This window comes from Arachis hypogaea, chromosome 13 (assembly GCF_003086295.3).
Source record: "Arachis hypogaea cultivar Tifrunner chromosome 13, arahy.Tifrunner.gnm2.J5K5, whole genome shotgun sequence".
NCBI lineage: Eukaryota > Viridiplantae > Streptophyta > Magnoliopsida > Fabales > Fabaceae > Arachis > Arachis hypogaea.
The window spans coordinates 111,114,407-111,186,495 of record NC_092048.1 but is presented as its reverse complement, the minus strand read 5'-3'; the positions used below and the strand labels follow the sequence as shown (position 1 = coordinate 111,186,495).

Here is a 72,089-nt window from a genome sequence, read left to right as displayed (position 1 = left end):
TTCAAACTCCTGAAGGCTGGGCGTTAGTGACAAACGTAAAGGAATAAAGGGATTCTATTCCAACCGGATCGAGAACCAACCGGTGATTAGCCGTGCTGTGATAGAGCGCGTGAGCGTAGTTTTCACTGGAAGGATGGAAGGTAGCCATTGACAATGGTGATCCACCAACACACAACTTGCCATAGGAGGACATGCGTGCGTGAACAAGAAGACAGAGGAAAGCAGAGATTCAGAAGACAAAGCATCTCCAAAACTCCAACATATTATCCATTACTGCATAACAAGTAACCTTTAATCCATGCTCTCTTGTTTATTCGCAATTCAACTGATAAACATAACTGACTTCCTGACTAAGATTTACAAGATAACCATAGATTGCTTCAAACCAACAATCTCCGTGGGATTCGACCCTTACTCACGTGAGGTATTACTTGGACGACCCAGTGCACTTGCTGGTCAGTGGTACGAGTTGTGAAAAGTGTGATTCACAATTTGTGCACCACACCCTTACTAAAAATCTACCTAAAAGCCCTTGCTAACTTAAGCATCGGAGTCTCCTGCAGGTACCACCCCCCACCTCCTCACGAGAAACTCGGACAAGCGGCACCTCGGCATCAACAATTCAGGCGCTGCCATACAAAGGGACCTGAACCTCACGTTTAGGCCCAAATCAACGTTTCAGGTAACCCTCTAAATATTGACGCCGTTGCCGAGGATCTGGAATTCACCTTCTGATAACTGGCGGACCACTAGTATGAAGACGGCTACACGACGTCTGAATCTAAAGTTGAACCCCAGTTAGAAGACAATGCTATTATACTACCTTCACCATACCATACGTGGGGTCTTCATGGGGAAGGGCCATCAGCAAACCCCCAGCCAAGGTAGATTCATTCAGAAGTTTGTCACCCTAAAGAGGAAGAACCCCCACAAAGGGCCAATATATTGGGCTTGTTTCGTGGCCAGCGAGAATGGCTAGAACAGTTGGAGTATGAGGCCGAGCGACAATGAGATGCGAAATGGGAGCTGCAGAGAGAGGTAAGACAGCGAAAGAAGTTAGAAGAAAAGCTCCTAAAATTAGAAGCCGACCTTCGCAATCGAAGTAATCGAGCATGTCAGGAAGACAGCCCCCTAGGTAGGGAAGACTTGTTCTTAGAAGAGATCATGCGGGCCAAAGTTTATAAAAACTTCAAAACACCCGACATGAATCTTTATGATGGGACGAGCAACCCAAGACACCATCTCAACAACTTCAAAAGCAGGATGTACCTGGCCGACGCCTCTGACGTTACCGTTGCAAAGCCTTCCCAACAACCCTAACCAAAGCGGCAATGAAGTGGTTTGACAATGTGCCCCCCAGGTCGGTAACTAGCTTTGACGACTTGGAAAGGAAGTTTATAATCAGATTCTCCATCCAGAAGGATAAAACAAAGCATGGCCCAAGCCTGTTGGGAGTCAAGCAAGAGGCCGAGAAAACCCTCTGATACTACATGGAACGGTTCAACAAGGCATGCTTGGAGATTCAGAATCTCCCTACTACAACCGTGATCATGGGATTGGTCAATGACCTTAAATAAGGGCCATTCTCCCAGTCAATATCTAAACAGCATCCATTTTCTCTGAATAAAGTCTAAGAAAGGACAGAAAAATATATCAACATGGAAGAGAATTTTCGACTAAGGGAACCTTTTCCACGACCCAACCTACCCTATCCATCTTGGGAAAAAGAAAAAGAACCCAAAAAGATGGAAGACCAAAACTCAGAAAAGCCCCGAAAGTACCACAACTACATCCCTCTAAGAGTCTCTCTAGTAAATGTTTACAGAGAGATATGCTACACGGAAACGCTCCCACCTCCTCGCCCAATTAAACATAAGAAGTCAAGAAGTCAGACTGACTACTGTGAGTACCATAAGCTCTATGGATATTCTACCAACGAATGCTACAACTTGAAGAATGTCATAAAAAAGTTGGCCAGAGAAAGCCGATTAGACAGATATCTGACAGACAGGTCGGACGACCCAAGAAAAAGAAGGAGGGAGTATGAGGAAAGATTACAAGAGTGTCCACCTCAAACCCCAGAGCGACACATACACATGATCTGTGGGGGGTTCGCTGTAGGAAGAACGTCTAAATCATCATGGAAAAGGCATCTCAAAGAGGTATACCAAGTCGAGGAAGAAACTAGAATACCTGACTTACCTACCATCTCATTCACTAAAGAAAACGCTCAAGGGATAACACCAGGGCATGATGATCCTGTGGTTATAACGATGATCCTCGCAAACGCAAACCTCTATAGAGCCTTGATAGACCAGGACAGCTCGGCGGACATCCTATTCAAAGCCACTTTCGAGAAGCTCGGATTGGAAGAAAAGGACTTAAAAGCCTACCCAGACAACTTATTCAGACTAGGAGACACGCCAATCCGACCGCTGGGGTACATCTCTTTATACACCACTTTCGAAAAGGGTGCAAGGTCGAAGACATTAAGTATTGATTAGATAGTGGTTGATGTAAATTTGGTGTACAATGCCTTAATAGGTCAAACGACCTTAAACTGACTTGTGGCTGTCGTCTCAACACCTCACCTCTACATGAAGATTCCCACAGTGGAAGGGATTGCCACTATTAAGAGAGATCAAAAGCTAGCACAAAAATGCTACAATGAAAGCCTTAATTTAAAAGGCAGTCCTAGGAGCAAAGAGGTCAATACAATTGAACTGGGTAGAGTCCAAACTCGAGAAGAACTATGCCCCCAACCTGAGGACAAGTTAGAGGAAGTACAAATCAAAGATCATCCAAACAAAACAATGACTGTCGGAACTAACCTGGAGGAAAGTTTAAAGGAACAGCTCGTTGCGCTATTGAGAAAAAACTCAGACCTCTTTGCTTGGAAGGCCTCCGATATGCCTGACATAGATCCCGACCTAATATCCCACAAACTCGCAATGTATCTGGGCTCCCGACATGTTCAACAAAAGTGTCGGAAGCTCGGACCAAAAAGGACACAGGTAGTGGAGGAGCAAGTGCAAGCCTTGCTGGAGGCAAGATTCATAAGGGAAGTAATTCGAGTGGACTCCAGAATGCGAAAAAGCCTTTCAGGACTTCAAAGCATTTCTGGGACAGCACCCAATACTTATCTGACCTATCAAACGGGAAGAACTCATGCTGTACTTGGTAGTAGAAAGCCGAGCCATAGCTTCAGTTCTGATCCGAGAAGATGAAAAGGGGAAATAACCTATCTATTTTGTCAGCAAAGCCCTACAAGGGACAGAGTTAAACTATCAAAAGATAAAAAATATTTGCTTATATAATAACTTCACAAATCAACGACACCTATCAAGCCAAAGACCCCACTATAAAGAAGTACTTGGATGAAGTCCGAGAACAACTAACACACTTTTTTGAAGGAGAAGTCCGACGCATAGCCCGAGAAGCAAATGCCCGAGCTGATGCCCTCTCCAAAAAAGCCAGCATTAAGCCAGGGGGCAATAATAGGAGTCTTATTCAAGAAACTTTACAAGAACCATCCATATCAAAGAAGGGGGACAATTCGGAAGTGATGACAGTATCCAACCAAAATCTAGGGTGGATGACCCCTACAATAAACTACCTCAAGTTCGATGTCCTCTCCGAGAATGAAAAAGAGGCCAGAAAACTCATAAAAAAGGTGCAAAATTACATTGGTCCACAATATTCTATACAAAAGAAGGATCTCAACACCCTTCTTAAAGTGTGTCTTGACCTCCAATACAAAGGAAGTCTTAGAGGATATACACTTTAGCATATGTAGAAATCACTTGGTAGCCCGGTCACTAACCAAAAAGGTGATACGAGTTGGTTTCTTTTGGCCGACCTTACAAAGGGAAGCGACCAAGTTTGTTAAAAAGTTCTTACCTTGTCAGAAGCATGCCAACTTTCATGTTGTCCCACCCGAAGAACTTATCAGTGTTACCTCGCCATGGCCATTTGCAAAATGGGGCCTCGATCTGCTTGGACCATTTTCGCAAGCTCCAAGACAAGTCAAATACCTTATAGTAGGGACTAACTACTTCATCAAATGGATCGACGCAGAATCCTTAGCAACATTCACCACCTAAAGAAGTCAGAAATTCTTATATAAGAACATTGTCACAAGGTTTGGAGTTCCACACTCCATCACCACGGATAATGGGATCCAAATCACTGACTCAACCTTTAGGAATCTGGTGGCCGACCTAAAGATAAAACACCAGTTCACATTGGTAGAGCATCCCCAAGCCAATGGACAGGCTGAAGCTGCCAATAAAGTCATACTGAATGGGTTAAAGCGCCGACTACAAGACACGAAAGGAGCTTGGACCGACGAGGTCCCTCAAGTCTTGTGGCATATTGGACCATCCCACACTCTACAATGGAGGAGTCCCCTTTCCGACTTGCTTATGGGATGGAAGCTATGATTCCCATAGAAGTAGCTGAAGAATCACCTAGGGTCATATTCTACAACAAACGAGCTAATTTCCAGGCACAGGAAAAAGAACTCGATCTTCTCCCCGAAGTCCGAGAAAGATCTCAGATTAAGGGGAAAGTTCTAAAGTAAAGAATGACTTTAAGATACAACCAAAAGATGATTAAGAGGATCTTCGTCACCAATGACCTCATCCTGATCCAAAATGACATCGGAGTACAGAAATCAGGAGAAGGAAAGATGGATGCTAATTGGAAGGGAGCTTACAAAATAGATGAGGTCCTAGGCAAAGGTTACTACAAAGTTTCCGACCTCCAAGGGCGGGACTGACGTTAGGGAATTTTGCCAGTAAAGAAGTTTATAAAAACAGTTGCATTGTAGATATAGTCTCTAAACCGACAAAAATCCCTTCGTACAAACGTTTTGGGTGTCACAAGTAACAAACCCCTTTAAAAATTGTTAACCGAGTATTCAAACCTCGGGTCATCTTCTCAAGGAACTGCAAGGAAGTATGTTCTTATTATTGGCTATAAAGGTTGTAATCGGGGTTTAGAAGGTGAGAAGCAAGTGATTTGAATGACAAATAGAGTAAATGGCAATTAAAATAAATAAATACTGTAAAGCAACTTTTGGCAAGGTAAGAGAAATTGGAAGTCCAACTTAGTTATTCCTCTCAACAATAGTGAAAGTTGAATCTTAATTCCACTTAGTTAACCTTAACTAAAATAAAGGAAAGTCAAGGGACTAATTAGTTTGACCTTCGAATCCTATTTATTTCCTAAGAAAAAGTTGGGATTATTGAAGTTCAGTTCAATTAGCAAGATAACGATTATCAATTATGCTGAGTTTAATAATGTTGAGTTACTGATTTCTTAACCAAGACCAAAAAAGGAAAAAGTAAATTGCTGGAATAGAATGTCTTCAGATCGGAAACAATGATAACATAAATTAAAAAGAGCAATCATAAACTGAAAATACCTCAAATATCATTAATTCAAATAATAATCTATAACATGGAATAATTCATAAATTCAATTATAAAAGTAATTAATCAACTCAAGTGCTGGAATAAATAAATCAAAGTGAAAAGGGAAGCTTAAACCAAAGAAACATAAAACCTGGATCGAGAGTCACTCTTACAAATTAAGAGAAGTCCTAAATCCTAAGAGAGAGAGAGGAGAAGCTCTTCCTCTCAAACTAAATCTAAATCATGAAGAGTAAAAATTGGCGAGCTTCCTTTTAAATGGATGCATTCCCCCATTTTATAGCCTCTAGTCTGTGCGTTCTGTACCTGGATCTGGGCCAAAAGGGCTTCAAAAATCGCTGGGGGCGTATTCTGTAAATTCTGATACATGGCCTCTATCACGCGTCCGCGTGGGTCATGCGGTCGCGTCATTCGGAGCATTTTCTTGCCACGCGGTCGCGTCAGTCACGCGTCCGCGTCGTATGCGTTCTACTTAAGGCGCGCGGTCGCGCCAGTCATGCGGCCGCGTCGCTGCTTCTTCGCTTCTGGCACGCGATCGCGTCGTCCATGCGATCGCGTTGATGCCAATTTCTTCAAAACTCCGTTTCGCAGTTTCCTTTCATTTTTGTATGTTTCCTTTTCCATCCTTTAAGTCATTCTGCCTTAGAAAATCTGAAACTACTCAACATACTAATTACAGCATCGAATGGAAGTAAAGGTAATTAAAATAATTAATTTTAAAGCTTAGGAAATATGTTTTTCACATACATCACATAATAAGGAAGGGAAAGTAAAACCATGCAATTAATATGAATAAGTGGGTGAAGGATTGAATAAATCACTCAAACTAAGCACAAAATAACTCATGAAATATGGGTTTATCAACCTCCCCACACTTAAACAATAGCATGTCCTCATGCTAAATCCAAGGTAAAGAATAAGGTAAGGTTAAAGTGGTGGAATGTTATGCAATGCAACCTATTCTAAATGCGTCTACCTAAATGAGTCATGCAATTCCAATTTATCCACTCATATATAAAGCTTACATGTAGTCAAATTAATTCTCAAGGAGTCATATATATATATATATATATATATATATATATATATATATATATATATAGCCAACCCTTAAATAATAAAGCACTTCTGCAAATAAGATGGGAAAGAAAAATATTGTACAAATTTGCAAAACAATTAGTAATTTAAGCACAGATATATGTTGATGAGTTATTGAACCCTCACTGAATTTTGTGTTTACTCTCTAGTCACTCAGTGTTTATTGGGTTTATTCACTCTACTTTTCTTTTTATTCTTACTTTCTATAACTTTGTTCTTCATCTAACCAATCAACAATTATAGAGTACAGTCATACCAAAAGTCATGAGGTCTTTAATTAAGGTTGTAATGGGGCCAAGGTAAAGGTAAGGATATATGTATAAGGCTAAGTGAGCTGATAAGTGAATCCTTAATTAGACTAAGATCTCACCTAACATACATATTTAGTAGAACAAATTTCTTTACCAATTTTCCCATATTATCCCACTTGTTGTTACATGCTCATGTTTCAATTTTATTTTTATCCCATGTGCATTGCTTTTATTTTGCATTGGGGAATTCTTTTGTATCTCCTTTTATTAAATGCTGAAAAATAACTTCTCTTTTTTTTTAATGCACATGGTAATTGAATCAACTTGATTTCTCATGAGCATGCTTCCCAAATTTTATTTTATTTCTTTTAACTTTTCTACCTTTTGTTTCTATCATCCATGTTCCCAATAGGTTCCCCACATTTTAGTATATTCATAATTTTCTATCTTAAGCTAACCAAGGATTCAACTTGGGATTTTATTTTGTTTTTCTGCTTAAGGCTAGTAGTGTGGCTAAATAGAATAAAAGGGATTTTAAAGACTCAAGGGGGCTAACAAGGGTGATGTGAAAGGTAGGTTATTTTGGGGTAAGTAAGCTAAGATCAAATGATGGCCTCAATCATTCTTTTGGTATGTATCTATATTCTATATTCTATATTCTATAATTGGACATATAGATTAAAGCAAAGTAAAGAACATCAGAATAAAAAGAAGGGAAACACACAGGAATGAAATTATGGTTTGAATGCAACCATACAATTAAGCTCAAGACTCACAGGCTGTGTGTTCTCTAACTCAAGCATCATATATCATTCATATATGTTATGCAGGTTTAGTTAAAAATTCCCATTATTCTCATAAAAAAATTATTTAGGGTAGCCTTTAAAGTTTTAATGTTCCTCCTTGATGAAATGTTGTCAACTTAACTATATGATGTAATGCTATATATATAAGGTTTATGGATTTAAATCTGTTATGTTCAATTTCCTAGCTTACTTCCTTTTTATATTTTTCAATTTAAACTATGCTATCTTATGCTAAAAAGGGTAAACTATACTAATTAATCTACTAATAAGTCAGAATTGCAAATTAAACTAAATAACTAAAAATATGAACTAAAAATGCAAAATGCGGAAATAGAGTAAAAATACATAAAAGTAGCAATGTATAAGTACTCAGAAAATAACAGTAAAAAGAAAAATACAGAAAAATATCCAAAATAAAAGAAAAAAGAGATGTAGTGGTTCACCAAAATAAAACGCCAGAGATGGCGACCTCCCCACACTTAAAATGAAGCATCGTCCCTGATGCTCAGTCAAGCCGGGTGTGAAGGAGTGTCATCACTGGTAGGGATGGTAGCTGGAGGCTCTGTGGTGGTGGTGGGCTGAGGGTCTGGCTGCTGTAGAGGCGGTGTAGACTGGATTGGGATCTCCGGATCTGCAGCCCCGATCTGATGCATAACCTCCTGATGTGGTGCAGTCTACTCTGTGCCTGCCTGCTGATGGGTCTCCTCCTGGGGCTCATCCTCCTCCTCCTCTGATGGCTCTGATGGTGTGTCGGGCTCGGAGGGGATGTCACCACCCTGTCGGATCATCAGCTTCAGATGCGAATAGCGTCGCTGGCTGCGACGCTCCAATCTCTCATACCGGCGCCGGTTACGGCACTCCATCTGATCAAGCTGTCGGAATAGGCAGTGCACAAGGCGGTATACGGGCTCAGAGGCAGGTGGAGGTGCAGTGGTGGCAGCAGGGGCAGCAGGGGCAGCTGTGGAAGAAGAGGGTCCAGCAGACGGTGGGGCTGTCTCATCAGTAGCAGTGAAGGGTGGTGGTCTGTAGCCCAAAGCTAGGAAGTTCCTGCTGTGAGGAAAGATCTTCCTGCAGTCCGCCACTGGTGGTCTCTCATCGGCATCCTCCCATGGCACGTCAGCTCAACGGCCTAGCTGTGTAACCAGATACGGAAAAGGGAGGGTGCCTCGGACGTGGACCCTGGCCATATAATGCCGGATAAAGCGTGGTAGATAAAGGTCCTTACCCTCCATCACACACCATAAGAGGGTAATCATAGCAGCTGGGATCTCCGTCTCATGAGTACTTGGCATTACATAGTTGCTTTAGATCTGGTGCCATAACCGAGCCTCATCATTTAAGTACACCCTTTTGATCCCTCTAGGCATGGTGGTGTCCTGACCCATCTCCCAAGGAATCATCGGGTCGAGAGCTATCCGTGCCTTCACAATCAAACCGCATCAGGCGCATGTCCTCCTCAGCCTTTTGATAACCATCAGGCTGATCGGACTTGGCTGGGAGCCGGAGAATGTCCTCTATGGCCTCCTCAGTGACCAGAATCTACTTTCCTCTCAGGTTCACTGCATCTAGGGTAGTGATGTAGTAATTGCAGTAGAATTCCCGGACCCAAGATGCATTGACCTCTGTCAGTGCTCTCTCCAGAAAGAACCAGCCTCTTTGCTTGATTTGCTCAGTGGTGTACTGCTGGAGTACTTCTGGAATCTTCAGAGTTTTCTCCAGGTATAGATTCCTGGAGTTTGCAAATGCCGGATACTTCAGCTCGCAGTATCGGTTTGCAAATTTTATTGAATCATTTGCAGGGAGCAGCTGGTCAGCTTTTTCCTGCTGTGTAAAGTTCTTTTCCCGCCATGAGGAATCATGCATTAGGTCAATGATGGACTGGAAGGAATCTCCTCTCTTGCGCTTGCCAGTAGCCTTGCCTTTTCCTTTCCTCTGTGAGGCAGACATCCTGAAAAATGGGAAACCAGGATATGAATAAAAATAGGGAAGCAAATAGGCAATTAAACAAAGAAAACTCAAAGCGGCAAAGGAGAATGGGAAGTAGGTAAATGAGTTAAGTAATGGTGTATTAAGGATTGTATAGTAGTTTAAAAGTTAAAAGGAAGAATTTTCAATCCAAAATGTATCAGAATTCAAGTTAAATATAAAAATTGTCAGTATGCCATGATTAGAAAGTTAGAGAAAAGTGAAAAATCAGAAGAGATTTTAAAAGGTTAGTATGGTTAGAATTTGAAAAAGAAGTTAGTAAATGAAAATTAGCGAGTCAGTAAAATGCGGGTTAAAGTAAGTGGCATAAAGAAAATAGTCCATGTAACAAGGATTCACAATTATGACTAGAAATAACTCATAACCGAACAAGGAAAACAGGGTGATGTTGATTCAAATAGATATAAAGAAAGCAAGAACTGGAATCAGAATATCACAAATGCAGTTTATAAACCAGAAAATCAAAGAGGATAAGAAAGTCTGCCATAGCATTCATGAAATGGTTTGGTTAAGGTAGAGGACAACATAGTTCAGATTGCCAAACCAAAACATGAATGAAAACCATAAAAAAAAATTTGGACAGCATTCTGGCTAAAATTGGATTATCCCGGAAAAAAAAATAGCAAACAAGGCAGTTCATATGAATTAAAAAAACTTGCTGCAGTTACCTATAATTAATAAAACATGAAAATTCAGAGTAACAAGCAGCAAATGCAGGAAATCACAGCATATGAACAAGGTCACAGGAACAACAGAATTGCAGTTTTGATAAAATAGAAGCATGAACAGTGCAAGTAAACAAACCTAAATCCACTAACCACAGCCTAATCTACCTAACAACCTAAAATCCACTACAACATGCAAGACTATCTATCCTAATTATGAACAGAAACAGAAAAAAATAAGAATAACTATGAACGGATAAAAAGGATTGCGTGTTGCGGAACCTGGAAGGCTGAATAAGGAGAGTAGGCAGGAAGGTGGTTGGGTGGTGGTGATGGTGGCGTCCGATGGTTGGCACGGTGGCTGGCGGTGACGTCCGGCGCGGTGGCTGGCGGTGACGTCCGGCGCGGTGGCTGGCGGCGGTGGGCACGGCGGTTGCTGCGGTTAGGGGGTAGGGGCTTTAGGAAGGGTAATGGGTGAAATAGGGGAGGGGGTTGGATAGGGGAGAGGGGGGGTGGCGCTGTTGGGATGGCCGGCGGTGGTGGGTGGTGGTTCGCGGGGGGCAGTGGCGGGAAGGGGGTGGAGGAGTAAGAAAGAAGAAGAAAGAAGGGGAGGGGAAGGAAGGGTGTAGGTGGCGGTGGCGTCTGGGGGCGGTGGTGTCAGGCGGGGGTCGGGGCGGCGGCAATGGTGGCTGGGTGGTGGTTGAGAGTAGAAGAAGAAGAGAGGGAGAAGAGGGTTGGGGGGCTGCGCGACTGATAGGGTTCGCGTGGCTTGGGGGGTTATATTTTCAAATCTACGCGATCGCGTGGGAGACGCGGTCGCGTGGTGGGGTGATAATGGGGTAAAGCGATCGCGTGGGTCGCGCGATCGCATGAAAGGGGTGGAAGAGGGGATGACGCGATCGCGTGGGTCACGCGATCGTGTCGCTGGAAATTGTGCTAAACGCATGACTCCAGCACCGTTTCAGCACAACTCTCTGTCTCCTTCTGGGGTGATGTGCAATCCATGCGAGGCGATCGCGTCGCTCACGCGTTCGCGTGGGATTGGTATTGTGCAAGTGACGCGATCGCATGGGGCATGCGTTCGCGTGGGCCAATTTGTGCAAAACGCACAAGGGCCGCATGATTCCAGCCTAACTTTCTGGACGTTGGATATTTACGCCGATCTCCAGGTCACGCGATCGCGTGGATGACGCGGTCGCGTGGGAAATGTAGTTCGCCATTTGACGCGATCGCATGAATGATGCGGTCGCGTTGCGCATCCCTTTTTTTTTATATGTATGATAAATGCAGAATGCAATGATTAACATGAATGCTATGCATGATTCCAGGTTCAATGAAGTAAAATGAAAAGGAAATAAAAATGAAAGCAATTAACAAGAAATAAATTGAAAAAGAAGCGACCATACCATGGTGGGTTGTCTCCCACCTAGCACTTTTAGTTAAAGTCCTTAAGTTGGACATTGGAGGAGCTTCTTGCTAGGGCGGCTTATGTTTAAATTCGTCCAAAAATCTCCACCAATGCTTGGAATGCCAATAGCCTCCGGGGTCCCATACTAGGCATGTAAAGCTTCTGAGCAACTTCAGACAAATTTTCAGGCTCCTGGGGTGACAAATGTCATAATAGATTCCAGGATCCCAAGCTTTGCTATTAAATCCGCCTCCGTCTTGATCTATATGTTTCCATCCGGGCGGTTTAAAAAGTAGAATCTCACCATGGTGACCAAACATTCTCCGTGATCCATGCAATTGAGCATGATACCAATCCATGTACTTCGAGGTGAAGCGTGGAACCTTATTGAACCTTGTGCACCAGCTCTAAGTACGAGCCATTTCCCTCTTACTCTTAAAGCCGCAAAGAGCTCTAAGCTGGCCATCTGTTTCAAGCAAACCATATTCAAGTGAATAAGTAAAGTTATAGGTTAAGGATTGTACCCACTTGAAGCTTGTATTAGGTGGTAATGGCCTTGGGATAGGTGTTTCCGGTGGTTCTGTAAGTTCTACTCCCTTGTGCTCTTCTGTGAATTCCTCCACTTCCTTGCAAGGTTCTACAATTGTATCTGTGTCCTGGTCAAAGTCTTCTATGTCTTCCTCATCACTCGAGTCATAGATTGGAGGTTGAGAGAAATCTACCTCCGCATCGTCTTCATATTCACTTGGGGAAGATTCTTCGACCTCAGAGAATTCACTTGCGGATGCCAGTTCATTACTAAGAGAATTTGACTTGTGACTATCATCATCAAGGGAATTTGTGTCCTGGGTTATTCCGTCTGATTCTTCATAAACAACTTGCCTTGGAGATTGTACAATATCCTCCTTAGCATCAACTGTAGCGTCCTTGACGGAGTTCTCCTCAGTTCTGGATTCCCATGGAGGTTCAGCGTCTCCTAGATCTTCAACCAACTCTTCTTCTTGAACAATGACAGCTTCTTCTACCTGTTCTAGTACGAATTCATTCTCTGTCTTGTCCACTGGAGTTTCTAGTATCTCCTTCATGCTACACTCTTCGTTAGACTGTTCACATGGGGTTGTGGCTGATCCTTGTGTATTTGAGCGCCTAGAAACCCATTGAATTACTGCTTGCTCCAGTTGTCGAATGGTTGTTTGAAGTTTATTTACTATTTCCTTTAGGCGAACCTCTGCTTCTTGGGTTGCCGGACTTGGACATGATACATAGGAAAGTGGCGGTGATTGGGAGTGATTGGATTGGTACTGAGGTAAGGAAGGATCATATGGTGGCGAATGGTGAAGAGAAGCTTGTGAGTGTGGTGGTTCGAGGTTATGTTGAAAGGATGGTTTATATGCATGGGGTGGGACTTGTTGGTAGTTACAAGGTTGTCCACCATATCTTTCAGCTGGGTATGCACGGTAGAATGGTCTTTGTCCAGGATATCTCGGAGGGTGTTGCTGCCTAAAGGGTTGATTAGATCCTCTCGGCTCTATCCATCCTTGATTGATCTGACCTTGATGATATTCCTGCTGTAACTTTTATTTCCTTCAACAAAGTTAGAACTAAACTCAAAGCGAGAGGGGTGAGAATTCATGGTAGCAAATGAAAAATAAAAAGGAAAAACAGAAATAAATAAACAAATAAAAGAAAAATATTTACAATAACCAATAATAAAGCACACGTTAGAGCTCCCCGACAACGGCGCCATTTTGACGTTAGGGATTTTTGCCAGTAAAGAAGTTCATAAAAACAGTCGCGTTGTAGATATAGTCTCTCAACCGACAGAAATCCCTTCGTACAAATGTTTTGGGTGTCACAAGTAACAAACCCCTTTAAAAATTGTTAACCGAGTATTCAAACCTCGGGTCGTCTTCTCAAGGAACTGCAAGGAAGTATGTTCTTATTATTGGCTATAAAGGTTGTAATCGGGGTTTAGAAGGTGAGAAGCAAGTGATTTGAATGACAAGTAGAGTAAATGGCAATTAAAATAAATAAATACTGTAAAGCAACTTTTGGCAAGGTAAGAGAAATTGGAAGTCCAACTTAGTTATTCCTCTCAACAATAGTGAAAGTTGAATCTTAATTCCACTTAGTTAACCTTTACTAAAATAAAGGAAAGTCAAGGGACTAATTAGTTTGACCTTCGAATCCTATTTATTTCCTAAGAAAAAGTTGGGATTATTGAAGTTCAGTTCAATTAGCAAGATAACGATTATCAATTATGCTGAGTTTAATAATGTTGAGTTACTGATTCTTAACCAAGACCAAAAAGGGAAAAATTAAATTGCTGGAATAGAATGTCTTCAGATCGGAAACAATGATAACATAAATTAAAAAGAGCAATCATAAACTGAAAATACCTCAAATATCATTAATTAAAATAATAATCTATAACATGGAATAATTCATAAATTCAATTATAAAAGTAATTAATCAACTCAAGTGTTGGAATAAATAAATAAAAGTGAAAAGGGAAGCTTAAAACAAAGAAACATAAAACCTGGATCGAGAGTCACTCTTACAAATTAAGAGAAGTCCTAAATCCTAAGAGAGAGAGGAGAAGATCTCCCTCTCAAACTAAATCTAAATCATGAAGAGTAAAAATTGGCGAGCTCCCTTTTGAATGGATGCATTCCCCCACTTTATAGCCTCTAGTCTGTGCATTCTGTACCTGGATCTGGGCCAAAAGGGCTTCAGAAATTGCTGGGGGCGTATTCTGTAAATTCTGATACGTGGCCTCTGTCACGTGTCCGCGAGGGTCACGCGGTCGCGTCATTCGGAGCATTTCCTTGCCATGCGGTCGCGTCAGTCACGCGTCCGCGTCGTATGCGTTTTACTTAAGGCGCGCGGTCGCGCCAGTCATGCGGCCGCGTCGCTGCTTCTTCGCTTCTGGCACGCGATCGCGTCGTCCATGCGATCGCATGGATGCCAGTTTCTTCAAAACTCCGTTTTGCACTTTTCTTCCATTTTTGTACGTTTCCTTTTCCATCCTTTAAGTCATTCTGCCTTAGAAAATCTGAAACTACTCAACACACTAATCACGGCATCGAATGGAAGTAAAGGTAATTAAAATAATTAATTTTAAAGCTTAGGAAACATGTTTTTCACATATATCACATAATAAGGAAGGGAAAGTAAAACCATGCAATTAATATGAATAAGTGGGTGAAGGATTGAATAAATCACTCAAACTAAGCACAAAATAACTCATGAAATATGGGTTTATCAGGGACATCCCGAGGTCTTGGTATGCTGGTGACCTAAAGAAGTACTACATCTAAGTAGCAAACCTCGTGTATTGGTGTACTCTTTTTTCCGACTATAAGGACTTTTAACGAGACACTAGCACGAGGACTAGGGGTACCCAATCCCCTAGTACGTAGATTTGTAAAGGAATTTTTTAGTTATTAATAAGAAAATTTCTATTTCTTTATTCAAAAGTTTCCTATATAGAACACATTAATTTAAGCTCGACAAACTGCCAAAATTATTGTCCGACCACAAATGATCGACAAGATGAAGTGACAAGGTACACATTAATGTAAGAAGGTGCCACTCTGATAGCAAGAAGTATTACGACGACTTCATATACTTAATAATATATATGAGCCTTTGACTCGAAACTGTATCGTTGTTTTCTTTGAAAAGCCAGAAAAATACTTTTTTCTTGAAAACAAACAAGTTTATACATATATACAAAATTTCTTACATAAGTAACTTATGAACATAATATACATACAACACATACATTTCCTATCTCTCTTACAAAATATAATATTGATGGCGAGGGATGAATAAATAAATACTAAAACAACAATATCAAATAAGCGAAATGCAATAAAACCCTTTGTGAGCCTCTTCATCCGTCTCCTGAAAATATAAAGCTGTAGGGGGTGAGAACCTAACCACACGGTCTCACCACAAAGTTTCAGAATCATCATAAGAAGATATTTAATAAGAAAACTATTTTTCAAGCTCAGTGATTATCGTTGTCTTATGAATCCTTTGAAAACCAATGGTTTAACCATAAAAAATTCAAAACCTCTTGAAAAAGAATCAGTTAATTATTCAGAAATTCAAACTCCCTTTTCAGATAAAAGAATCTTAAAAGTTTCCTAACAGTATGAATGACCAACCTGTTCCAAAATAGGTTCATTAAGTCTATACTGAACCAGCTTGATATTTCATACCTTACCAAACAACAACACAAACGAATCACAACCTCCAGCCCATCACATAATCAATCACGGCTTCAGGCCCAAATAGCTCAATCAACATCCAATTCACCACAACCCAACCGATTTTAGTCACAAACACAAGTAATGAGGTTCAAACACAATCAATAGCAGTTATGTCAAGTATAGCAATTAGAAATTAAACAGAATTATCCACATAGGTAAACCAATTACAATATGCAGACCCAAACAATGTCACGTAGATGCATATGATGAATGTCTGCCCTATGGCTAATGAGCTCATCTGTCGGTTATACAGCCAACCCGACATGTCCTGGTAGCTAACCATTGGACAGTCCCTTTGTTCGTACATCGCCAAGCTCAATAATATCCATGGAAAAAATCTCAAGCTCATCCATGTGGAGAGACAAGCCCCAAGCTCAAATTCATATATATATATATATATATATATATATATATATATATATATATATATATATATATATGCATGCCCATGGGGGAATGGTGCACGAAATTGTGATCATCAATGGCGCCAACATCTTGGTACGCACAATTGTAATCTCAACTCTTTGTCACAACTCCGCACAACTAACCAGCAAGTGCACTGGGTCGTCCAAGTAATAAACCTTACGTGAGTAAGGGTCGATCCCACGGAGACTATCGGCTTGAAGCAAGCTATGGTCATCTTGTAAATCTCAGTCAGGCAGATTCAAATGGTTATGGAGAATTGATAATTAAAATATGAATAAAACATAAAATAAAGATAGAGATACTTATGTAATTCATTGGTGAGAATTTCAGATAAACGTATGAAGATGCTTTGTTCCTCCTAAACTTCTGCTTTCCTATTGCCTTCTTCCAATTATTCATACTCCTTTCCATGGCAAGCTTTATGTTGGGCATCACCATTGTCAATGGCTACTTCCCGTCCTCTCAGTGAAAATGTTCCAAATGCACTGTCACCGCACGGCTAATCATCTGTCGGTTCTCGATCATGCTGGAATAGGATCCATTGATCCTTTGGCGTCTGTCACACGCCCAACACTCGCGAGTTTGAAGCTCGTCACAGTCATCCCTTCCCAGATCATACTCGGAATACCACAGACAAGATTTAGACTTTCCGGACCTCAGGAATGGCCGCCAATAATTCTAGCCTATACCACGAAGGTTCTAATCTTAGATTAGAAACCTAAGAGATACACATTCAAGATTGATTGCATATAGAACGGAAGTGGTTGTCAGGCACGTGTTCATAGGTGAGAATGATGATGAGTGTCACGGATCATCACATTCATCAAGTTGAAAAATGAGTGTATATCTTAGAGAAGAAGTAGGCGTGAATTGAATAGAAAAACAGTAGTACTTCGCATTAATTCATGAAGAACAGCAGAGCTCCACACCTTAATCTATGGTGTGTAGAAACTCCACCGTTGAAAATACATAAGAACAAGGTCTAGGCATGGCCGAATGGCCAGCCCTCATAAAGGTCTAAGATAGCATAAGACTAATCAAAGATTCCAAGATGAAAATACAATAGCAAAAGATCCTATTTATAGAGAACTAGTAGCCTAGGATTTACAGAAATAGGTAAATGATGCAGAAATCCACTTCCGGGCCCACTTGGTGTGTACTTGGGCTGAGCATTGAAGTTTTCACGTGTAGAGGCTTTTCTTGGAGTTAAATGCCAGCTTTTGTGCCAGTTTGGGCGTTTAACTCCAACTTTTATGCCAGTTCTGGCGTTTTGACGCCAGAATTTCTATGCTGACTTTGAACGCCGGTTTGGGCCATCAAATCTCAGGAAAAGTATGGACTATTATATATTGCTGGAAAGCCCAGAATGTCTACGTTCCAACGCAATTGAGAGCGCACCAATTAGGCTTCAGTAGCTCCAGAAAATCCACTTCGAGTGCAGGGAGGTCAGAATCCAACAGCATCTGCAGTCCTTTTTCAGCCTCTGAATCAGATTTTTGCTCAGGTCCCTCAATTTCAGCCAGAAAATACCTGAAATCACAGAAAAATACACAAACTTATAGTAAAGTCCAGAAATATAATTTTTATTTAAAAACTAATAAAAACATAATAAAAACTAACTAAAATATACTAAAAATATACTAAAAACAATGCCAAAAAGCGTATAAATTATCCGCTCATCAGGGAACCCGGGGAGTTAAAGTGTCCGATCACATCTTACGTATAAAGGGTCAATAATTTGTCTCAATTTTGCAAGTCTCATTTACTTTTAATTCATTTTCATCATCAATTCTTATCAGTTCCTATCTCATTGAAATCTCAAATTCATCATTGTTACCATTATCATCCCTCATTATCACACCTCCCATTCCATTCATCAATAATTTAAACTCGAAACAGAATTTGTTCTTTTCTAAAAATACCAAACTTAAAACATATAATCTTTAAAACCAAATCTTTCTGAATAATCACTTCAAACGAAGCTTTTTGATTTTTATAAAAATTTCGACAGCATCTCCTCTAAAACTCTGCCACCTTTTCGGGTCCCATCCAAACATTCCTCAAACCCTTCTCCACCATTTCCAAATCTCAATCATTTTCCAAAATTCAACCAGTTCTAATATCAAATTATTTTCAAATCGAACTAATTCCAACAATAAATCTTTTTCAAAATCAAACTAACTCCAATATTAAGTCATTTATAAAATCAAACTAACTCAAATTCAAACCGTTTCTAAAGTCAATTCATTTTCATATCTTAAATCATTTCCAAAGTCGATTAATTTATATTATCAAATTAACTCCAAAACTAAGAAGAACCACTTTTCAAAATATTCAACTAAATAAATTTACAAATCAATTTCTCATCAACAACCACACTCCACTCAAGCAATTAGTAATTCAGCCTAGCAAACAACCACATCCACAAGACAAACATAATCACAGAAATATATTTTTCACATCAATATCTATTTATAACAACTCTGTAATATAAAATAAATTTTAAGAAAAACCCCTACCTCAACTCGTCGAAAACTCAAAGCTATACAGCGTGTCAAAACCCCTTCTTTTCGGCCTATAACCTCGGCAACCTCAACTCCAAACCACTTCTACATCAACCACAGTAACTCTAATTGTAACAAATAGTAACTGAAAGTCAATCTTATAGCAATTAACTCTGCAAACCTCAACAACATATATCGAAATAGAGATAATGAGCTTTCGAAGCAAAACAACTCACCGCACAAGGAAAGGAACTAAGAATGAAGCGGCGATAGCTCGGGCAGTGATTTCGGCTTCACCCGTGCAACACCTGGTGACAAGACAGTGGACCTGACGGCAGCAGAAGCTCTGCGCGGTGGCTGGCCCTCAGCAGCGATTGCGACAGCCGAGATCCCAGTTCCTCTTCGCGTTCTTATCTTCCTCAAGCTCTCTCTCCCTTTGAAGCTTGCATGTGGTGTCGCAGGTGACTTTCTTCTTCTCTCCCGCGCGACCCGCTTCTTTCTCTTTACTACATCGACGGCGACAATGGAGACGCGGCAGGATAAGGTTGAACGGTGGCGCTGTAGTTCACGAGGATGACGACAATGGTGACGCCAAAGAACCCTCAACGACGGCTCTGGTTCAATGGCGACGCTTCCCTCTCCATGATACTATCACCCTCATATGTGTCCCTCTCCTCCCAGTGACATAACAGTGGCAACGGTGGCAGTGACGCTGGTGCACAAAAATGTGATCATCAATAATGGCGCCAAAGGACTTGGAGCTCTTAAACGTGAATCACACTTTGTCACAATTCCGCACAACTAACCAGCAAGTGCACTGGGTCGTCCAAGTAATAAACCTTACGTGAGTAAGGATCGATCCCATGGAGACTGTCGGCTTGAAGCAAGCTATGGTCATCATATAAATCTCAGTCAGGCGAATTTAGATGGTGATAGAGAACTGATAATTAAAAGATAAATAAAACATAAAATAAAGATAGAGATACTTATGTAATTCTTTGGTTGGAATTTTAGATAAGCGTATGAAGATGCTTTGTTCCTCCTGAACCTCTGCTTTCCTATTGCCTTCTTCCAATCATTCGTACTCCTTTCCATGGCAAGCTTTATGTTGGGCATCACCGTTGTCAATGGCTACTTCCCGTCCTCTTAGTGAAAACGTTCCAAATGCGCTGTCACCACACGGCTAATCATCTGTCGGTTCTCGATCATGTTGGAATAGGATCCATTGATCCTTTTGCGTCTGTCACACGCCCAACAATCGCGAGTTTGAAGCTCGTCACAGTCATCCCTTCCCAGATTCTACTCAGAATACCACAGACAAGGTTTAGACGTTCCAAATCTTAAGAATGGCTGCCAATAATTCTAGCCTATACCACGAAGGTTCCAATCTTAGATTAGAAACCAAAGAGATGCACATTCAAGCTTGTTTGCATGTAGAACGGAAGTGATTGTCAGTCACGCGTTCATAGGTGAGAATGGTGATGGGGGTCACATAATCATCACATTCATCATGTTCTTGGGTGCGAATGAATATCTTGGAGAAGAAATAGACTTGAGTTGAATAGAAAAACAATAGTACTTTGTATTAATTCATGAGGAACAGCAGAGCTCCACACCTTAATCTATGGTGTGTAGAAACTCCACCGTTGAAAGTACATAAGAACAAAAGTCTAGGCATGGCCGTGAGGCCAGCCTCCCAAACGTGAAAAGGTCTATGAAAGTATAAGACTTATCAAAGATGAAAATACAATAGCAAAAGGTCCTATTTATAGAAAACTAGTAGCCTAGGGTTACAGAAATGAGTAATTAATGCAGAAATCTTCTTCCGGGCCCACTTGGTGTGTGCTTGGGCTGAGCATTGAAGCTTTCATGTGTAGAGATTTTTCTTGGAGTTAAACGCCAGCTTTTGTGCCAGTTTGGGCGTTTAACTCCAGCTTTTGTGCCAGTTCCGGCGTTAAACGCCAAAATTCTTAAGCTGACTTGGAACGCCTGTTTGGGCCATCAATTCTTGGGCAAAGTATGGACTATTATATATTGCTAGAAAGCCCAGGATGTCTACTTTCTAACGCAATTGCGAGAGTGCCAATTGGGCTTCTGTAGATCCTGAAAATCCACTTCGAGTGCAGGGAGGTCAGAATCCAACAGCATCTGCAGTCCTTTTTCAGCATCTGAATAAGATTTTTGCTCAGGTCCCTCAATTTCAGCCAGAAAATACCTAAAATCACGGAAAAATACACAAACTCATGGTAAAGTCCAGAAATATAATTTTTATTTAAAAAATAATAGAAACATAATAAAAACTAACTAAAATATACTAAAAACATATTAAAAACAATGCCAAAAAGCGTATAAATTATCCGCTTATCACAACACCAAACTTAAATTTTTGCTTGTCTCCAAGCAACTAAAAATCAAATAGGATAAAAAGAAGAGAATATACAATGAATTCCAAAAACATCTATGAAGATCAGTATTAATTAGATGAGCAGAGCTTTTAGCTTTTTGCCTCTGAACAGTTTTGGCATCTCACTTTATCCTTTGAAGTTCAGAATGATTGGCTTTTATAGGAACTCAGAATCCAGATAGTGTTATTGATTCTCCTAGTTAGGTATGTTGATTCTTGAACACAGCTACTTTATGAGTCTTGGCCGTGACCCTAAGCATTTTGTTTTCCAATATTACCACCGGATACATAAATGCCACAGACACATAACTAGGTGAACATTTTCAGATTGTGACTCAGCTTTGCTAGAGTCCCCAATTAGAGGTGTCCAGAGCTCTTAAGCACACTCTTTTTTGCTTTTGGACCACGACTTTAACCGCTCAGTCTCAAGTTTTTACTTGACACCTTCACGCCACAAGCACATGGTTAGGGACAGCTTTGGTTTAGCCGCTTAGGCCAGGATTTTATTCCTGTGGGCCCTCCTATCCACTGATGCTCAAAGCGTTGGATCCCTTTTTATCACCCTTGCCTTTTGGTTTAAAGGGGTATTGGCTTTTTCTGCTTGCTTTTCTTTTTCTTTCTTTTTATTTTCTCTTTTTTTTTGCATATATATTTTTTTCTGCAAGTTTTTCACTGCTTTTTCTTGCTTCAAGAATCAATTTTATGATTTTTCAGATTATCAAATAACATTTCCCCTTTTCCATCATTCTTTCAAGAGCCAACAATTTTAACATTCATGAATCAACAATATCAAAAATATGCACTGCTCAAGCATTCATTCAGAAAAACAATAGTATTGCTACCACATCAAAATAACTAAACTGTTTTAAAATTTGAAATTCATGCACTTCTTTTTCTTTTTCAATTAAAAACATTTTTCATTTAAGAAAGGTGATGGATTCATTTTCATTGCTTTAAGGCATAGACACTTAGACACTAGTGATCATGTAATAAAGACACAAACATAGATAAACATAAAGCACAATTTTCGAAAAACAGAAAATAAAGAATAAGAAAATTAAAGAACGGGTCCACCTTAGTGATGGCGGCTTGTTCTTCCTCTTGAAGATCTTATGGAGTGTTTGAGCTCCTCAATGTCTCTTCCTTGCCTTTGTTGTTCCTCTCTCATGGTTCTTTGGTCTTCTCTAATTTCATGGAGGAGGATGGAATGCTCTTGGTGCTCCACCCTTAGTTGTCCCATGTTGGAACTTAATTCTCTTAGGGAGGTGTTGATTTTCTCCCAATAGTTTTGTGGAGGAAAATGCATCCCTTGAGGCATCTCAGGGATTTCATGAGGAGTTTCCTCATGCTCTCCATGAGTGGGATCTCTTGTTTGCTCCATCCTTTTCTTAGTGATGGGCTTGTCCTCATCAATGAGGATGTCTTCCTCTATGATAATTCCAGCTGAATTGCAGAGGTGACAAATGAGATGAGGGAAGGCCAACCTTGCCACAGTAGAGGACTTGTCCGCTACCTTGTAGAGTTCTTGGGATATAACCTCATGAACTTCTACTTCCTCTCTAATCATGATGCTATGAATCATGATAGCCCGGTCTATAGTAACTTCAGATCGGTTGCTAGTAGGAATGATTGAGCGTTGGATGAACTCCAACCATCCCCTAACCACAGGCTTGAGATCTTGCCTTCTTAGTTGAACCGACTTCCCTCTTGAATCTCTCTTCCATTGAGCACCCTCTTCACAGATGTCCATGAGGACTTGGTCCAACCTTTGATCAAAGTTGACCCTTCTAGTGTAAGGGTGTGCATCTCCTTTTATCATGGGCAAGTTGAATGCCAACCTTACATTTTCCGGACTAAAGTCTAAGTATTTTCCCCGAACCATTGTAAGCCAATTCTTGGGGTCTGGATTCACACTTTGATCATGGTTCTTGGTGATCCATGCATTGGCATAGAACTCTTGAACCATTAAGATTCCAACTTGTTGAATGGGGTTGGTGAGAACTTCCCAACCTCTTCTTCGGATCTCATGTCGGATCTCCGGATATTCGCCCTTTTTGAGCTTAAAAGGGACCTCGGGGATCACCTTCTTCTTGGCCATAACTTCATAGAAGTGGTCTTGATGCACCCTTGAGAGGAATCTCTCCATCTCCCATGACTCAGAGGTGGAAGCTTGTGCCTTCCCTTTCCTCTTTCTAGAGGTTTCTCCAGCCTTTGGTGCCATTAATGGTTATGGAAAAACGAAAAAAGCTTTAGCTTTTACCACACCAAACTTAGAAGGTTGCTCGTCCTCGAGCAAAAGAAGAAAGAAGAGAGTAGTAGAAGAAGAAATAGAGGAGATGGAGTGGGCTTAGTGTTTCGGCCAATGGATAGAAGTAGTGTGTATGTTTTGTGAAAATGAAGGAGTGAAGATGGGTTTATATAGGAGTGGAGAGGGGGGTATGGTCCGGCCATTATGGGTAGGTTTGGGTGGGAAAGTGGTTTGAATTTGAATGGTGAGGTAGGTGGGGTTTTTGAGGGATGGATGTGAGTGGTGAAGAGAATGGTGGGATTTAATAGGTGAGGGGTTTTTGGGGAAGAGGTATTGAGGTGATTGGTGAAGAAGAGAGAGAGAGGTGGGGTAGGTGGGGATCCTGTGGGGTCCACAGATCCTGAGGTGTTAAGGATTTCTCATCCCTGCACCATGTGGCGTGCAAAACGCCCCTTGCTGCTAATCCTGGTGTTAAACGCCAGGCTGCTGCCCATTTCTGGCGTTTAACGCCAGCTTGTTGCCCATTCCTGGCGTTAAACGCCAGTCTGGTGCCCATTTCTGGCGTTAAACGCCCAGAATGGTGCCAGAATGGGCGTTTAACGCCCATTCTGCTACCCTTAACGCCAGTAAGTTTCTCCTCCAGGGTGTTCTATTTTTCATTCTATTTTTCCTTCTGTTTTTCCTTTTTCAATTATTTTTGTGACTTCACATGATCATCAACCTATAGAAAACATAAAATAAAAGAAAATAGAAATTTAACATAGATAAGTAAAAATTGGGTTGCCTTCCAACAAGCACTTCTTTAATGTCAATAGCTTGACAGTGGCTCTCATGGAGCCTCACAGATGTTCAGAGCAATGTTGGAACCTCCCAACACCAAACTTAGAGTTTGAATGTGGGGGTTCAACACCAAACTTAGAGTTTGACTGTGGGGGCTCTGTTTGACTCTGTATTGAGAGAAGCTCTTCATGCTTCCTCTCCATGGTGACAGAGGGATATCCTTGAGCTTTAAACACAAGGGAGTCTTCATTCACTTGAATGATCAATTTTCCTCTATCAACATCAATCACAACTTTTGCTGTGGCTAGGAAGGGTCTGCCAAGGATGATGGATTCATCCATACACTTCCCAGTCTCTAGGATTATGAAGTCACTAGGGATGTAGTGGCCTTCAACCTTTACCAAGACATCCTCTACAAGTCCATAAGCTTGTTTCTTTGAATTGTCTGCCATCTCCAGTGAGATTCTTACAGCTTGTACCTCAATGATCCCTAGCTTCTCCATTACAAAGAGAGGCATGAGGTTTATGCTTGACCCTAGGTCACACAGAGCCTTCTCAAAGGTCATGGTGCCTATGGTACAAAGGATTGAAAATTTCCCAGGGTCTTGTCTCTTCAGAGGTAATCTCTGCCTAGTCAAGTCATCCAGTTCTTTGATGAGTAATGGAGGTTCATCCTCCTAAGTCTCATTACCAAACAACTTGGCATTTAGCTTCATGATTGCTCCAAGATACTTAGCAACTTGCTCTTCAGTAACAACTTCATCCTCTTCAGAGGAAGAATACTCATCAGAGCTCATGAATGGCAGAAGTAAATTTAATGGAATCTCTATGGTCTCTGTGTGAGCCTCAGATTCCTATGGTTCCTCATTAGGGAACTCCTTGGAGGCCAGTGGACGTCCATTGAGGTCTTTCTCAGTGGAAATCACTGCCTCTTCCTCCTCTTCTAGTTCGGCCATGTGAGATGTGTTTATGGCCTTGCACTCTCTCTTTGGATTCTCTTCTGTATTGCTTGGGAGAGTACTAGGTGGGAGTTCAGTAATTTTCTTACTCAGCTGACCCACTTGTGCCTCCAAATTTCTAATAGAAGACCTTGTTTCAGTCATGAAACTTTGAGTGGTTTTGATTAGATCAGAGACAATGGTTGCTAAGTCAGAGTGGCTCTGCTTAGAATTCTCTGTCTGTTGCTGAGAAGATGATGGAAAAGGTTTGCTATTGCTAAACGTATTTCTTCCACCATTATTGTTGTTGAAACCTTGTTGAGGTCTCTGTTGATCCTTCCATGAGAGATTTGGAGGATTTCTCCATGAAGGATTATAGGTGTTTCCATAGGGTTCTCCCATGTAATTCAGCTCTTCCATTTCTGGGTTCTCAGGATCATAAGCTTCTTCTTCAGAGGAAGCTTCCTTAGTACTGCCTGTTGCTGCTTGCATTTCAGACAGACTCTGAGAAATTATATTGACTTGTTGGGTCAATATTTTATTCTGAGCCAATATGGCATTCAGAGTATCAATCTCAAGAACTCCTTTCTTCTGAGCTATCCCATTATTCACAGATTCCTTTCAGAAGTGTACATGAATTGGTTATTTGTAACCATTTCAATGAGTTCCTGAGCTTCTGCAGGCGTCTTCTTCAGATGAAGAGATCCTCCAGCAGAGCTATCCAATGACATCTTGGATAGTTCAGACAGACCATCATAGAAAATACCTATGATACTCCATTCTGAAAGCATGTCAGAAGGGCACCTTCTGATCAATTGCTTGTATCTTTTCCAAGCTTCATAGAGGGATTCACCTTCCTTCTGTCTGAAGGTTTGGACTTCCACTCTAAGCTTGCTCAAATTTTGAGGTGGAAAGAACTTTGCCAAGAAGGCATTAACTAGCTTTTCCCAAGAGTTCAGGCTTTTTTTAGGTTGTGAATCCAACCATGTCCTAGCTCTGTCTCTTACAGCAAAAGGGAAGAGCATAAGTTTGTAGACTTCAGGGTCAACCCCATTGGTCTTGACAGTATCACAGATTTGCAAGAATTCAACTAAAAACTGATGAGGATCTTCCAATGGAAGTCCATGAAACTTGCAATTCTGTTGCATTAGAGAAACTAATTGAGGTTTAAGCTCAAAGTTGTTTGCTCCAATGGCAGGGATTGAGATACTTCTCCCATAGAAGTTGGGAGTAGGTGCAGTAAAGTCACCAAGCACCTTCCTTGCATTGTTGGCATTGTTGTTTTTGGCTGCCATGGTTTCTTCTTCCTTGAAAAGCTCTGTTAGGCCCTCTAAAGAGAATTATGCTTTAGCTTCTCTTAGCTTTCTCTTCAAGGTCCTTTCAGGTTCAGGATCAGCTTGAACAAGTATGCCTTTATCTTTGTTCCTGCTCATATGAAAGAGAAGAGAACAAGAAAGTAGGGAATCCTCTATGTCACAGTATAGAGATTCCTTGAGGTGTCAGAGGAAAAAAAGAATAGAAGGAGAAGGTAGATAGAAGATAATTCGAACATATAAAAGAAGAGGGAGTTCGAATTGCACCTTGAGGGAGAGTGTTAGTCCTTTAAATAGAAGGATGTGAGAAGAGGGGAAGAATTTTCGAAATTAAAGTAAAAGATTTAGAAATAATTAAAAGAAATTTTGAAAATTTGATTGATGATTTTTGAAACTAAAATTGGGAAAGAAATTAAGTGATTTTGAAAAAAGATTTTGAAATTAGAAATTAAAAAGATGTGATTGAAAATAAATTTTGAAAAAGATGTGATTGAAAAGATATGATTGAGAAGATATGATTGAAAATCAGACTAAAAAGAGAAAGTTTTAAAATTAAAGTTGATTACTTGACTAATAAGGAATTAGAAGATATGATTCTAGAATTAAAACTTTTGATCCTTTCTTAATAGGCAAGTAACAACTAGAAAATTTTGAAGTAAATCATTAATTATAACAAGGATTTTCGAAAATTATAAAAAAAAATGGAAAGAAATTGATTTTGAAGAGATATGATTGAAAAGATATGATTTGAAAAAGATTTGATTTTGAAAAATTATGAAGATTTGAAAAAAATTTGGATTAAAAGCAAAATCTTCCCTCTAGTGTCCTTCTGGCGTTAAACGCCCAGCCAGGTACCCTGGCTGGCGTTAAACGCCAGTTTTCCTTCTTCACTGGGCGTTTTGAACGCCCAGCTTTTTCTATTTGATTCCTCTGCTGAATGTTCTGAATCTTCAATTATCTGTATTATTGACTTGAAAAGACACAATTTTAAAAATATTTTTGAATTTTTAATGATGAGAAATAATAAAAAAAATGCAACTAAGATCAAATAAACAATGCATGCAAGACACCAAACTTAGAAGTTTGTATACTAAGGACTATAACAAATTGAAAATGCATGTAAGAAACAACAAAAGACACAGAATAAGAGAAATTAAAGATCAGAGCACTAAAATCATCAAGAACAGCTTGAAGATCAATGAAGAACATAATGCATATATTCGAAAAATGCAAGAAGAATTAAAACATGCAATTGACACCAAACTTAAAAATTGATACTAGACTCAAACAAGAAACATAAAATATTTTTGATTTTTATGGTTTTATAAATTTTTATGTGATTTTCGAAACTTATATGGAAAACAAAATAAAGAGAATCAAAACTTTTAATAAGAATTCCAGGAATCATGCAATGTTAGTCTAAAGCTTCAGTCTAAAAAGATTAGACATGGTTGGCCAAGTTTCAGCAGGACATTACATTCAGCAGCTAAATTGATGAGAATCAATCAGCTTTTGTGATGATAAGAACATCACCTTGAAACTCTAGAATTCATTCTTAAAAATTCTAAAAAGTAAAAAGAAAAGTACCTAATCTAAGCAACAAGATGAACCGTCAGTTGTCCAAACTCGAACAATCCCCGGCAACGGCGCCAAAAACTTGGTGCACGAAATTGTGATCATCAACAATGGCGCCAAAGGACTTGGAGCTCTTAAACGTGAATCACACTTTGTCACAATTCCGCACAACTAACCAGCAAGTGCACTGGGTCGTCCAAGTAATAAACCTTACGTGAGTAAGGGTCGATCCCACGGAGACTGTCGGCTTGAAGCAAGCTATGGTCACCTTGTAAATCTCAGTCAGGCGAATTCAAATGGTGATGGAGAATTGATAATTAAAAGATAAATAAAACATAAAATAAAGATAGAGATACTTATGTAATTCTTTGGTTGGAATTTCAGATAAGCGTATGAAGATGCTTTGTTCCTCCTGAACCTCTGCTTTCCTATTGCCTTCTTCCAATCATTCATACTCCTTTTCATGGCAAGCTTTATGTTGGGCATCACCGTTGTCAATGGCTACTTCCCGTCCTCTCAGTGAAAATGTTCCAAATGCGCTGTCACCGCACGGCTAATCATCTGTCGGTTCTCGATCATGTTGGAATAGGATCCATTGATCCTTTTGCGTCTCTCACACGCCCAACAATCGCGAGTTTGAAGCTCGTCACAGTCAGAATACCACAGACAAGGTTTAGACGTTCCAGATCTCAGGAATGGCCGCCAATAATTCTAGCCTATACCACGAAGGTTCCAATCTTAGATTAGAAACCCAAGAGATACACATTCAAGCTTGTTTGCATGTAGAACGGAAGTGGTTGTCAGTCACACGTTCATAGGTGAGAATGGTGATGAGTGTCACATAATCATCACATTCATCATGTTCTTGGGTGCGAATGAATATCTTAGAGAAGAAATAGACTTGAGTTGAATAGAAAAACAATAGTACTTTGTATTAATTCATGAAGAACAACAGAGCTCCACACCTTAATCTATGGTGTGTAGAAACTCCACCATTGAAAGTACATAAGAACAAAATTCTAGGCATGGCCGTGAGGCCAGCCTCCCAAACATGAAAAGGTCTATAAAAGTATAAGACTTATCAAAGATGAAAATACAATAGCAAAAGGTCCTATTTATAGAAAACTAGTAGCCTAGGGTTACAGAAATGAGTTATTAATGCAGAAATTTTCTTCCGGGCCCACTTGGTGTGTGCTTGGACTGAGCATTGAAGCTTCCATGTGTAGAGACTTTTCTTGGAGTTAAACGCCAGCTTTTGTGCTAGTTTGGGCGTTTAACTCCAGCTTTTGTGCCAGTTCTGGCGTTAAACGCCAAAATTCTTGAGCTGACTTGGAACGCCTGTTTGGGCCATCAATTCTTGGACAAAGTATGGACTATTATATATTGCTGGAAAGCCCAGAATGTCTACTTTTCAACACAATTGAGAGCACGTCAATTGGGCTTCTGTAGCTCCAGAAAATCCACTTCGAGTGCAGGGAGGTCAGAATCCAACAGCATCTGCAGTCCTTTTTCAGCCTCTGAATCAGATTTTTGCTTAGGTCCCTCAATTTCAGCCAGAAAATATCTGAAATCACATAAAAATACACAAACTCATAGTAAAGTCCAGAAATGTGATTTTTATTTAAAAACTAATAGAAACATAATAAAAACTAACTAAAATATACTAAAAACATACTAAAAACAATGCCAAAAAGCGTATAAATTATCCGCTCATCAGACGCCTATCGGCGCTGTCTCCGTTTCCCTCTCTTCCCTCTTTTCCGATTCCCCCTTCTTCTCTCTTTTTCCTTTCTTTCTTTTCCCCTTTTCCTCTTTCTTTCTCTTAGCCCATCTCTGCATATGTGTAGTTTGTGTGCGGGTATTTATGGAAATAGGGGTGTGGCGGTGGGTGAGTGGCAGTGGCTAGGGTAGATTAGGGTTAGTGGGTTCAATTTGAAAATTTTTCTGTAGTTTATGTAATTTTAATAAAATTAGGGTAATAGAGTAATTGAAAAATAAATTTTAATCTAATAATAATATGTATAAAAATACTATTCATTATCAACTTAAAATTTATTTTCAAATAAATACTCTAATTCAATAATTAGAGATAATAAAAATCAATTTCCTTTATAATCATAAAATAAAGTTAAAAATCTAATTATTCAACTTAAAGTATATAAAATCCTTATTATCATTCAATTAGTAAAGTTTTAAATCTTAAATAAGAAATTGCTTAATTTATATATGAAATTTCTTAAAAATATAATATTGATTAAACATAGTAAATCATAAATAAATTTATTATTTAATTTTTTTAAAAAATATGGGGTCTTACATCCTACTCCACTTATAAAAATTTTCGTCCTAAAAAATTGGTAGAAAACGAAAAGAGATTTTATATTACTTCACATTTGAAAACATTTAAGAAAAAGCAAAAAGGCCTCAGCATACATACATATATGCAGTTTCAGATACCAGAATTTTCATATGGCATAAGGATATAATGGTATATGTGATGCAAAATATTATATAGTTCAAACATGAGATGATAGTATAACGTGGCGAAATGTTTACAAAACAGGTTGGCGTTAAAACATCGTGGTTAATGTTCGCACACTGATCTCGCACCAGCTTCAGAGATTCAACTTAGATTTAACTTCCTAACTTCGATGTAACTTATCTCAACCATTCTCAACCATACTTTATCGAATAACTCATCCGAGGGTTCTCAATCTCATCACACATTTTTCAAATCTATCACCGGTCACAAGCTTAACATTAACAAAATTCTTTCGCATGAAATAGTGCTTTACAACATCCTGTGACATTGCGCACTCGCGAGCTTTTCATTCCGCGTCCGCGAAACGCATCATAAAGAACTAACATATCGCTTGCTATATCTAAAGGTCGCACGTGACATTAAAACAAATATCAAGTTTGCTCAGAAGGCTACAAGACCTCAGAAAAGAAGGACAAGTGACGAGGACAACACTCCCAAGAATTTGAAGAACTACTAAGATCACACATAAACAAGGATATACAAGCAATGAAGAATGTTGGGACGAAAATCAAACCACAAGTTTAAAAAAGGATCTCGTATCAAAGAAATTTAACAGGAACAATAAGAAGAAAACAGTGCAGCAGTTTGAAACAAAATTAAGCCGAGTCAAAGAAGTATGAGATCGTAAGAGAAGAATAACTAAAACCAATGACAATGCTCGCAAAGTTTCAAAAGTATGATTAGAAATGTCTTCGAATACATTGTTCATGAAGAATGAAAACTTTAAGAAAATCATTTAACGTTCTGAAAGAAAGTACGCAGCAGACATTTTACAAAATAATAGTAAAAACATGAATGTTGCATTGTTTTAGAACAAGTTCAATTTGAAATAGATTATGCAATATTTGAAAATGAAAACTAGTTTGGCTGAGAGCAAAATATTTTTTCTTGAATATCTTAAAAGGTATTTAGGTGCATAACCAAATAAAAACATGCATAAAAATTGCAATTTGGTTGGGAGAAAATTAAGTTTCATTTTGAGAAGAAAACCTGAGATAAAATTTTGCCCAAAGAGAAATAGGAGATGCATTACAAACAAGCAGGTTTTGAACTATATACGGGAGTTTTCAAAGCGTGTGCTGAATTAGAAACAATGTTATTAAAATTTGAAGGAATAGTTGTGGATACAGTCAAGTAAGAGCAAAATTGAATCAAAATTTTCTTTGACAAGAATCTAAAAAAAGAACATTCAGAAAGAGACCGCAAGGAATAATGTATAGACCAAAACGAGTTCAAGCAAAGGAATGCAAAGTTAACAACAATCTTTCACGAGAATAATTTGAAACTTCTTTAAAAGGTTTAAAACAATGCTTCGAGAGGATATTTTGGAGTCACAACCTCATGAGAATATTCAAGAATATTGAGATGTACTAAGAAGAAAATCAATTCATCTTTCGAAAAGGAAACTCAAATAAAGAGAACTCAGACAGGATTTACAAAGCAGGTCACATCAAGCAAGTTTTTAGATGATCTAAAAGAATACAAAACTCACAAAGAAGGACAATTTAAACATAGCAAATTCTCAAAGATTCCAACAATTACTTTGATGCATCAAACGAGTTCAAGGTGACATCAAAAGTACGCAAGTCAAGAAGAGAAACTTTAAATAACACAGTGCAAATGTCGAAGGAATTTAAACAGATACATGCAGTTAAAATCAGCCAAGAATTCATATGAACAAAAGCTTGGAAAATAATAAGTTTACTTTTTCAAGAAAGGAATCCCAAATAGGAATTTTAAAACAAACTATGAAAGAACAAGATAAGTAACTGAGTAACCTTGAGAGTTAACTCCTAACGTTCCTAAAACCCACGATTCACGTTACCTACAACTCATATATCCTCTATGATAACCCATTAGCACTTTCATATACATAAGTCACTAGTATTAAGCCGACCAAACTTAATACCAGGTAGTATGCAATGATAGACTAACAGCATTAATCAATAGACAGTCATGTGCATAAAGCTCTAACTCTCGTCATCAGGACAAGGCCTATAACACGACAGACGCTCAGAGTATGCAAATGAAGCATAGTCAGTTCATTCTTCAAGCTCTACAGAAAATATTGCTCTGATACCATAATATAACACCCTCACTATCAGAATGTAACGCATCTAGTTGCACCACTTTGATAGCAAGAAGTATTACAAAGACTTCATATACTTAATAATAAAATAGGAGCCTTTGACTCGAAACCGTATCGTTGTTTTCTTTGAAAAGCTGGAAAAATACTTTATCTTGAAAACAAACAAGTATATATATATATATATATATATATATATATATACAAAATTTCTTACATAAGTAACTTATGAACATAATATACATACAACACATACAGTTCAGATCCCTCTTACAAAATATAATATTGATGGTGAGAGATAAATAAATAAATACTAAAACAACAACATTGAATAAGCAAAATGCAATAAAACCCATCGTGAGCCTCTTCATCCATCTGCTGAAAAGATAAAGCTGTAGGGAGGTGAGAACCTAACCACACGGTCTCACCACGGAGTTTAAGAATTGTCATAAGAAGATATTTAATAAAAAAACTGTTTTTCAAGCTCAGTGATTATCGTTGTCTTATAAATCCTTTGAAAACCGATGGTTTAACCATCAAAAATTCAAAACCTCTTGAAAAGAAATCAGTTAATTATTCAGAAATCTAAACTCCCTTTTCAGATAAAAGAATCTTAAAAGTTTCCTAACAGTATGAATGACCAACCTATTCCAAACATAGGTTCATTAAGTCTATGCTGAACCAGTTTGATATTTCATACTTTACTAAACCACAACACAAACCAATCACGGCCTCTGGCCATCACATAATCAATCGTGGCTTCAGGCCCAAACAGCTCAATCAACATCTAATTCACCACAACTCAACCAATTTTAGTCACAAACATAAGTAATGACGTTCAAACAAAATCAATAGCAGTTACGCCAAATATAGCAATTAGAAATTAAATAGAATTATTCACATAGGCAAACCAATTACAATATGCACACCCAAACAATGTCACATAGATGCATATAATGAATGTCTGCCCTATGGCTAATGAGCTCATCTATCGATTATACAGTCAACCCAACATGTCCTGGTAGCTAACCATTGGACAGTCCCTCTGTACACGCATCCACAAGCTCAATAATATCCATGGAAAAAATCACAAGCTCATCCATGGGGAGAGACAAAGTCCCAAGTTTAAATTCATATATATATATATATATATATGCATGGTTTTGGTTAAGAATTTTAAGAATTTTAAGGATTTGAGAAATTAGTGAACTTTGGTAAAAATAAATTTTTGGTGAACTTTGACGGATCATAACTTGAGCCTCGAAGCTTAAAATTGAATGAAACTTGTTTTAAATTAAAGATGGCTTTGAGAATTTAAATTGATATAAAGTTTGTAGAAAATGAATTTTTGTAGAGGAATTTATGACCGTTTAAAGTTTGGTGTCAAAATCTGAATTTTGTGATGTTACAGAAATTTTATGATTTCTGGTTTGTGTGTGCACGCACACTGCTATGGGCGTGCTCTCATCCGTGGCAAATTTTGACTTGTGCATACGCACAGCCTTGTGTGCACGTACACCCTGTGAGTTTTTGAAAATGTGCGCACGCACACACAGGGAGGTGCCTACTGTTGGGAGCGCTAGCACACTCTGGTGCGCACACACGTCCTGCGCAATTTGCAAGCTGTGCGTACGCAGAACCTTGTGCGCACGCACACGCTGGGAATGACAGTCTGCTCAGGGCGATTGCATGCATCTATGCGCACATTTAAAATGAAAACTTTTGCCTTCTGTGCGTATGCACACTTCTATGCGTACGCACACTTCTTGAAAATTCTTCTGTGCGTCCGTACGCACAACCCTATGCGTACGCATATTGCCCTGTTTTTTAATAAAAATCTTGTTTTAACTGTTTTACCTTCTCGGCAAGCTTGTAAACTTCCGTAATACTTATTTAAAACCTTTTTACCAGTTTTAGGGTCTTGAATCAAGGGAGAAAATAATAAAGGAATAAAAAGGCATATTTTTTTCTTGTTATGAGTTTAGAAGACAGAGACTTAAGTTTCTAAAGTTGTGGGTGAGCGGACAAAATACTATATTGGGGATGATTAAGAGGACTTGAGAAGAGATGAGAGTTGATGGTAAATTTTGAGAAAATGGAAATTGATGATGGTTATGATGAGTTGAGGACTTAGAAAAGAATGATGATCTTGTGGAATGTTGAGAGTGTGCCAGACACTATATTCTTGGGTTAAGTATGATAGTGTACAGGGTACTATATCCCTGGGATTGAATTATGATTAATAACCTTTTCTGCTGCAAGAGTGTGACAGGCACTATATCCTTGGCTTAAGCATGCGAGTGTGCCTGACACTATATTCGTGGGTCAATAGAGTGTGCTCGGCACTATAACCGTGGGTTAATAGAGTGTGTCCGGCACTATACCCGTGGGAATGGCAGAAAAGCTACATCCGAAAGGATATGTCGAGTTGGCATTTATAGACCGACAAGTGATATCACGAGCTAATAGAAAAGGCATTCATCATATGCATCTTCTACCTGTTTGTTTGCTTTGCTTAATTTCTGTTATGCCTAAATGAATCACATGTTATTTGCTAATTGATCTATTTGCTGTACATGTAATTTACTTGTGCTTTACTTGTCTGTATTACTTGTGTTCTCTGCTGGGATTGAGGAGGTTCGGTAGGCGGTGGTGATGGGGTCGCATGGAGGCTAGGCTGGCGAAGGCTGTGGGATACAGCGGTGTGATTAATATTAGTTAGGAATCCCCTAAGTTTAGATAACCCTATTTATTGTTTATAGTTTAATTTATTTATTTATTGCTAAGCCGAATATCTGTTTGGTATAAAGTTCTAGGATTGCCTCTGGCGTCCCGGGGTCTTACATCTTACATTACTGGGAACTGTTACCATACTGAGAACCTCTGGTTCTCATTACATACTTTGTTGTTGTTTTCAGATGTTGGTCGCAACCCACCTCAGTGAGTTGCTTGATGGTAGCAGTGCGGAAGACCTTATTTTATTTTGTTGTCATTTTGGTTATTTTGACTAGTTCTCTCACTTTTGTATTTGTATTTGCCTTAGAGGCTTACTTTGAGAGAGATATTTTGTATATGCTATTTTAACCTTCAAAACTCTGTATGTCTGTATATTGACTAGTCGGCCTAAACTCCGCGGGCTGAGGCTAGTTCTTTATGACTATTGATGAGCGGATAATTTATACGCTTTTTGGCATTGTTTTTAGTATGTTTTTAGTATGATTTAATGAATTTTCATTGTATTTTTATTAGTTTTTAATTAAAAATCACATTTCTGGACTTTAATATGAGTTTGTGTATTTTTCTGTAATTTCAGGTAATTTCTGGCTGAATTGAGGGACTTGAGCAAAAATCTGATTCAGACTGAAAAAGGACTGCTAATGTTGTTGGATTCTGACCTCTCTATACTCGGAATGGATTTTCTGGAGCTACAGAACTCCAAATGGCGCACTCTCAATTGCTTTGGAAAGTAGATATCCAGGGCTTTCCAGCAATATATAATAGTCCATACTTTGATTAAAGATAAACGACGTAAACTGGCATTCAACGCCAGTTCCATGCTACATTCTGGAGTCAAACGCCAGAAACAGGTTGCAAAGTGGAGTTCAACGCCAGAAACAGGCTACAAACTGGTGTTCAACTCCAAGAGAAGCCTCTACACGTGTAAAGCTCAATGCTCAGCCCAAGCACACACCAAGTGGGCCCCAGAAGTGGATTTCTGCATCATTTACTCAATTCTGCAAACCCTAGTAATTAGTTTAGTATAAATAGGACTTTCTACTATTATGTTTATATCTTTTGGATCATCTTTGATTAGTTTTATGCTATCTTAGACTTTTGTGAGGGCTGGCCATTCGGCCATGCCTGAACATTTATCACTTGTGTATTTTCAACGGTAGAGTTTCTACACACCATAGATTAAGGTGTGGAGCTCTGCTGTTCCTCAAAGATTAATGCAAAGTACTGCTGTTTTTCTATTCAATTCAACTTATTCCACTTCTACGATATTCATTCGCACTTTAATATGATGGATGTGATGACCGTGACAGTCATCATCATTCTCAACTTATGAACGCGTGCCTGACAACCACTTCCGTTCTACCTTAGATTGAATGGATATCTCTTGGATATCTAATACAGGGGACCGAGTCCGAGTTATTAGTGTCTTCGTGGTATAAGTTAGAACCCATGAACGGCCATTCTTGAGAATCCGGAAAGTCTAAACCTTGTCTGTGGTATTCCGAGTAGGATTCAGGGATTGAATGACTGTGACGAGCTTCAAACTCGCGAGTGCTGGGCGTAGTGACAGACGCAAAAGGATCAATGGATCCTATTCCAGTATGATCGAGAACCGACAGATGATTAGCCATGCAGTGACAGTGCATTGGACCATTTTTACTGAGAGGACAGGTGGCCATTGACAACGGTGATGCCTAACATACAGCTTGCCATGGAAAGGAGTAGGAAGGATTGGATGAAGACAGCAGGAAAGCAGAGGTTCAGAGGGACGAAAGCATCTCTATACGCTTATCTGAAATTCTCACCAATGAATTACATAAGTACCACTATCCTATTTTATATTTTATTTATCTTTTACTTATCAATTCATAAAATCAGTTGAATCCTCCTGACTGAGATTTACAAGGTGACCATAGCTTGCTTCAAGCCGACAATCTCCGTGGGATCGACCCTTACTCACGTAAGGTTTATTACTTGGATGACCCAGTGCACTTGCTGGTTAGTTGTACGAAGTTGTGAAACAGAATTAAGAACATGAACGTGCGTATTGAGTTTTTAGCGCCGTTACCAAGGAAGAAATGATCACGATTTCGCACACCAAGTTTTTGGCGCCGTTGGCGGGGATTATTCGAGTTGGGACAACTGACGGTTCATCTTGTTGCTCAGATTAGATAATTTTATTTTATTTTATTTTTAAGCTTTTTTTACTTCTTATTTTCGAAAAAAAAAAATTTTTTCCTTTTTCGTTTTTACAAAATTAATTTTCGAAAATCCAAAAAAAATTTTAAAATAAAAAATATTTTGTGTTTCTTATTTGAGTCTAGAGTCAATTTTTATGTTTGGTGTCTTGCATGTGTTTGTTTTTCTCAAGAATTTTCGAAAATTCATCATATGTTCTTCATGATCTTCAAGTTGTTCTTGGCCAGTCTTCTTGTTTGATCCTCTTATTTTCTTGTTTTGTGTCTTTACTTATTTTTCATATGCATTTTCAATTTGTTAATGTCTAAAGTTTGCAAATTTCTAAGTTTGATGTCTTGCATGTTTTTCTTTTCTTGAAAATTTTCAAAAATAAGTCTTGATGTTCATCTTGACCTTCAAAGTGTTCTTGGTGTTCATCTTAAACATTCATAGTGTTCTTGCATGCATTAGTTGTTTTGATTCATAATTTTTATGTTTTGTGTCAATTTTATGTTTTTCTCTCTCTCATCATTAAAAATTCAAAAATAAAAAATATCTTTACCTTTTTCTCTCTAAAAATTTCGAAAATTTGGATTGACTCTTTCAAAAATTTTTAAAATTCAATTGTTTCTTATGAGTCAACTCAAATTTTCAATTTAAAAATCTTATCTTTTTCAAAATTTTTTTCAAAAATCAAACCCTTTTCATTTTTCTTTCATAATTTTCGAAAATTTCAAATTAATTTTCAAAAATCTTTTTCTTATTTTCATTTCATATTTTCAAAATTAATACCAACATTTAATATGATTGATTCAAAAATATTAAGTTGTTACTTGCCTATTAAGAAAGGTTCAATCTTTAAATTTTAAAATCATATCTTTTTGTTTCTTGTTAGTCAAGTAATCAACTTTAGTTTTTAAAATTAAATCTTTTCAATTCCTTATCATATCTTTTTCAATTTCAATCATATCTTTTTCAAAATCAATTTCAAAATTCTTTCTAACTTCTCCCCTAACCTCTTATCTTTTTAAAATTGATTTTCAAATCTTTTTCATTCAATCTTATCTTTTTGTTTCAATCATATCTTTTTCAATTTCAATCATATCTTTTTCAAAAACAAATTTCAAATCTCTTTTAATCAATCATATCTTTTTGTTTCAATCATATCTTTTTCAAAACTACCCAACTAACTCTTTACCTTTAATTTTCGAAAATCCCTTCCCTCTTTTTCAAAATTTCGTTTTAATTAACTAATTGTTTTAATTTTAATTTAATTTAATTTTAATTTTAATTTTCGAATTTTAAATTTAAATTTAAAATATTTTTATTTTATTTTGTTAAATTTTCGAATTCTTCTCTCATTTCTAATCTCTTTCTATTTATTTATTCATCCATTAACACTTCTATCCTCACCCCTGTGTTTGGATTCTCATCTTTTCCTTCTTCTATTCTTACTTTCTTCTACTCACATAAAGGAATCTCTATACTGTGACATAGAGGATTCCATATTTTCTTTTCTGCTTTCTTCTTCTTTTTCATATGAGCAGGAACAAGGATAAGAACATTCTTGTTGAAGCTGATCCTGAACCTGAAAGAACTCTGAAGAGGAAGCTAAGGGAAGCTAAAGCACAACTCTCTGGAGAAAATCTGACAAAAATTTTTGAAAAAAAAGAAGATATGGCCGAAAATAATAACAATGCAAGGAGGATGCTTGGTGACTTAACTGCACCTAATTCCAATTTACATGGAAGAAGCATCTCAATCCCTGCCATTGGAGCAAACAATTTTGAGCTTAAACCTCAATTAGTTTCTCTGATGCGACAGAACTGCAAGTTTCATGGACTTCCATCAGAAGATCCTTTTCAGTTTCTAACTGAATTCTTGCAGATCTGTGATACTGTTAAGACCAATGGGGTTGATCCCGAGGTCTACAGGCTTATGCTTTTCCCGTTTGCTGTAAGAGACAGAGCTAGAATATGGTTGGACTCTCAACCTAAGGATAGCCTAAACTCTTGGGATAAGCTGGTCACGGCTTTCTTAGCCAAGTTCTTTCCTCCTCAAAAGCTTAGTAAGCTTAGAGTGGATATTCAAACCTTCAGACAGAAAAAAGGTGAATCCTTCTATGAAGCTTGGGAGAGATATAAGCAACTGACCAAAAAGTGTCCTTCTAACATGCTTTAAGAATGGACCATTCTGGATATATTTAATGATGGTCTATCTGAACTATCAAAGATGTCATTGGACCATTCTGCAGGTGGATCCATTCACCTAAAGAAAACGCCTGCAGAAGCTCAAGAACTCATTGACATGGTTGCTAATAACCAGTTCATGTACACTTCTGAGAGGAATCCTGTAAGTAATGGGACGCCTCAGAAGAAGGGAGTTCTTGAAATTGATACTCTGAATGCCATATTGGCTCAGAACAAAATATTGACTCAGCAAGTCAATATAATTTCTCAGAGTCTGAATGGAATGCAAGCTACATCCAACAGTACTCAAGAGGCATCTTCTGAGGAAGAAGCTTATGATCCTGAGAATCCTGCAATAGCAGAGGTGAATTACATGGGTGAACCCTATGGAAACACCTATAATCCCTCGTGGAGAAATCATCCAAATCTCTCATGAAAGGATCAACAAAAGCCTCAACAAGGCTTTAATAATGGTGGAAGAAACAGGTTTAGCAATAGCAAGCCTTTTCCATCATCCACTCAGCAAAAGACAGAGAGTTCTGAGCAGACCCTATCTAGCTTGGCAAATATAGTCTCTGATCTATCTAAGGCCACTCTAAGTTTCATGAATGAAACAAGGTCCTCCATTAGAAATTTGGAAGCACAAGTGGGCCAGCTGAGTAAAAGGATCACTGAAACCCCTCCTAGTACTCTCCCAAGCAATACAGAAGAAAACCCAAAAGGAGAGTGCAAGGCCATTGAATTGATCATCATGGCCGAACCTACAAGGGAGGGAGAGGACGTGAACTCCAGTGAGGAAGACCTCCTGGGACGTCCAGAGATCAATAAGGAGTTTCCCTCTGAGGAACCAAAGGACTCTGAGGCTCATCTGGAGACCATAGAGATTCCATTAAACCTTCTTATGCCATTCATGAGCTCTGATGAATATTCTTCTTCTGAAGAGAATGAAGATGTTACTGAAGAGCAAGTTGCCAAGTACCTTAGTGCAATCATGAAGCTGAATGCCAAATTATTTGGTAATGAGACTTGGAAAGATGAACCTCCCTTGCTCACCAATGAACTGAGTGATCTGGATCAACTGAGATTGCCTCAGAAGAAACAGAATCCTGAAAAGTTCTTAATACCTTGTACCATAGGCACCATGACCTTTGAGAAGGATCTATGTGACCTTGGGTCAGGGATAAACCTCATGCCCCTCTCCGTAATGGAGAAATTGGGAATCTTTAAGGTGCAAGCTGCCAGAATCTCATTAGAGATGGCAGACAACTCAAGAAAATAGGCTTATGGACTAGTAGAGGACGTGTTAGTAAATGTTGAAGGCCTTTACATCCCTGCTGATTTCATAATCCTAGACACTGGGAAGGATGAGGATGAATCCATCATCCTTGGAAGACCCTTCCTAGCCACAGCAAGACCTGTAATTGATGTGGACAGAGGAGAGTTGGTCCTTCAACTGAATAAGGACTACCTTGTGTTTAAAACTCAAGGATCTCCTTCTGTAACCATGAAGAGGAAGCATGAAAAGCTTCTCTCACTGCAGAGTCAACCAAAGCCCCCACAGTCAAACTCTAAGTTTGGTGTTGGGAGGCCACAACCAAACTCTAAGTTTGGTGTTGGGAGGTCCCAACCTTGCTCTGATTATCTGTGAGGCTCCATGAGAGCTCACTGTCAAGCTATTAACATTAAAGAAGCGCTTGTTAGGAGGCAACCCAATGTTATTTAATCATTTTTATTTTATTTTCTCTTTGTTATTTCATGTTTTATTAGGTTGATGATCATGTGGAGTCACAAAAACTACTAAAAAATTGAAAACAGAATGAAAAACAGCATTGAAAATAGCACACCCTAGAGGAAGGACTTACTGGCGTTTAAACGCCAGTAAGGAGCATCTGGCTGGCATTTAACGCCAGAAGAGAGCATGAAACTGGCGTTAAACACCAGAAACAAGCAGCAGTCTGGCATTTAAATGCCAGGATTGCACCCAGAAGAAAGCTGGCGTTAAACGCCAGAAATAAGCATCAGACTGGCGTTTAACGCCAGAAACATGCACCACACTGGCATTCAACGCCAGAAACATGCTATAGACTGGCGTTGAACGCCCAAAACAAGCATGGAAGTGGTGTTTAACGCCAGAAACATGCTGCAGTCTGGCGTTAAACGCCAGGATTGCCTACAAAGGGCGTTTACACGCCTAATAGGTGCAGGGATGAGAAATCCTCAAACACCTCAGGATCTGTGGACCCCACAGGATCCCCACCTACTTTTTCTCTCCTCTTCACACATTTCCATAACTCTCTTCCCCAAATACCCCTCACCAATCAACTCAATCACTCTTCCCCATCACTTCTTCACCAATCACATCCATCCTCTCTTCCCCAAAAATCCCACCTATCTTTAAATTCAAAATAATTTCCCTCCCAAACCCAACCATAAATGGCCGAACCCTAAACCCCTCCCCACTCCTATATAAACCCCTCATTCCCTCTTCATTTTCACACAACAAAACCCTCTCTTCTTCCCCTTGGCCGAAACCATCTCTCTCTCCCTCTCCTCTATTTTTCTTCTTCTTCTACTTCTTTCTTTCTTCTTTTGCTCGGGGACGAGCAACCATTTTAAGTTTGGTGTGGTAAAAGCATAGCTTTTTATTTTTCCATAACCATTTATGGCACCTAAGGCTAGAAAAACCTCTAGAAAGAGGAAAGGGAAGGCAATTGTTTCCACCTCTGAGTCATGGGAGATGGAGAGATTCATCTCTAAGGTCCATCAAGACCACTTCTATGAAGTTGTAGCCAAGAAGAAAGTGATCCCTGAGGTTCCTTTCAAACTCAAAAAGAATGAGTATTCGGAGATCCGTCTGGAAATCCAAAGAAGAGGTTGGGAAGTTCTCACTAACCCCATTCAACAAGTCAGGATCTTAATGGTTCAAGAGTTCTATGCAAATGCGTGGATCACTAGGAACCATGATCAAAGTGTGAACCCGAATCCAAAGAATTGGCTCACCATGGTTCGGGGGAATACTTAGATTTCAGTCCGGAAAATGTAAGGTTGGCGTTCAACTTGCCAATGATGGAAGAAAACGCACGCCCCTACACTAGAAGAGTCAACTTTGATCAAAGGTTGGACCAAGTCCTCATGGACATATGTGTGGAAGGAGCTCAATGGAAAATTGACTCAAAGGGCAAGCCGGTTCAACTAAGAAGGCTTGACCTCAAACCAGTAGCTAGAGGATGGTTGGAGTTCATTCAACGCTCAATCATTCCTACTAGCAACCGGTCTGAAGTTACTAGACCGGGCCATCATGATCCATAGCATCATGATTGGGGAGGAAGTGGAAGTTCATGAGATTATACCTCAAGAACTCTACAAGGTGGCTGACAAGTCCTCCAATTTGGCAAGGTTAGCCTTTCCTCACCTTATTTGCCACCTCTGCAATTCGGCTGGAATTGACATAGAGGGAGACATCCTCATTGAAGAGGATAAGCCCATCACTAAGAAAAGGATGGAGCAAACAAGAGATCATGGACCTCAACATGAGCATGAGGAAATTCCTCATCATGAAATCCCTGAGATGCCTCAAGGGATGCACTTCCCTCCACAAAACTACTGGGAACAAATCAACACTTCCCTAGATGAATTAAGTTCCAACATGGGACAACTAAAGATGGAGCACCAAGAGTATTCCATCATCCTCCATGAAATTAGAGAAGATCAAAGAGCTATGAGGGAGGAACAACAAAGACAAGGAAGAGACATAGAGGAGCTCAAAAGCACCATTGGTTCTTCAAGAAGAGGAAGACGCCACCCTCACTAAAGTGGACTCATTCCTTAATCTCCTTGTTTATTTATTTTCCTATTTTTCGGTTTTTGAGCCTTATGTTTTATTTATGTTTGTGTCTTTATTACATGATCATTAGTATTTAAGTGTCTATGCCTTAAAGTTATGAATGTCCTATGAATCCATCACCTCTCTTGAATGAAAAATGTTTTAATTACAAAAGAACAAGAAGTACATGGTTTCGAATTCATCCTTGAAACTATTTTAATTATTTTGATGTGGTGACAATACTTTTTGTTTTCTGAATGAATGCTTGAACAGTGCATATGTCTTTTGAAATTGTTGTTTATGAATGTTAAATATGTTGGCTCTTGAAAGAATAATGAACAGGAGAAATGTTATTTGATAATCTGAAAAATCATAAAAATGATTCTTGAAGCAATAAAAAGCAGTGAATACAAAAGCTTGCAGAAAAAAAAAGAGAAGAAAAGAAAAATGGCGAAAAAAAAAAGAGAAAGAAAAAGAAAAGGCAAGCAGAAAAAGCCAAAAGCTCTTTAAACCAAAAGGCAAGAGCAAAAAGCCAATAGCCCTTAAAACCAAAAGGCAAGGGTAATAAAAAGGATCCAAGGCTTTGAGCATCAGTGGATAGGAGGGCCTAAAGGAATAAAATCCTGGCCTAAGCGGCTAAACCAAGCTGTCCCTAACCATGTGCTTGTGGCGTGAAGGTGTCAAGTGAAAAGCTTGAGACTGAGCGGTTAAAGTCGAGGTCCAAAGCAAAAGAAGAGTGTGCTTAAGAACCTTGGACACCTCTAATTGGGGACTTTAGCTAAGATGAGTCACAATCTGAAAAGGTTCACCCAGTTATGTGTCTGTGGCATTTATGTATCCGGTGGTAATACTGGAAAACAAAGTGCTTAGGGCCACGGCCAAGACTCATAAAGTAGTTATGTTCAAGAATCAACATATTGAACTAGGAGAATCAATAACACTATCTGAACTCTAAGTTCCTATAGATGCCAATCATTCTGAACTTCAATGGATAAAGTGAGATGCCAAAACTATTCAAGAGGAAAAAGCTACAAGTCCCGCTCATCTTATTGGAGCTAAGTTTCATTGATATTTTAGAATTTATAGTATATTCTCTTCTTTTTATCCTATTTAATTTTCAGTTGCTTGGGGACAAGCAACAATTTAAGTTTGGTGTTGTGATGAGCGGATAATTTATACGCTTTTTTGCATTGTTTTTAGTATGTTTTTAGTATGATTTAATTAATTTTCATTGTATTTTTATTAGTTTTTAATTAAAAATCACATTTCTGGACTTTACTATGAGTTTGTGTATTTTTCTATGATTTCAGGTAATTTCTGGCTGAAATTGAGAGACTTGAGCAAAAATCTTATTCAGGCTGAAAAAGAACTGCTAATGCTGTTGGATTCTGACCTCTCTGCACTCGAAATGGATTTTCTGGAGCTACCGAACTCCAAATGGCGCGCTCTCAATTGCGTTGGAAAGTAGACATCCAAGGATTTCCAGCAATATATAATAATCCATACTTTGAATAAGGATAGATGACGTAAACTGGCGTTCAACTCCAGTTCCATGTTGCATTCTGGAGTCAAACGCCAGAAACAAGTTGCAAAGTGGAGTTCAACGCCAGAAACAGGTTAAAAACTGGCGTTCAACTCCAAGAGAAGCCTCTACACGTGTAAAGCTCAATGCTCAGCCCAAGCACACACCAAGTGGGTCCCAAAAGTAGATTTCTGCATCATTTACTCAATTCTGCAAACCCTAGTAACTAGTTTAGTATAAATAGGACTTTTTACTATTATATTTATATCTTTTGGATCATCTTTGATTAGTTTTATGCTATCTTAGACTTTTGTGAGGGCTGGCCATTCGGCCATGCCTGAACATTTATCACTTGTGTATTTTCAACGGTAGAGTTTCTACACACCATAGATTAAGGTGTGGAGCTCTGCTGTTCCTCAAAGATTAATGCAAAGTACTACTGTTTTTCTATTCAATTTAACTTATTCCGCTTCTAAGATATTCATTCGCACTTCAATATGATGGATGTGATGATCGTGACAGTCATCATCATTCTCAACTTATGAACGCGTGCCTGACAACCACTTCCGTTCTACCTTAGATTGAATGGATATCTCTTGGATATTTAATACAGGGGACCGAGTCCGAGTTATTAGTGTCTTCGTGGTATAAGTTAGAACCCATAGACGGCCATTCTTGAGAATCCGGAAAGTCTAAACCTTGTCTGTGGTATTCCGAGTAGGATTCAGGGATTAAATGACTGTGACGAGCTTCAAACTTGCGAGTGCTGGGCATAGTGACAGATGCAAAAGGATCAATGGATCCTATTCCAGTATGATCGAGAACCGACATATGATTAGCCATGCAGTGACAGCGCATTGGACCATTTTTACTGAGAGGACAAGTGGCCATTGACAACAGTGATGCCTAACATACAGCTTGCCATGGAAAGGAGTAGGAAGGATTGGATGAAGACAGCAGGAAAGCAGAGGTTCAAAGGGACGAAAGCATCTCTATACGCTTATCTGAAATTCTCACCAATGAATTACATAAGTACCACTATCCTATTTTATATTTTATTTATCTTTTACTTATCAAATTCATAAAATCAGTTGAATCCACCTGACTGAGATTTACAAGGTGACCATAGCTTGCTTCAAGCCGACAATCTCCGTGGGATCGACCCTTACTCACGTAAGGTTTATTACTTGGACGACCCAGTGCACTTGCTGGTTAGTTGTACGAAGTTGTGAAATAGAATTAAGAACATGAACGTGCGTATTGAGTTTTTAGCGCCGTTACCAAGGAATGATCACGATTTCGCACACCAACTATTATACCCTCTTATATACTTATATCTTGTTATCTTATATCCTTATCCTGTGGCTTAAGTTTGTAGCTTCGTGTGAATATTTCGCGCTTTTGTAACTCTGTTTTTTAGCTTTTTTTATCGGACTTCTAGAATTAAAATTCCCTTATATATATATAAGCCTTAGATTTGTCATAATCTTTGATTAACCTTTGCTTTACAGAATGAGATAAGGCTTAGGGTAATTAGGGTAATTATGGTGATGGATGGAGTTGCTAAAAGATTACGATTGTACCATTTTGTATCATCCTGGAAAAGTAAATATTGTAGCAGATGCTCTCAGTAGAAAATCTATGGGTAGCTTGTTCCATATCACTCTTGCAAGGAGACCAATTGTTGAAGAAGTTCATCAATTGGAGGCCGGTGGAATTCAATTTGACCTTGGAGAATCAGCAGTTTTCTTAGCACATGTTCGAGCCCAATCTTCTCTAATAGAATAGATCAAGGCTGCAGAAAGTGATGACTCGAAACTAAGAAAGCTTATGGAAGATGTTTGCAATGGGAGGAACTTAGACTTTTCTCTTGATCAGATGTTTAACGTTGTGGTCAACGCTTATGTGTCCCAGATAACCACAACTTGAAGAAAGCTATTTTGGAAGAAGCTCACAATTCTAAGTATGCAGTTCATCTAGGCTCCAATAAGATGTATCAAGATTTGAAACAATTATTTTGGTGAGAAGGCATGAAGAAAGACATAGGAGATTTTGTTTCCCATTGCTTAACTTGCCAACAAGTTAAAGCTGAACATCAAAGACCTGTTGGGTTATTGCAACAAATTGAGATACCTGAATGGAAATAGAAAAAGATTACGATGGATTTTGTAACAGGTTTACCTCGTAGTTTTAAAGGTTTTGATTCAATTTGGGTAATGGTGGCTAGAATGACGAAGTCAGCCCACTTTCTTCCAGTGAAAACAACTTTTAGTGGAGCTCAATATGCTCAACTTTATGTTGATGAGATAGTTAAACTACATGGAATCCTAGTGTCCATTATTTCAGATCGTGGACCTCAGTTCACCTCTCATTTTTGGAAATCTTTTCAAGAAAGCGTTAGGAACTCGTTTGGATCTTAGCATAGCTTTTCACCCTCAAACCGATGGACAGTCGGAAAGGACGATCTAAACATTGGAAGACATGTTAAGGTGTTATGTTCTAGATTTTGGTGGAAATTGGGATAGCTATCTACCTTTGATCGAGTTCTCTTATAATAAAAGTTATCAAGCCATCATTCAAATGGCACCATTTGAGACTATTTATAGAAGAAGATGCAGGTCACCTATTGGGTGATTTGAGGTTAGGGAGGTTAAACTTTTGGGGCCAAATTTGGTACAAGATGCAGTTGAGAAGGTTCGCATAGTAAGAGAGCGTTTATTAGTAGCTCAGAGTATATTAAAGGCTTATGTTGGTAACAGAAGGCGTAACTTAGAGTTTTCAGTGGGTGATCAGGTATTTCTTAGAGTGTCGCCTATGAAAGGAGTGATGAGGTTTGGGAAAAAAGGCAAGCTTAGTCCTTGCTAGATTGGTCCATTTGAGATATTGGATAGAATAGGTGCAGTTGCTTACTGCTTGGCATTGTCGCCTGAATTATGCATGATTCATCCAGTGTTTCGCGTATTAATATTGCGCAAATATCTTCCTGACCCATCTCATGTGCTCGCACCACAAGCCATAGAACTAAAGGAGGATTTATCATTTGAAGAGGAACCAATGGCTATAGTTGATCGCCAAATAAAGAAACTACGTTCTAAAGAGATAGTATCTGTGAAAGTTGTTTCGAAAAACCATTCGGTAGAAGAAGCAACTAGAAAAGTGGAGGATGTCATGCACGACAAGTATCCATATTTGTTTGAAACTGAAATAAATTATCATATAAGTTTGAAATTTGGGGCTCGAATTTCTTAAGGGGGAGAGAATGTAGTAACCGAGAAAGAAAGGAAAAAACAAAAAGGGGGGGAGGGAGAGCACGTGGGAGGCACATGCCCCCACCTAAACATTTCTTTTTCTCTTCCCCGCACTCTTCTCCTTTCAACAACCCCTTCCCTTCTTTCATTTTTATTTTATTTCTTCCCAATAACAAAACTTAAAACCCTTTCTTCCCTTCCCTTCCCAATTACATTCCCTCATCTCTTCCTTATCTCTTCTCCTTGCAGCTAACCACCCGATATCATCAAATTCACCTTCATCATCTTGCTTTCTTTTTTTCTCTACTCTACCTCTACTTATTCAAATCTCATTTTCTCAGAACCCCAAAATCATGGGATTTCAACTTAATGAGTGAAAGAAGCATTCAACTTTTAAGTTCCAGTTATTATTAAGGTTTCAAGATAACTTTTTGACTCAATACTTAGCCATATCCCAATTTTTGTCATCCCTATAGTTATGGGTATGAATAAATCCGAATTAGAGTTATTAGGATTAGAAAATTTGGCGCTTTTGTCAAATTGAGTAAGATTTTGTTAATTGACAATATTGTTAGCTTACAAATATTATTATTGTCATATTTCTAGAGTTGTAAAGTTATTGGACATCATTTGGTAGCTCATTGACGCGCTCAGAGTTGCTTCCGGTTCTATGGAATCAAGTTGTGAGTGAATATTATGTCTATAATTGTTTTCAAGTGTATTATTATCGATATTTAAATTGAATTGTTATTTCTAACTGGTGCGCGTGTACGCAAAATCCCACACCTTTTCGTACAGCAGTAGTACCAGCAAGCAGTGGCGGAACCAGAAATTTCATAAGAGGGGGGCCAATTAAATATAAAATATAACAAAAAATTAACAAAATATGATTTGTAGCATATATATCAAAAAAGTAATTATATTATATAAAAGTCAATGTTCAACTACATACTTTAAGATTTTGATATTTTTAAACTTGCTCGACGATGCTTCATGGAACTAAAATCATCAATTATCATCTCTGAAGTGAATTTTGAAGCAATTTCCTTTTCAATATATACAATCATACAATCTGCTAAAAATTCATCTTCCATCTTGTTTCGAAGCCTTGTTTTAATAATCTTCATAGCTGAAAAGGCCCGTTCAGTTGTTGCTGTTGTCACAGGAAGAGTCAAAACAAGACGAATTAATCTATCAATTAAAGGATATATATTTGATTTTCCTGTCTCTGTCAATTTTTGACACAATTCAGCAAGAGTAGACAAATTCTGAAAATCTGGAGCTTTAACCACATCAAGTTCATAATGTTGTAACTCATAATCCAATTGAATCTTTTCTTGCTCAGAAAAATCTAAAGAATAGAAATTCTTTACAAGATTGCATATGTTGCAAACACTGAATAACTTGAAAGCATCTTTAGGATCTAGAGATGTACTCAGTATGAGGAGCTCGGTTGCTTGCTCACTAAATCTACTATTTAGCTCTTTCAATTGAAAATCTATCACGCTAGTAAAAATGTCAACACGATAATGGTGTTCAACAGTGACAACATCCTTTTTACGACGAGACCGAATTATGTCACTAAAAGAAGCACCCATATCAGGTATCTGAATAGCATGATCATTGCAGAAAGAACTAACTTTCTCCAAAAGTGCTCCCCAACTACTATCTCTTAACTGTTGAATCAATGACTTTGTACTAGAAACCAGATGCATAGCATTCAAAATGTCTTGAGATTTTTGTTGCAATGCTTGACAAAGTTTATCAGTGATTCCCATGATTTCTTTCATCATATGCAAAATGAAAACAAAATCAAATGATAATAAAGATTTAAGAGCATAAGTAGCATCACCACGTTGAGAATATGTAGATCCATTAGTAGCCAAATCTTCCAGAACTGAAGTTGTTGCTCCAAACATACGTAAAAGGCTACAAATTGAGTTGAAGTGAGAGCTCCACCTGGTATCTCCTGATCTTTTTAATGTGCCAATTTGATTTGCTCCTCTTCCTGTTTCAATTTGATTAGTTGCAACTAAATGGGAAATTTCAGTTGCATAAGCAGATCGTAATTCATCATTGCGTTTGCAAGAAGAGCACACAACATTGATAATATTACTCAAACTTTGGAAAAAAGCATGAACATCAACAACTTCTTTAGCCGCAGCAACAAGAGCTAGCTGTAATTGATGAGCAAAGCAATGAACATAATATGCATAAGGACATTCTTGAATAATTAAAGCTTGTAACCCTTTCCACTCTCCACGCATATTACTAGCTCCGTCATACCCTTGACCTCGAACATTTTGAATGTTGAGATTGTGATGAGATAATGCAGAACAAATCTCTTGTTTTAGAGTAGCAGAAGTAGTATCTTTGACATGAACAACATCTATTAGCCTTTCTTTGACAAATCCATGCTTATCAACAAATCTAACAACAAGTGCCATTTGTTCTCTTCTAGATTCATCTCTAGCTTCATCAACAATCAAACAAAACTTTGCATTACCAATCTCATTGCGAATTTCATTTTGCACCTTTCTAGCAAAAACATGTAGAATTTCCTTTTGAATAGAAGGTGATGTGTATATTGCATTTTGAGGAGCATTATCCAAAACAACTACATCCACTTCTTTATTGTAAGAAGCTAATAATTTTAACATTTCAAGAAAATTTCCTCGATTCTGAGACTCATGACTCTCGTCATGTCCCCTAAAAGCACAAGCTTGAAACGTTAACCATTTGACAGTATCAATAGAGGCTTTAAGACGCAATCTATTGCTTAAAACTTGTTGTGAGCTTTGCTTAGCCAATACTTTGTCAATGTGACATAATTGATTAAGCAAATCTTTACAAGACTTAACAGCAATATTATGAGGAGAATTAAGAGATTTACCCACATGAGATAAAAATGCACAATCCTTTCCATTATTCACTTTTTTCCAATTGCGAAATCCTCCTGATGTGAATGGACTTGATTTTCTAGAAAATAAATAGCATGGAAGACAAAATGCAGCATCCACTTCTGGCGAATATTCTAGCCAAGAAAAACTCTTAAACCAATGAGCTTTGAAACGACGAGGATGACTTTCTAGACCAGAAAGAGGGTACTCATCCATAATAAATTGATATGGTCCAAACTTTATGTATGCTCTACGGATTTCATCTTGTTGATTGATAGGATAATTCCAAATTTGCGGACGCTTTCCGGGATCACGCATCAATGTATCAATATTAACTTGATCTATTTCAGTCCTTGCTATTTTGGAAGCAGGGGGTTGAATATCTTGCTCAACAAGTTGTGTCACAGGTTGTTCAATAATATTTTGAACATTACTCAAAGAATCTGAAGCTGAATTTTGTTCATCATATATTCTCTCTTTTCTCTTGAAAAATGAGTGAATTGTTTTCATCTTTGACATTTTTAACTTAACTTGAACTATCTAACAAAAAAAAAACAAAAATAATTGCATATATATTATTTTCTTAAAAAAAATATTAAACCTATTGAGCAATAACAAATAATTTTAGAAACACAAATATATAATAACCAAAAATAAAGTTATTGATTTACCTGATTATTTTTTGTTCCACTTCTCACAAAAAAATAATTCTATTGAGTTTTGTCCTCACTTCAATCTTTGAACACTGTCCATTATAAAAAAAAATAAATTAATTATTTTAAATAAATAATGTAAATAATACTTGACATTGTCATTAACTTAAAAAAAATTGAAATATACCTCTTTGAATCTTTGTTGTGCATTCAATGGTTAATATTTTGTTGTTCACTTCTCTTCAATGGTTTTTCTTCATATGTCTTGTTTTGGTATGGAAAGAAAATTAGAATGAGAAGAGTAGAAGACCAAAAGTTTGGGAATCACTAAAAGAGAGAGAAAAGTGGCGCTATGCCTATGATAGTTTGAAACAAATATTTGAAAAATGTACTAGGGTTACTTTAATTAATAGTATGGGCTTGGGCTAGTATAATAGAACCATTTTTATTAATTATTAGAATGGGCTATTTGTTAACAAGAGCAACAATAATTCAAATATCTAATACATAATGCAGTTTTTAGTTTTTTTAATTTATAAAATTTTGTAAGTTATATTTTTTTTAATATTATATATAAAAAAATTTAATATTATTAATTATTACTATTTACTATTTTTTTAAAAAAAATTTGGGGGGACCATGGCCACCTTAGGTCCCCCCGTGGATCCGCCACTGCCAGCAAGTGCACTGGATCGTCCAAGTAATACCTGAGCGAGTTAGGGTCGATCCCACGAAGATTGTGGCTTGAGGCAATCAATGGTTGTCTTGCAGGTCTTAGTAAGGCAAAATAAGAAGTTTGTTAATTATATGTTGAATGATTATATCTCGTAAATGCTTGGATAAAATAATAGGAATTATATGATGGGAATTGAGTTGAGAGTCGGAGTTGCTATCTCTTTCTGAACTAACTCTGGTACTACTATCTTCTTTGCTTGTGAATGATCTTCTTCTATGGCAGGCTGTAAGTGATCAAAGCCATTGCTCGGGGTTATTGATCTCCTCTGCTACAGAATAAACGCCATGGCCCTTGGTCATTCAATCCAATGGAGGGTGAAGCTCTAGCAAGTCATTCTCTTTGCGATCCTACTTAAAACGCCACAGACAAGGTTGAATCTTCTGGATCAGAGAACGCTGCTTCTTGGATTCTAGCCTATACCACGGAGACCTTAACTGGTGTCTCGAGAAGTCCCCAACGAAGTCGTGGATTAACCATCTAAGTGATGTATAAACATAGCTGTTGGCTCATGCTTTTCTTCCAGGTACTCACACGAACCCAAGTAGACGCGGGTGTTTGTCAGGTACGTTCGTCTTAATGTGATGAACAGAGCTAATTTGTTAGATCATCCTGTTCATCACGATGAAGATCGGATATACATCTTAGAGATAGATCAGACACGGATCGAAGAAGAAGAAATAGTACTTTTATTAATTCATAGGACTCAGAAGGGCTCCTCCCCTCAACCTAGGAGGTTTAGAAACTCATACAGAGGTAAAACACAATGATAAAAATGTATAATGAGAAAAGTGATGTAAGTTGTTTGAATGACATGAATAAAATCCCTTAAATACTAAGCTAATGACTAGTAAGGGTACAATAGTCTTTTTAGTGCTAAAATCCACTTCTAGGGCCCACTTGGTAAGTGTTTGGGATGAGCTTGATGAGATCCACGTGCTATGAGGTTTTTTGGGCATGGAATGCCAGCTAGGAGGTCCTCTTTGGGCCTTTGGACGCTGGGCTCTGCTCTTTGGGCGCTGGACGCCTGGAAGGGGGCAAGAAGCTGGCGTTGGATGCCAGTTTTGGACCTTATAATCCGAAGCAAAGTATAAACTATTATATATTGCTGGAAAGCTCTGGAAGTCAACTTTCCATACCTGTTAAGAGTGCTCTATTTGGACTTCTGTAGCTCCAGAAAAGCTCTTCCAAATGAAGGTAGGTCAGATTTGGACAGCATCTGCAGTGCTTTCTCTGTCTCTGAATCAGACTTCTGCTCCAACTCCTCCATTTCAGCCAGAAAATACCTGAAATTGCCCACAAACACAAAAACTCATAGTAGAATAAAAAATGTGAATTTATCACTAAAACCTATAAAAACTTAATAAAAACTAAATAAAACACACTAAAAACTATATGAAAGTGATGTCAAAAAGCGTATAAAATATCCACTCATCACAACACCAAACTTAAACTGTTGCTTGTCCCCAAACAACTAAAAACACAGTAGGATAAAAAGAAAATTAAGATACAATAAATTTTTAAGTTTCAAATGAAGCTTAGTTAAAAATCAGATGAGCGGGACTTAGTAGCTTTTTGCTTCTAAATAGTTTTGGCATCTCACTATCCATTGAAACTCAGAGATGTTGGCATCTTTAGGAACTTAGAGTCCGGATGATATTATTGACTTTCCTATTTAAGCTTATTTTGATTCTTGAACACAGCTTTCAGAGTCTTGGCCTTGACCCTAAGCACTCTATTTTCCAGTATTACCACCAGATACATTCATGCCACAGACACTTTAACTGGGTGAACCTTTTCAAATTGTGACTCAGCTTTGCTAGAGTCCTCAGATAGAGGTGTCCAGAGTTCTTAAGCACACTCTTTTGCTTTGGACCACGACTTTAACCGCTCAGTCTCAAGCTTTTCACTTAACACCTTCACGCTACAAGCACATGGTTAGGGACAGCTTAGATTGAGCTGCTTAAGCCAGGGTTTTATTCTTTTGGACTCTCCTAACCACTGATGCTCAAAGCCTTGGGCCCTTTTACCCTTGCCTTTTGGTTTTAAGGGCTATTGACTTTTTTTGCTTGCTTTTTATTTTTTTTCTTTCTTTTTATTATTTTTTTTCGCATGCAAGCTTTTTCTTTTTCTTTTTGCTGCTTTTTCTTACTTCAAGAATCAATTTATGGATTTTTCAGATTACCAATAATACTTTTCCTTTTTTCTTATTCTTTCAAGAGCCAACATTCATAAATTTCAACTTCAAATATGCACTGTTTAATCATATACATTCAGAAAACAAAAGCAAATGACACCACATCAAAATAATTGAACTATTCTTATTTTAATTTTGAAATTCATGTATCTCTTAATTCTTTTCAAAAAAAAATTATTTAAGCAAGGTGAGAGATATATGAAATATTTTACAACTTAAAGACATCAATACAAATGATCATACAACTAGAACAAGAGAACAAATAATAAAACAAGCAGAAAACAAAATAATAGAAAAGGGGTGTAAAGAGAATGAATCCACCTGAATAATGGTGGCTAGTGCTCCTCCTTGAGGATCCAATGTAGTGCTTGATCTCTTCAATGGTCACTCCTTTGTCTTTGTTGAGGCGGCTGCACAGGCTCATGTGCATGCTTTCTAGTTTGCTCTATCCTCTTCTTCCATACTTAGGAGTGGTAGAAGTCAAAAAGCAAAGCTTTTACAATACCAAACTTAAGAGTTTTGCTCGTCCTCGAGCAAAGTAGGGTAGAAGAAGGTGGGGTAGGCGGAGCTTCTATGGGACCTACTGGTCCTGAGAGTTTAGGAATTCCAGATCCCCTGTTCTCTTTCACTAGCGTTTGAACGCCCAAGGGATACTCCCTCGCTGGCGTTCAACACCAGCAATGCTGCCCATGATGGGCGTTGAACGCCCAGTGAGGGCTTCCTCACTAGCGTTCAACTTTGACACTCCATCCAGAGTGCTCTATTTTCACTACTGTGAAATTCTGTCTCTTGACTGATGCACATGATCATGACTCTGACAACTGAAAGGAAAAACAAAATGAAAGAAAATAAATATAGTTGAGTAAGGTTGGGTTGTCTCCCAACAAGCGCTTCTTTAGTGTCTTTAGCTGGACTTCACTGTACTTAACTTAGTAGCAGTGTTGAGCCTCCTGGCTTTATATCTCCTTCAAGTTAATGCTTGACCTTCTGTCTATTGACAGTGAACCTGGTTTCTTTACCTTGAAGTTCTATGTGTTCGTAAGGTGATACCTTGGTAATCACAAACGGTCCTATCCACCGGGATTTAAGTTTCCCAGAGAATAGTTTGAGTCTTGAATTGAAGAGCAGGACTTTCTATCCTGGTTCAAAGACTCTGGAAGGTAGCTTCCTATCATGCCACCTTTTTGTCTTTTCCTTATAGATTTTTGCATTTTCAAATGCTCCTAAGCAGAATTCATCTAACTCATTTAGTTGGAGCAGCCATTTCTCCCCTGCTGCTTTAGCATCAAGGTTGATGAACCTAGTAGCCCAATAGGCTTTGTGTTCTAGTTCCATTGGTAAATGACAGGACTTCCCATATACTAACTGATATGGTGAAGTTCCAATGGGGGTTTTGAAAGCTGTTCTGTATGCCTACAGAGAATCATCAAGCTTTCTAGCCCAATCCTTTCTAGAGGCACTTATTATCCTCTCTAGGATTCGCTTCAGTTCTCTATTTGAGACTTCAGCTTGCCCATTAGTTTGGGAATGATACGGTGTTGCTACTTTATGGCGAACTCTATATCGGCTTAAGACAGAATCCAGCTGTCTGTTGCAGAAATGAGTTCCTCCATCACTGATCAGTGTCCTAGGGACACCAAATCTACTGAAAATGTTCTTTTAGAAGAACTGCATTACTACTTTAGTATCATTAATGGGTGTTGCTATTGCTTCAACCCATTTAGACACGTAATCTACTGCCACAAGGATGTAAGTGTTTGAGTATGAGGGCTGGAATGGTCCCACGAAATCTATACCCCATATGTCAAACAACTCAATCTCTAAGATTCCTTGTTGAGGCATTCTGTGACCATGAGGAAGGTTGCCAGCCCTCTGACAACTATCACAGTTACGGATGAACTCTCTAGAATCTTTGAAGAGAGTCAGCCAGTAAAAGTCACTTTGGAGTACCTTAGTGGCTGTCCGCTCACCTCCAAAGTATCCTCCATAGTTGGTGCACGAAATCGTGATTGTTCATTTCTTGGTAACGGCGCCAAAAACTTAATACGCATGTTCATAATCTTAGTTCTTTTTCACAACTTCGCACAACTAACCAACAAATGCACTGGGTCATCCAAGTAATAAACCTTACGTGAGTAAGGGTCGATCCCACGGAGATTGTCAGTTTGAAGCAAGCTATGGTCATCTTGCAAATCTCAGTCAGGCGGATTCAAATGGTTATGGTGAATTGATAGTTAAAATATAAATAAAATATAAAATAGGATAGAGATACTTATGCAATTCATTGGTGAGAGTTTCAGATAAGCCTATGGAGACGCTTTTGTTTCTTCTGAACCTCTGCTTTCCTACTGCTTTCATCCAATCACTCATACTCCTTTCCATGGCAAGCTGTATGTTGGGCATCATCGTTGTCAATGGCTACATCCCGTCCTCTCAGTGAAAATGGTCCAAATGCGCTGTCACCGCATGGCTAATCATCTGTTGGTTCTCGATCATACTGGACTAGGATCCAGTGATCCTTTTGCGTCTGTCACTACGCCCAGCACTTACGAGTTTATAGCTCGTCACAGTCATCCCTTCCTAGATCCTACTCAAAATACCACAGACAAGGTTTAGACTTTCCGGATCTCAAGAATGGCCGCCAATAATTCTAGCCTATACCACGAAGACTCTAATCATAAATCAGGAGGCTAAGAGATATGCATTCAAGCTTGCTTTCATGTAGAACGGAAGTGTTTGTCAGGCACGCGTTCATAAGTGAGAATGGTAATGAGCGTCACATAATCATCACATTCATCATGTTCTTGTGTGTGAATGAATATCTTAGAGAAGAAATAGGCTTGAGTTGAATAGAAAAACAATAGTACTTTGCATTAATTCATGAGGAACAGCAGAGCTCTAACCTTAATCTATAGTGTGTAGAAACTCTACCGTTGAAAATACATAAGAACAAGGTCTAGGCATGGCCGAATGGCCAGCTTCCCCAAATGGAATATGAATTCAAAAATAGGGAAAAAGACCGATCCCTGATCAAGGATGATCAAAAGATGTAAAATAAATCACTAAAAGTAGTTTTTATACTAAACTAGTAGCTAGGGTTACATAAGATAAATAAATGAGGTAGAAATCCACTTCCGGGCCCACTTGGTGTGTGCTTGGGCTGAGCATTGAGCTTTCATGTGTAGAGACTCTTTTTGGAGTTAAACGCCAGGTTGTAGCCTGTTTCTGGCGTTTAACTCTAATTTGCAACCTATTTCTGGCGTTTAACGCCAGCTTGGTGTTAAACACCAGTTCGCGTCATCTAAACTCGAGCAAAGTATGGAATATTATATATTTATGGAAAGCCCTGAATGTCTACTTTCCAACGCAATTGAGAGAGCATCAATTGGACTTCTGTAGCTCCAGAAAATTCACTTCGAGTGCAGGGAGGTCAGAATCCAACAGCATCTGTAGTCCTTCTTCAGCCTCTGAATCAGATTTTTGCTCAAGTCCCTCAATTTCAGCCAGAAATTACCTGAAATCACAGAAAAATACAAAAAATCATAGTAAATTCCAGAAATGTGATTTTTATTTAAAAACTAATAAAAATATATTAAAAACTAACTAAATCATACTAAAAACTATGTAAAAACACTGCCAAAAAGCGTATAAATTATCCGCTCATCACAACACCAAACTTAAATTGTTGCTTGTCCCCAAGCAACTGAAAATCAAATAGGATAAAAAGAAGAGAATATAATATAAACTCAAAAATATCAATGAAACTTAGCTCCAATTAAATGAGCGGGACTAGTAGCTTTTTGCCTCTGAACAGTTTTGGCATCTCACTTTATCCCTTGAAGTTCAGAATGATTGGCATCTATAGGAACTCAGAATTCAGATAGTATTATTGATTCTCCTAGTTCAGTGTGTTGATTCTTGAACACAGCTACTTTATGAGTCTTGGCCGTGGCCTTAAGCATTTTGTTTTTCAGTATTACCACCGGATACATAAATGCCACAGACACATAATTGGGTGAACCTTTTCAGATTGTGACTCAGCTTTGCTAAAGTCCCCAATTAGAGGTGTCCAGGGTTCTTAAGCACACTCTGTTTTTGCTTTGGACCTCGACTTTAACCGCTCAGTCTCAAGCTTTTCACTTGACACCTTCACGCCACAAGCACATGGTTAGGGATAGCTTGGTTTAGCCGCTTAGGCCAGGATTTTATTCCTTTGGGCCCTCATATCCACTGATGCTCAAAGCCTTGGATCCCTTTTACCCTTGCCTTTTGGTTTTAAGGGCTATTGCCTTTTTCTTTCTTTTTTTTTTTTGCAAGCTTATCTCTATTCACTGCTTTTTCTTGCTTCAAGAATCATTTTTATGATTTTTCAGATCATCAAATAACATTTCTCTTTTTTCATCATTCTTTCAAGAGCCAATAATTTTTACATTCATAAACAACAAATTCAAAAGACATATGCACTATTCAAGCATTCATTCAGAAAACAAAAAGTATTGTCACCACATCAAAATAATTAAACTAGTTTCAAGGATGAATTTGAATTCATGTACTTCTTGTTCTTTTGTGATTAAAAGCATTTTTCATTTAAGAGAGGTGATGGATTCATAGGATATTCATAGCTTTAAGACATAGACACTTAAACACTGATGATCATATAGTAAAGACACAAACATAAATAAAACATAAGGCTCAAAAACCGAAAAACAGGAAAATAAGAACAAGGAGATTAAGGAATGAGTCCACCTTAGTGAGGGTGGCGTCTTCCTCTTCTTGAAGAACCAATGGTGCTCTTGAGCTCCTCTATGTCTCTTCCTTATCTTTGTTGCTCCTCCCTCATAGCTCTTTGATCTTCTCTAATCTCATGGAGAATGATGGAGTGCTCTTGGTGTTCCATCCTTAGTTGTCCCATGTTGGAACTTAATTCTCCTAGGGAGTTGTTGATTTGCTCCCAATAGTTTTGTGGAGGGAAGTGCATCCCTTGAGGCATCTCAGGGATTTCATGGTGAGGAATTTCCTCATGCTCTTGTTGAGGTCCATGATCTCTTGTTTGCTCCATCCTTTTCTTAGTGATGGGCTTGTCCTCATCAATAAGGATATCTCCCTCTATGTCAATTCCAGCCGAATTGCAGAGGTGGCAAATGAGGTGAGAAAATGCTAACCTTGCCAAAGTAGAGGTCTTGTCAGGCACCTTGTAGAGTTCTTGAGGCATAATCTCATGAACTTCTACTTCCTCCCCAATCATGATACTATAGATCATGATGGCCCGGTCTACAGTAACTTCAGACCGGTTGCTAGTAAGAATAATTGAGCGTTGGATGAACTCCAACCATCCTCTAGCTACAGGCTTAAGGTCCGATCTTCTCAATTGAACCGGCTTGCCTCTTGAGTCAACTTTCCATTGAACTCCTTCCACACATATGTCCATGAAGACTTGGTCCAACCTTTGATCAAAGTTGACCCTTCTAGTGTAGGGGCGTGCGTTTTCTTGCATCATTGGCAAGTTGAACGCCAACCTTATATTTTCCGGACTGAAATCTAAGTATTTCTCCCGAACCATTGTAAGCCAGTTCTTTGGGTTTGGGTTCATACTTTGATCATGGTTCCTAGTGATCCATGCGTTTGTATAAAACTCTTGAACCATTAAGATTCTGACTTGTTGAATAGGATTAGAGAGAACTTCCCATCCTCTTCTTCTAATCTCTTGTCGGATCTCCGGAGTACTCGCTCTTTTGAGCTTAAAAGGGACCTCAGGGATCACCTTCTTCTTGGCCACAACTTCATAGAAGTGGTCTTGATGGACCTTTGAGATGAATCTCTCCATCTTCCATGACTCAGAGGTGGAAGCAATTGCCTTCCCTTTCCTCTTTCTTGAGGTTTCTCTGGCCTTAGGTGTCATTGATGGTTATGGAAAAATAAAAAGCAATGCTTTTACCACACCAAACTTAAAAGGTTTGCTCATCCTCGAACAAAAAAAGAAAGAAAGTAGTAGAAGAAGAAGAAAATGGAGGAGATGGAGTGAGAGAGTGTATTCGGCCAAGGGGAAGAAGTAGTGGTTGTGATGTGTGAAAATGGAGTAGTGTTAAGGGGTTTATATAAGGGTGGGGGAAGGTTAGGTTTCAGCCATTAGGATTGGATTTGGGAGGGAAAAGAATTTGAATTTGGAGGTAGGTGGGATTTATGGGGAAGAGGTAATAAGGTGATTGGTGAAGGGTATTTGGGGAAGAGGTAATAAGGTGATTGGTGAAGGGTATTTGGGGAAGAGTGTTATGAGAAGGTGTGAAGAGGAGAGAAGAAGAGGTGTGGTAGGTGGGGATCCTGTGGGGTCCACAGATCCTGAGAGGTCAATGACTTAGCATCCCTACTCTAAGTAGGCGTGCAAAACGCCCTTAGAATGCATATCTGGTGTTAAACGCCAGCTTGCTGCTTGTTTCTGGCATTTAACGCCAACTTTTCTCCCATTCTTGGCGTTAAACGCCAATTCCATGCTCTGTTCTGGCGTTAAACGCCAGTCTGGTGCTTGTTTCTGGCGTTTAACGCCAACTTGATACTTCTTTCTGGCGTTTAAACGCCAGTAAGCTCTTCCTCCAGGGTGAGCTATTTTTAATGTTATTTTTCATTCTGTTTTTAATTTTTCAGTAGTTTTTGTGACTTCACATGATCATCAATCTAAAAAAACATAAAATAGCAATGGAAAATAAATAGATATAATTAAATAACATTGGATTACCTCCCAACAAGCGCTTCTTTAATGTCAATAGCTTGACAGTGAGCTCTCATGGAGCCTCACAGAAAATCAGAGCAATGTTGGGGCCTCTTAACACCAAACTTAGGGTTTGGTTGTGGCTTCCCAACACCAAACTTAGAGTTTGAATGTGGGGGTTTTGTTTGACTCTGTATTGAGATAAGCTTTTCATGTTTCCTCTCCATGATTACAGAAGGAGAACCTTGAGTCTTAAATACAAGGTAGCCCTCATTCAACTGAAGGACCAACTCTCCTCTGTCAACATCAATCACAGCTTTTGCTGTGGCTAGAAGGGGTCTGTCAAGGATGATGGATTCATCCTCATCCTTCCCAGTGTCTAGGATTATGAAATCAGCAGGGATGTAATGGTCTTCAACCTTTACCAAGACATCCTCTACAAGTCCATAAGCCTGTTTCTTTGAATTGTCTGTCATCTCTAGTGAGATTCTAGCAGCTTATACCTCAAAGATTCCCAGTTTCTCCATTACAGAGAGTGGCATGAGATTTATCCCTGACCCAAGGTCACCAGAGCTTTCTCAAAGGTCATGGTGCCTATGGTACAAGGTATGAAGAACTTTCTGGGATCCGGTTTCTTCTGAGGCAATGTCTGCCTCATTAGTGCACTCAGTTCATTGGTGAGCAAGGGGGGTTCATCCTCCCAAGTCTCATTACCAAATAACTTGGCATTCAGCTTCATGATTGCTCCTAGATATTTAGCAACTTGCTCTGCAATGGTGTCTTCATCCTCTTCAAAGGAAGAGTATTCATCAGAGCTCATGAATGGCAGAAAGAGGTCCAATGGAATCTCTAGGGTCTCTGTATGAGCCTCAGATTCCTTTGGTTCCTCAAAAGGGAACTCCTTTCTGTCCAGAGGACGTCCCAAGAGGTCTTCCTCACTGGGATTCACGTCATCCTCCTCCTCTGGGCATTCGGCCACACCAAGTAAGGTTATGGCCTTGCACTCTCTCTTGGGATTTTCTTCTGTATTGCTTGGGAGAGTACTGGGAGGAGTTTCAGTAATCTTCTTACTCAGCTGACCCACCTGTTCATCCAAATTTCTAATGGAGGACCTTGTTTCATTCATGAAACTTAGTGTGGTCTTGGATAGATCAGAGACTATGGTTGCCAGGCCAGAATGGTTCTGTTCAGAATTCTCTGTCTGTTGCTGAGAAGATGATGGAAAAGGCTTGCTATTGCTAAACCTATTTCTTCCACCATTATTATTGAAGCCTTGTTGAGGCTTCTGTTGATCCATCCATGAGAGATTAGGATAATTTCTCCATGAAGGATTATAGGTGTTTTCATAGGGTTCTCCCATGTAATTCACCTCTGCTATTGCAGGGTTCTCAAGATCATAAGCTTCTTCTTCAGAAGATGCCTCTTTAGTACTGTTGGATGCAGCTTGCAATCCATTCAGACTCTGAGAAATTATATTGACTTGCTGAGTCAATATTTTGTTCTGAGCCAATATGGCATTCATAGTATCAATTTCAAGAACTCCCTTCTTCTGAGGCGTCCCATTGTTCACAGGATTCCTCTCAGAGGTGTACATGAACTGGTTATTTGCAACCATTTTAATGAGTTCCTGAGCTTCTGCAGGGGTTTTCACGTGAAGAGATCCTCCTGCAGAATGGTCCAATGACATTTTTGACAACTCAGACAGACCATCATAGAATATACTTATGATGCTCCATTCTGGAAGCATGTCAGTAGAACACCTTTTGATCAGTTGCTTATATCTTTCCCAAGCTTCATAGAGGGATTCTCCTTCTTTCTGTCTGAAGGTTTGGATTTCCACTCTAAGCTTGCTCATCTTTTGAAGAGGAAAGAATTTGGCCAGGAAAGTACTGACCAGATTATCCCAAGAGTTCAGGCTTTCCTTAGGTTGTGAATCCAACCATGTTCTAGCTCTGTCTCTTACAGCAAAAGGGAAAAGCATAAGCCTGTAGACCTCGGGATCAACTCTATTGGTCTTGATAGTGTCACAGATTTGCAGGAATTCAGCTAAAAACTGATAAGGATCTTCCATTGGAAGTCCATGAAACTTGCAATTCTGTTGCATTAGAGAAACCAATTGAGGTTTAAGCTCAAAATTGTTTGCTCCAATTGTAGGAAGTGAGATGCTTCTTCCATAGAAGTTAGAAGAATGTGCAATAAAGTCACCAAGCATCTTCCTTGCATCTCCACCATTGTTATTAGGTTCGGCCATATCTCCTTCTTTTTCAAAAATTTCTGTCAGGTCCTCTACAGAGGGTTGTGCTTTAGCTTCTCTTAGTTTCCTCTTCAGATTCCTTTCAGGTTCAGGGTCAGCTTCAATAAGAATGTTCTTATCCTTGTTCCTGCTCATATGAAAAAGAAGAGAACAGAAAAGAAAATATGGAATCCTCTATGTCACAGTATAGAGATTCCTTTATGTGAGTAGAAGAAGAGAAGAATAGAAGAAGGAGAAGATAAGAATTCGAACACAGAGGAGAAGAATGGGTTCGAATTTTTGAATGGAAGAGGGGTGTTAGTAGATAATTAAATAAATAGAAAGAGATGAGAGGGGAAAGAATTCAAAAATTAAATAAAATAAATAAAAAAAATTTGTTTTTATTTTGACTATTAGTTATAATTCAAAATTTAAAAAGAAAAATAAAACTAAATTAAATTAGAATTTAAAACAAATAGTTAATTAAAAAGGAATTTTGAAAAAGTGGGGAAGAATTTTTGAAAATTAGAGAGGAAAAATTAGTTAAGTGGTTTTGAAAAAGATATGATTGAAATGGAAAACTTTTAAAATAAAAAATTCAAGTAGTTAATTGAAAAAGATTTGAAAATCAAATTTGAAAAGATAAGAAGTTAGAAAAGATTTTGAAATTAAGTTTTGAAAAAGACATGATTGAAATTGAAAAAGATTTGAAAAGGAGATTAAAAAGATTTGATTTTGAAAATTAAAGTTGATTACTTGACTAACAAGAAACTAAAAGATATGATACTAAAATTTAAAGATGGAACCTTTCTTAATAGGCAAGTAACAAACTTTAAAATTTTTGAATCAATCACATTAATTGTTAGTAAAGATTTTGAAATTATAAAATGAAATTAAAAAAAAAAGATTTTGAAAATCATTTTAAAAAGTTTTCGAAAATATGAAAAAAAATGAGAAAGATTTGATTTTTGAAAAGGTTTGAAAAAGATAGAATTTTTAAATTGAAAATTTGACTTGACTAATAAGAAACAACTAGATTTTAAAAATTTTGAAAAAGTCAACTCAAATATTCAAATTTTATGAGAAGAATAAGGGAAAGATATTTTTTTTCTTTTTGAATTTTTTATGAAGAGAGAGAAAAACACCAAATTGGAACAAAACATAAAAATTATGAATCAAACAACTAATGCATGCAAGAACACTTTGAATGTCAAGATGAACACCAAGAACACTTTGAAGGTCAAGATGAACATCAAGACTTATTTTTGAAAATTTTTAAGAAAAGAAAAACATGCAAGACACCAAACTTAGAAATTTTCAATAATTAGACACTAACAAATTGAAAATACATATTTAAAATAAGAAAAGACACAAAATAAGAAAATGCAAAGATCAAACAAAGAAGATCATCAAGAACAACTTAAAGATCATGAAGGACATTATGCATGAATTTTTCGAAAATTTTTAAGAAAAATAAAAGAATGCAATTGACACCAAACTTAAAAATTGACACTAGACTCAAACAAGAAACATCAAATTTTTGGTTTTTTATGATTTTATTATAATTTTTTTTGTATTTTTTTTCGAAAATTAATTTGAAAAAGAAAAATAAGGATTTCAAAATTTCTAATGAGAATTCTAGGAATCATGCAATGTTAGTCTAAAGCTCCGGTCCAGAAATTAGACATGGCTTACTAGCCAGCCAAGCTTTCAGTGAAAGCTCCGGTCCAAAACACTAGACATAGCCAATGGACAGCCAAGCTTTAAGATACAAATTAGGCATACAATAGCTGAATTGATGAGAATCAAAAAAGCATTTGTGATGATGAGTTGAAACCTTGGTCCAAAAGATTAGACATGGCTTCACAGCCAGCCAGACTTCAACAGATCATCATGAAACTCTAGAATTCATTCTTAAAAATTTTGAAGTCATAGAATAATTTATTATTTTTTTTTTGAAATTTTTTGAAAATAAAAAGTAAAAAGCTTAAACATAAAATAAAATTACCTAATCTGAGCAACAAGATGAACCGTCAGTTGTCCAAACTCGAACAATCCCCGGCAACGGCGCCAAAAACTTGGTGCATGAAATCGTGATTGTTCATTCCTTGGTAACGGCGCCAAAAACTTAATACGCACGTTCATAATCTTAGTTCTTTTTCACAACTTCGCACAACTAACCAGCAAGTGCACTGGGTCATCCAAGTAATAAACCTTACGTGAGTAAGGGTCGATCCCACGGAGATTGTCGGCTTGAAGCAAGCAATGGTCATCTTGCAAATCTCAGTCAGGCGGATTCAAATGGTTATGGTGAATTGATAGTTAAAATATAAATAAAATATAAAATAGGATAGAGATACTTATGCAATTCATTGGTGAGAGTTTCAGATAAGCCTATGGAGATGCTTTTGTTCCTTCTGAACCTCTGCTTTCCTACTGCTTTCATCCAATCACTCATACTCCTTTCCATGGCAAGTTGTATGTTGGGCATCACCGTTGTCAATGGCTACATCCCGTCCTCTAAGTGAAAATGGTCCAAATGCACTGTCACCGCATGGCTAATCATCTGTCGATTCTCGATCATGCTGGAATAGGATCCAGTGATCCTTTTGCGTCTGTCACTACGCCCAGCACTTGCGAGTTTGAAGCTCGTCATAGCCATCCCTTCCCAGATCCTACTCGGAATACCACAAACAAATTTTAGACTTTCCGGATCTCAAGAATGGCCGCCAATAATTCTAGCCTATACCACAAAGACTCTGATCGTAAATTAGGAGGCTAAGAGATATGCATTCAAGCTTGCTTTCATGTAGAACGAAAGTGTTTGTCAGGCATGCGTTCATAAGTGAGAATGGTGATGAGCGTCACATAATCATCACATTCATCATGTTCTTGTGTGCGAATGAATATCTTAGAGAAGAAATAGGCTTGAGTTGAATAGAAAAACAATAGTACTTTGCATTAATTCATGAGGAACAGCAGAGCTCCATACCTTAATCTATGGTGTGTAGAAACTCTACCATTGAAAATACATAAGAACAAGGTCTAGGCATGGCCGAATGGCCAGCTTCTCCAAATGGCATATGAATTCGAAAATAGGGAAAAAGACCAATCCCTGATCAAGGATGATCAAAAGATGTAAAATAAATCACTAAAAGTAGTTTTTATACTAAACTAGTAGCTAGGGTTACATAAGATAAGTAAATGATGTAGAAATCCACTTCCGGGCCCACTTGGTGTGTGCTTGGGCTGAGCATTGAGCTTTCATGTGTAGAGACTCTTTTTGGAGTTAAACGCCAGGTTGTAGCCTATTTTTGGCGTTTAACTCTGATTTACAACCTGTTTCTGGCGTTTAACGCCAGAATAGGGCAGAAAGCTGGCGTTAAACGCCATTTTGCGTCATCTAAACTCGGGCAAAGTATGGACTATTATATATTGTTGGAAAGCCTGGATGTCTACTTTCCAACACAATTGAGAGCGCGCCAATTGGGTTTCTATTGCTCCAGAAAATCCACTTCGAGTGCAGGGAGGTCAGAATCCAACAGCATCTACAGTCCTTCTTCAGTCTCTGAATCAGATTTTTGCTCAAGTCCCTCAATTTCAGCCAGAAATTACCTGAAATCACATAAAAACATACAAACTCATAGTAAAGTCCAGAAATGTGATTTTTATTTAAAAACTAATAAAAATATATTAAAAACTAACTAAATCATACTAAAAACTATGTAAAAACACTGCCAAAAAGCGTATAAATTATCCGCTCATCAATAGTCAGAGATATGGCAATGCCATTGAATTCTCTGTGCCTCTTCTTCAGACATACAGCATCGGATTATTCCATCCGAGCATCTCTTAAAGAGATATGGCTCATCCCATAGGTAATACTTTGCATCATGCATGAGTTTCTGGGCTTGCTGCCTGGTAACTCTTTGGGAATGAATCGTATAGCCTTGTAGTTTGCAATGTCTGCAAAATAAGGTACTGTCCGAATGGCATAGAGTTGCTCATCTAAAAAGGATTCAGATATGTCAGTAGAGGGAGAGGAAGTGCCTGCTACTGGCTCAATTCAGGATAAGTGATCAGCCACCTGATTTTCTGTCCCTTTTCTGTCTCTAATTTATATATCAAACTCTTGCAGGAATAATACCCATCTTATAAGTCTGGGTTTAGAATCCTACTTAGTGAGTAGATACTTTAGAGTAGCATGGTCAGTATAAATAATGACCTTAGATCCTAGGATCTAAACTTGTTAATGGCATAAACCATTGCAAGTAGCTCATTTTCTGTAGTAGTGAAATTTTTTTGCGCATCATTTAATACGCGACTAGCATAGTAAATGACATGCAGAAGTTTGTCATGTCTCTGACCTAGGACTGCACTAATTGCATGATTACTTGCATCACATATTAGCTTAAATGGCAAGTCCCAATTGGGTGCAGAGATGATAGGAGCATTGACAAGCTTGGCCTTCAGAGTTTCAAAGGTGTGCAGACATTCTTGGTTAAAGACGAATGGAACATCAGTGGCCAAAAGATTACACAGGGGTTTGTCGATTTTTGAAAAATCTTTTATGAACCACCTGTAGAAGCCTGCATGTCCTAGGAAGCTTCTGATTGCCTTAACACTAGTAGGTAGAGGCAAGTGTTCGATCACTTCCCCTTAGCTTGATCCACCTCTATCCCCTTATTTGAGATCCGATGCCCCAGAATAATGCCTTCAGTTACCATGAAGTGGCATTTCTCCGAGTTTAGAACTAGTTTTGTTTCTTGGCATCTTTTTAGGACCAGGGTCAGATGATCAAGGCAGGAGTCAAATGAGTCTCCATAAATAGAGAAGTTATCCATGAATACTTCAAGGAACTTCTCTACTGGTGCACAAATTGTGAATCACACTTTTCACAACTCGTACCACTAACCAGCAAGTGCACTGGGTCGTCCAAGTAATACCTTATGTGAGTAAGGGTCGAATCCCACAGAGATTGTTGGCTTGAAGCAATCTATGGTTATCTTGTAACTCTTAGTCAGGATATCAATTATAATTATCAAGTTGAATTACGAAGAATAAAAGAGCAAGAAATAAATACTTGTTATGCAGTAATGGAGAATATGTTGGAGTTTTGGAGATGCTTTGTCTTCTGAATCTCTGCTTTCCTACTGTCATCTTCTTCACGCACGCAAGTTTCCTCCTATGGGAAGCTGTATGTTGGTGGATCACCGTTGTCAATGGCTACCATCCGTCCTCTCAGTGAAAATGGTCCAGGTGCGCTGTCACCGCCCGGCTAATCATCTGTCGGTTCTCACTCATGCTGGAATAGGATCCGTTGGTCCTTTTGCATCTGTCACTACGCCCAACCTTTGTGAGTTTGAAGCTCGTCACAGTCATTCAATCCCTGAATCCTACTCGGAATACCATGACAAGGTTTAGACTTTCCAAATTCTCAAGAATGCTGCCAATGGATTCTAGCTTATACCACGAAGATTCTGATCAAGGAATCCAAGAGATACTTATTCAATCTAATGTAGAACGGAGGTGGTTGTCAGGCACGCGTTCATAGGTTGAGAATGGTGATGAGTGTCATGGATTATCACATTCATCATATTGAAGTGCGAATAAATATCTTAGATAGAAACAAGCGTGTTTGAATGGAAAACATAAGTAATTGTATTAATTCATCGAGACACAGCAGAGCTCCTCACCCCCAACAATGAAGTTAGAGACTCATTCCATCAAGGAGTACAAAGTTCAGATCTAAAATATCATGAAATACAAAATAATCCTCTAAAAGTTGTTTAAATAGTAAGCTAGTAATCTAGGTTTGCAGAGAATGAGTAAACTATGATAGATAGTGCAGAAATCCACTTCTGGAGCCCACTTGGTGTGTGCTGGGGCTGAGACTTAAGCTTTACACGTGCTTAGGCTGTTTCTAGAGTTAAACACCAGGTTGTAACCTGTTTTGGGCGTTTAACTCCAACTTGTAACCTGTTTCTGGTGTTTAACGCCAGACTGCAACATGGAACTGGCATTGAACGCTAGTTTACATCATCTATCCTTAAGCAAAGTATGGATTATTATATATTGCTGGAAAGCCCTGGATGTCTACTTTCCAACGCAATTAGGAGCGCGCCAATTAGACTTCTGTAGCTCCAGAAAATTCATTCCGAGTGCAGAGAAGTCATAATCCAACAGTATCAGCAGTCCTTTTTCAGCCTGAATCAAATTTTTGCTCAGCTCCCTCAATTTCAGCCAGAAAATACCTGAAATTATAGAAAAACACACAAACTCATAGTAAAGTCCAGAAATATGAATTTTGCCTAGAAACTAATGAAAATATACTAAAAACTAACTAAAACATACTAAAAACTACATGAAATTAACCCCAAAAGCGTATAAAATATCCGCTCATCACAACACCAAACTTAAACCGTTGCTTGTCCCCAAGCAACTAGATAAATAAAATAGAATACAAATAAGTCAAGAAGTAATAATATCTCGTAGTTTTTGAGTGTAGCTCAGATTCTAATTAGATGGGTGGGACTAGTAGCTTTTTGCTTCCGAACAGTTTTGGCATCTCACTTTATCCATTGAAGCTCAGAATGATTGGCATCTATAGGAACTTAGAATTCAGACAGTGTTATTGATTCTCCTAGTTCAGTATGTTGATTCTTGAATACAGCTACTTTATGAGTCTTGGCCGTGGCCCTAAGCACTTTGTTTTCCAGTATTATCACCGGATACATAAATGCCACAGACACATAATTGGGTGAACCTTTTCAGATTGTGACTCAGCTTTGCTAAAGTCCCCAGTTAGAGGTGTCCAAGATTCTTAAGCACACTCTTCTTTTTGCTTTGGACCTTGACTTTAACCGCTCAGTCTCAAGTTTTCACTTGACACTTTCACGCCACAAGCACATGGTTAGGGACAGCTTGGTTTAGCCGCTTAGGCCAGGATTTGATTCCTTTAGGCCCTCCTATCCACTGATGCTCAAAGCCTTGGATCCTTTTTATTACCCTTGCCTTTTGGTTTTAAGGGCTATTGGCGCTTTTTCTGCTTGCTCTCTCTTTTTCTTTTTCTTTTTCTTTTTCTTTAATTTTTGCCATTTTTTTCTTTTTTTTTTCCTGCAAGCTTTTGTATTCACTGCTTTTTCTTGCTTCAAGAATCATTTTTTTATGATTTTTCAGATTATCAAATAATATTTCTCCTTTTTCATCATTCTTTCAAGAGCCAACATATTTAACATTCATAAACATCAAATTTAGAAGACATATGTACTGTTCAAGCATTCATTCAGAAGACAAAAAGCATTGCCACCACATGTAAATAATTAGAATTTTTCTTATTAAAAACTTGAAAAATATTGCCTCCTTATTCTAAAGAAAATCTGCTTTTTTATTCATGTTTAATGATGATGAAAAAAATGAATTATAGCTTAATTGGAGATAAAATCAAAATATAGATACTAATTACTACCACTCATATATAACTTCTAAGGTAAAACTCAAATAAGAACAATTATCACAGAGTTAAGGCTAAGATTAGAACTCAACAACCTTGAATTTGGGAGGTGGATGCCTCTTTAGTCTGTGGAGTGCTTGGCCCTTCAAGAGATAGTTTCTGACACTTTAATTCCTTCAGTTCACGCCCTTGCTCTTCTTTTTCTCTAAGCAATTTGCAGAGCATGCTGTTTTGATTTTGCTGTTCTTCCTTCAATTGATCCACAGCTTCTTGCAACTTGGTGACAGATGCTTCTAGGCACTCCCAGTATACAATTTGAGGGATTTCTGGGAGGAACTCCTCTGCTTTTCTCTTGATGAGGTCGTCCTGCACTTGTTGTCCTTCCATAGACTTTTTGGTGATTGGTTGCTCAACTGAGATATACTTATCTACCCCCATCTTTATCCCAGCATCTTTACATAACAGAGAAAGTAAGCTTGGATAGGCCAATTTGGCATCTTTGGAGTTCTTGTTTGCAATTTTGTAAAGCTCACAAGCAATCAGCTGATGAACTTCCACTTCTTTTTCCAGCATAATACAATAAATCATCACTGCTCTTCTGATGGTGACTTCAGAGCGGTTGCTTGTGGGCAGTATAGAGCGCCCAATGAAGTCCAGCCAGCCTCTGGTGACTGGTTTGAGATCTCCTCTTTTGAGTTGGTTTGGGGCACCCTTTGTGTTGGTTGTCCATTTAGCTCCAGGGAGGCATATGTCCTCTAGGATTTTTTCCAAGCTCA

The 72,089-nt window shown here is 38.4% G+C and overlaps 1 protein-coding gene and 2 non-coding genes across 3 annotated transcripts; 1 reads left to right on the top strand and 2 right to left on the bottom strand.

The window, feature by feature from the left end:
• The first annotated feature begins 26,014 nt into the window (after positions 1-26,014).
• Positions 26,015-26,122, top strand: LOC112739609 (small nucleolar RNA R71). The gene has a single exon (XR_003170539.1). It is a non-coding gene; the product is annotated as a small nucleolar RNA R71 (small nucleolar RNA).
• Positions 26,123-39,729: 13,607 nt separating this feature from the next.
• LOC112739917 (small nucleolar RNA R71) lies at positions 39,730-39,837 on the bottom strand. Its single transcript, XR_003170852.1, has one exon. It is a non-coding gene; the product is annotated as a small nucleolar RNA R71 (small nucleolar RNA).
• Positions 39,838-48,044: 8,207 nt separating this feature from the next.
• Positions 48,045-51,101, bottom strand: LOC112735231 (uncharacterized). The gene is made up of 2 exons (XM_025784794.2): positions 49,836-51,101; positions 48,045-48,251 (listed from the first exon to the last, which is right to left on the bottom strand). The coding sequence occupies exons 1-2, from the start codon at positions 51,099-51,101 to the stop codon at positions 48,045-48,047; spliced, it is 1,473 nt and encodes a 490-aa protein (XP_025640579.2).
• Between the last annotated feature and the right edge of the window lie 20,988 nt (positions 51,102-72,089).

What these genes read in the sequence shown, in the direction of transcription:
- LOC112735231 (XM_025784794.2), bottom strand. Translation starts at nt 51,101, where the DNA reads ATGTTAAAATTATTAGCTTCTTACAATAAAGAAGTGGATGTAGTTGTT. An exon ending in ATGCTTTCAAGTTATTCAGT is followed by an intron (nt 48,252 to 49,835) that starts GTTTGCAACATA and finishes GATCAACTATAG; the next exon opens with CCATTGGTTCCTCTTCAAAT.